General features: G+C 44.7%; 2 protein-coding genes across 2 annotated transcripts; both read left to right on the top strand.

Annotated features, from left to right (window-relative positions):
* The first annotated feature begins 21,070 nt into the window (after positions 1 to 21,070).
* LOC141464945 (homeobox protein HMX1) lies at positions 21,071 to 23,833 on the top strand. The gene is made up of 2 exons (XM_074148109.1): positions 21,071 to 21,396; positions 23,259 to 23,833. The coding sequence occupies exons 1-2, from the start codon at positions 21,138 to 21,140 to the stop codon at positions 23,831 to 23,833; spliced, it is 834 nt and encodes a 277-aa protein (XP_074004210.1). The 5' UTR covers positions 21,071 to 21,137.
* An 8,377-nt stretch (positions 23,834 to 32,210) lies between these two features.
* On the top strand, positions 32,211 to 33,597 carry LOC141465043 (homeobox protein Nkx-2.6-like). The gene is made up of 2 exons (XM_074148224.1): positions 32,211 to 32,412; positions 33,002 to 33,597. The coding sequence occupies exons 1-2, from the start codon at positions 32,211 to 32,213 to the stop codon at positions 33,595 to 33,597; spliced, it is 798 nt and encodes a 265-aa protein (XP_074004325.1).
* Positions 33,598 to 71,910: the final 38,313 nt, after the last annotated feature.

Consider the following 71,910-nt stretch of genomic DNA (forward strand, 5'->3'; position numbering starts at 1 on the left):
ATTTTCATCCAGATGAGTGATACAAATGTTTTTGCATTAAGCTTAATTTTCTCTTCCTCATCAAAAAGATGCAGATACCGCAAACATGCAATTCTACTAGTGGGGCATGGAATTGGTCCTATATGTTACCCATAATTACATATAGGATCAGATCTGAATTAACTCAGCTTGATGTTCAAACTCAGACCCTGAAAACATGTGGTTTGTGTTTTGCAGTACCGAAGTCTGAGCAATGAGTTCAGTCTTCTCTAATTTTTTCATGTGTTCTTAACACTAATTGCTTGTAGGTCTGATTTTCCAAAAACACGATCATAAAGAGCAAATTTGCAAAGTTAATTCCAGCATTTCCTCACTCTGATGAACTTTGTAGGTGAGATTTCATGCTGATATTAATGAGTTCCCAAGCAACCAAAATTGATTTCAGAATGTAATAAAATTTGGGCTTAAATATCTTGCAGAACTGGAAAAGCTCCAAAACAAAAAGCCTCAGAGATGTTCAGAGTATGAACAGATTTGCATCTTCCCAATGCCAAAGTCCATTAACAACATATCACGTTGCCAGGAGACAGCCAGAGGTTCCAGCCTACCCGAAAAGTGACCTTGGGTCTGTATCTCACAAAGTTGTGCAAGCACAGGCAATGTTACTCTTTGGCAATAGTGATGTTCTGGATTTGGTACAGAAGCATCAGGTTAGCATCTCTGTTGCTGCAAAAGCTATTGTTAGGAGCTTGTTTTCTGTGGGGTAGGAATTTCTGCCCACAACATACTGATACGACTTCTGAGACCCCTGGCAACTTAAATGCCAACTCAGAATAATACCTTACAGACTCTAGAAAGGTCTCCAAGAAGGGTAAAAGACAGAGCTCAACTTCAAGAATGGAAGGATCTGGTATATGTTGTATATGTTGATATGTTGTTATACAACATATACATATATGTTGATATACAACAAAATATGTTGTATTTTGGTTAGCATTTACACACTTTATTTAAATCTACCTTTTTAAAAATATTGCCGATGTGACAATATTATGGGACAGAAAAGAGTTCAGAAACAGCTGTCAGCACTTTCTGAGTAAAAAAGAAACAAAAACGTGGAGGAATGATGTGAAGGGCAGCAAGAGCTGGGTAAATCAGAGTAAAACAAAACATGGGGTAGTAACAAACAGGTTTGGCTGTAGAAGGGCTCTGCAGAGCCCCAGTTGTGAGGAAAAGAGGATGAAAGTGCAGGTGCAGAAGCGAGACAAGAAAATCTGCTGCAAACTGTGTGTGCAAAAAGCCAGCTGCCATTGATGTTTCACAGGGAGTTCTGTGTCCATGCTCAGATGCTGTTTTCACGGCTCACAGGGAGCGGGGTATACCTCTGTGGATTGTTCCCAGAGAAAAATACTTGTTCTGCTATTAGTTTTCACCAAAAAAAAAAAAAAAAAAAAAAAAAAGGTAGAAATTTCCTATATGATGGGTCTGAGCAAGGCTCCAGAGCAAGGAAAGGACTGAGGATACACACACTAGAGAAGCACTGAAACTCAAACACTTATTTCAAAAGACCTTTGCTTCTGGAAAACACTGGGGAATGCCAGGACTCAGGGGCTTCCTACATGACACCTGTGAAGCTGGGAATACATCTTTCATCTTGGATAGTCACCTATTTTTTTGTGTATTTTTAAGACCAGACCCTGCTAGACAAAAAAAAGTAGTAGAAGACCTTTATTTGAACGAAACCAAATACTCTGAAAGTGTTCTTTTTTTTTTCTTTGTTCCATTTTCCAAACAGCCAATAAAGACAGCAACACCTCTAAAAATAAATTTAAAAAAAAAATATATCCACCAACACACACACACACACAAAAAACCAACACAAAAAACAACAAACCTAAAACCGCGAATAAAAAGAGCAAAAAATAAAGTCAAAGGAGGGAAGAGATAGATTCCTAAAGTAAAATTATTGGGAAGATCCTCCTTCGGGAGGTCTCTGTGGGGATCCTCTCGCCCTGCATCGTGCTCTGCTCTGCGTTCGCCTTCGCGAAAATTTTCGCGAAATTTTCGGGTTTATTATAATTTTTTTCGGGGCGAGGGGAAGCGATCAAATAAACAACCCCCGGGTGGCCGGGACTCGGTTACTCTTCACCCAGAAGCCGCGGATCGGGTACCGCACCCCGGCTGGAACGCGGGGCTCCGCCGGGAAGGGTGTCCCTGGGGCGGGAGTGCCGCGGATGGGCACCTCCCAGCTGGGCAGAGAAGCTGCTTTTGAGGGGCAGGAATTTATTTCCCTGCCTCCCAGCCTCCCCTACTTCTCCGCTGAAGATCCTGGGTGCGCCCCACTGCGCTGGTCCCGCTTTGCCAACGGGACTGCCCGGGTGCTGCTTGTCCCGGTTCCGCGCTGGGAGAGTGGCGGGGACACCAAAGGCGTCGGGAGGGGTACAGTCGCCTCATTACTTCTTCCTAAGGGAGGTCGTGAAATCCAGGGCTTCAGGGCCGACAGGGTTGTAAAATGGGTTTTCCTCAAAAAATAAAATAAAATAAAATAAAATAAAATAAAATAAAATAAAATAAAATAAAATAAAATAAAATAATCATAGAACGGTTTAGGTTAGAAGGGACTTTAAAGATCATCTAGTTCCAAGGTCCCTGTCATGATCAGGGACACCTCCCACTAGATCAGGTTGCTAAAATAAAATAAAATAATAAATTCCTTTCCTCTTCCCCTGATTATTCTCAGGAGGGGAAATGGGCGCCAGGCGCAGCATCCCGGGTAGCCGGTGCCGTTGGAGGGGCGAGGGGGAGCTGCAGGCGATTCGCGGCCGGTTATGGGTCCGGACTGTCGGGGGCGGCTTCGGGACCGCTCCTACGCTTCCACTCCGACGGCAGCTCCGCTCGGGGTGGGAAAGGACGTGACACCTGGAGACACAATCGTGGCGACCCCCTGCTCTGACCCCGAGAACGGCCGGGGGCTGGCCCCGGGCCTGGAGACGATTTTGCAGGAGCTGTGGGACCTGCGCCTCCCGTGCAAGTCGGGCCTGATGGACGGGGCCGACACAGACACGGGTGGCATTCCCCTTCCCCAGAAGCGGCCGGGGCGGGTTTGGGGCTGGGCTGAGCATCAGCCTCCAGTCGTGGGGTCGTGGGGGGACTCTGCGCTGCCCTTCTCCCCCCGGCCGGCCCCTCCTGCGTGCCTCGGTGGTTTCCCACCCTTCCCCTCCCGTCCCGGCCGGTACCGCAGCCTTTTCCGTCTCCTTAAATTAACCCACAAAGGCGATCTCTGGCCCAGAAGTAGGGCACAGGAAAGTTTGGGGCGGGGGAGCCGGAAGATTTTTGTCTTTGACTGCAAGACATCAAAAAGCCCCTTCATTATGAACAGCCCAGTTCCTATCCGGGTCGGGGGACCGTCTTGCTGTCCCGCTTTGTCGCCGGGATTCATCCCTACGCGCACCCCTTTCCGCCCAGCCTGGCACCCAGGGGCCAAGGGGGAGAAACGCGGCGGTACCCCCCGCCCTCGGCCCTCCCCGCGCCCCGGGGCTCTCCGCCGCAGAGATGCTTCTCCGTCTCATCCCCTGCCCCCCGCACTCCCCACCGGGGAAAAGCAGCACCCCTCGCCCGGGCTCCCTCCGCCCCGTCCCGGCTCGGGTCCCAGCGGCTCTGCAGGCAGGAGGAGGTAAAGCAGGGGTGAGGAATAACCCCTTTTCCTCGAGAGAAATGCGATATCTGAAGAGCTACACGTCTGGATTTTTTTTTTCCCCTCAGCTAACACGATACGGGGTGGGGGCCACCCAGGACATCCTGTCCCCCTGGGACGCCGGGACCCCAGGACAGGCCTGTCCCTGTAGCATTTGCTCTCTCTTTCCTTTGGTGAACGCTGAAGGCTAATCATAATTTTGATGAAAACTCTTCGATGAAATGATCTTCTTGCCGTAAAATTGTATGCACTGAAAATTGGCAAATCCGGCAGTTTTAGTACTGAAGAATTTTTCTTTCTGAAATAAAGACTAACGAAAAGCTCAAGCGTCACCACGTTGTTGGTCTATCTAATGATGCAAAGGCAGGAGAACGTGTGCTTTCCCATCAGTGCTGCAAGATACAGTCCCCACAGTCGAAAGAATTCCCTGGATTCGGGGGAAACTTGGTGGAGGAGGCAACGCTGGATGGGGAGACCCTCCCTAAGGTTAAGCATCACCCTTCTCTTTGCAACGGGAGGGCGGGAAAGAAGAACCACATCTTTTCCCCATTTAATACCTGGCAAACAAAGGGTAGAAAGAGTGATTGTGTTTCTCAGAGGTTAAACGTCCCCATAAAGATCTTAAAGTCGCTTTACAACCCGCACAGGGACCATGGGTGGGCAATATAGGGGACGGGGCTCTGCCTGTCTACACTTCGCCTCCCAATACTCCAGAAAACTGCATAGTAACTGAACGTGGATCTGCTGTGCGTGCGGGTCTTGATTTGCCTATCGTCTATATATATAAAAAAATATTTTGGGAATAAACAAGCAATCCAAATGACATTTCGTTTGAGGAAATAACAGTGGGTGGTTAGGATGACATTATAAAGTGTGATGAGTATTTCTCATTGCATTTTCTTGTGACTTTAATGCTCACCAAGCCCAGATTTATATCTGGTTTACATATGAAACAAAGACAATTGCTAGAGCTTCCTAATTCCTTTATTCCTTTTGACTTCGCTAGATTTTGCTTATGTTAAAAACTTATATTCAAGCCAAGTAGAACATGAAATATAAGTGATCTAGAAATCTCTTTGTCTCTCTCAAGGTTAAAAAATAGAGACTTGAAATACGCTGGTTGAACCTTGTAATGAAAGTAAACTAGGTTTTTCTGTTCAAACACAATAAATACTTGAAACAAACAGTATGAACCAGGTGTAATGAACCAGGTATAATGGTGAAACAGTTTAAGGAAAAAAATAAGAGCTCATTTGAGGAAAGATTTGATCATACACAGACGCAGAGGGTGCGACTGGAGGAGGTTGGTTGTCTGTCGCATTTTAAGTTAATAGCCTAGTTTTGACAAGTGTCAAGACTTAAAGAGAGTGCCCAAGGGAATAACGGGAGGAGAACTGCAATTTCAGCACGAGAAAAAGAGCATTCCCAGTGTGAGGAACAGCTAGGTAATGGATAGGTTTTAAAATGTGCCTGAAGATGGTGCTGTTTAGATGGCAGTAGTGAGGTCTCGGACAGCTGCAGTAAAATGCTGTATTATGAAAAAGAATTTGCTCACCCAAATCTGTGTAACAGCAGATTGCTCCAGCTCCAATTCCAAAATCTACACAGAGGAGATGCATTGAGAAAAAGCTTAACAAGCAACTTAATTTTGGAATAATTTCACTGTGATGAAACGATTTCTGGTAAGGTGAATTTTCGCTCCCCGACGCCTACGAGCAGATCTCACTCCCCCACTTCAGCCTGGCTGCAGTCCTTCTGCTCACCCTCCTGACGCCCCACCCTGAGTACAGCCTTCATAAACTTGCATCTGTGCACCGAGCGCCCCAAGGAAAAGAGAAGTCGAAGAGAAATACTCACGGCTGATTTTTTTATTCAACAGATGGTGAAGGAATTTAAAGTGGAATTTCCCACTACATACAAGCTTTAATGTTATTAAGCTTGATTTTAATGTGAATGCAAAATGATCTGCTATAGTTTATGACAGTCAATTCTACTCTCTTGGCCAGGCTGGGAACCAGATTTTCTTCTGATGGTTTTAATAAGGTAATTTTTTAAAGGGCACCAGGAACTGGACTAGTAGATTCAAAAAGAAATGCACTGGCATATGTAAGACACTTCACTGCAATTAGCAGTAAATAATCTGAGGGGAAAGCTAGCTTTTTGGCAAAATACGGTTCTTGCAGAATTTATGTTTTCCCCTAAATTGCACAACGCTTTTTAACACCATATGCCAATCTGGGAATCTCAAGCATAGTAATTAGCTTTGAGTTTTTGGAACACTTCATGAGGCCTGGATTAATCCCAACTGTATTATCTGGTGTCAGTTACTGTAAGTTGGAGACGCAGCACACCGAGTTACCAGCCAGTGAATTGTGCAATAATGACCATATGCCGTATGCTATTTTGTGTCTTTCCTGTATATATATTCTACCTATAACTTGTGCTAGATCCAATTAAGGGGAAAGCTGTGTTTGCTCCTGATACAAAGCAAAGCACGCTGCATTTTGCATAAAGCGGATGTCTCCCAAATGGCAGGCTTTAAGTCAACCCCCTGCTGAGGCATTGTACTGAAATACATGTTGCTTCTTAGAACTTTAAAATTTACTTCCTCCCGAGAAAAATGTTACCCCAGCACTATCTAATGACCAGCCCTAAGACCTTAACAGCTTGTAGGGTCACAATCTTGAATGGTAGCGCAACCTTGGCACAGATTAAAGCATAGGAAGCCCTTCCCACAGTCTGTTGCCATCTTCTGTGCTCCCTCCCTATAACAGCTTTGGCTTTGCCTCTCCCATCAATGCAACTGAAGTCCTTGGTCTGTGCTGCCCTGTGTGAAGAAGACCTCAGAGTTGGGTCAGCAGTCTTGTAGTGAAATCTGCACTTCAGAGGAGTCAAGAACACCTGAGAGGCTTGCATAGGAGCCTGCTTGTGCAGCTCATTGTCTTCTGATAATTTCAGAATCTTTCTTACTTTTGCCTCAGAACTAGATTCAAGGTGGCCTTCTAAGTGTCACTAGAGGGACTGTAAATAGGCAGCTAATGCAACTGAATTGCTCTATGATGGTTGTTTGCTTTCTTGATCCATAGCAGGAGCATGAGTCCTCACCCCAGGGAGCTTCTGGCCACAGGGCTTTCATCCAGCAGGCAGAATGAAATCCAGAGTGAATAGTTGCCTACGACTTTGCTTTTTAGTGTGTCCTCTGAAAAAAATACAGACACCCATGATCACATTTGTGTCATTGTCTTTGCACATGGGAGTCAGTTGCCAAAGCAATGTGTCTACTGTCGTTTGAGCCATATAGCATTAAAAGGTCCTACTCTGGCACCATGTGAGTCTCCCAGAGATCCCGTGTCAGACTTAAAGTCCTATGCAAATATTTTTGATGTCTTTGGGACTATAAAAGGGTATTAGTAGCCACATTTAAGCAGCCTAACTATGTTCTGGATGTGTACCTCAGCCAGTCACCACGGGCTCTCCTCACAGTCAGTGGAAGGTATTGGGCACTTTTAGGGCACAGTGTGTTTGATAAATGTGTCCTGTGGATGAAACAGACTGTGTGCTAGGTTCATACACTTCTGTGCAGTTTAGGGTGTCTAGGCTAGCTGCAAATGGCTAAATTATAGAAGATTTCCACTCCAAATAACCAAGGTTTTGTTTTTCTGCTTTATGTAGCAATGAAAATGGAAGTGATGCTGGCGGACCCAGAACATCTGTGTTTCTCATTCTCCAAAGGCCTCAGAGATTCTGGTTGGGAAGGAGAAAATAGCTTTTCCAAATAAGTAATGAGAATGCTTCCCAAGAATGTGATGATGTTTCCAAGGCATTAAAATGGGAAAAAAGAAAAACCTAAGGAGGAACACAAACTCACTCTTTCAAAAGAAGAACCTCACCAGGGTTGTCCATATACAGCAGCTTGTTCTGTGTTGTGGTAGGGTTTCTATTTTAGTCCCAAGACTGAGCACCCAGTAAGACCAAGTTCCATATCAGAAAGATGGTGACCTAAATTATGCAGCAGTGAAAGAAGGCAATATACTAGGCTCAGTTTTCAAGCAGTAGCAGAAAAAGGCATGCTAAATATTTATTAGTCCAAGGTCAGAGGATGTCTCAAGTAGGATCAGAAGTTGAACACAGGATTCCTCTGTGCTGGGCTGATTTTCCTAGCCAAATTGCTTGTCTTCATCTTGTAGGCACAGATGGTTTTGACAATGTACCATGTAGGATTTTTTTCAGCTAGATGTGAAATTTGAGGGAGGTTTTATAGAAAATTCTATTGCATTGTTGGGGGTATTTTACTTTTTGTCTTTTTTCTTTTTTTTTTCTTTTTCTTTTTCTTTTTTCTTTTTTAATAGACAGAAAGACTGTGTGGCTCATGAAAAAATCAACACTTGGAAACACTGTTCTTTGAGTTCAGTTATTAACTGCTAAATCATTTTTAAACCAGGTCTGCTTCCTATTTTTTCCATTTCCAAGTATAAAATATGTCACTGTTTTGTCTTGTGTGTTAAGATGTTAGATCAATATCCGAATAATTAAATGCAGCAGGACAATGAGCAGTTTAATTAGCCTTGAGGTTTTCAGAGTATTAGCTATTAAAACTAAATAGGAAAATTGGCTTGCTCTGAACCCTTTTATTTATAAATTGCAGCTTGGCAAAAGTACACATCTAAGTTTATTATGCACTTGGATTGTGCAATACAGAACTGCTAGGAAAAATCTTAGTCCATCTAGACCACAGCAATCATTTTTATTTGAGATCAGTTACATGCACTACACTCTCGCAACACCTGCGAACATCCCAATGGGTTCTGAAGTACCGGGACATTTTTGGAGCCATTTAACACCACGGACCTCACCCGTGTTTCACTTTGACTAAACCTTTAGTAAGGGAAATTGGGAAAACCGTCGGTTTCAACCCTGGGTCCGGGTAGAAGGCACTTTGCAGGGGTCTGTGCTGGATCCGGGGAGGGGTTTGGCCTCGAGGTGGCACTGTGATAAGGCCCTTTTGGTCTGTGGTTACACTGACTCGGCGAGGTGGCTTCCTGCCCTGGGATTCGAGTAACTAATCTGCATCGACATATCTACGGGCAAAGGTTAATAAAGATGTTCTTCTATGTCATCTTTCTTTCACTTATGTTTCGCTTACATTAATGTTTGCATTTTCTTCCGTGCAAGCGAATACAGGCACACATTTTGAAAGCAGAATACAACACCCTGATAGAGCAATCCAGTACAAGCAGAGGAAACTAAAGAGGGGGGGGGGAAAGAAAGAGAAAGATTTTAATCTATTTCAAATATTTTGCAGTCATCAGACACTTTTTTGTTTACTTTATTTACACAAGAAAAAGATGCTAAATGCTGATTCCCGCTAGCAAAAAATATTTCCCCATGTTTTGCTTCACAGGTGTATTGTTTCATACCAAGGAAGCCTGGCTAAATGTGTGCCTGGGAGAAACAGCAGATAAATCTGCAGAATAGAAGTTAGTCAAGTCCAGAACAAAGACCATGTAGCCTATGGTCAAAGATCCCTGTCCTGAAATAGGTTGTATCCAGACACTCACTTAGAAAATTCCCAACTCAGGGAAAGACACAGATTTGGATTACTTTCCTCAGATCTCATCCAGATCCAAGCTACTCTTGACAAATGAAAGCCATATAAACCCACATACCAGCTAATAATTTCCCCAGATTCAGACTCTGTGAAAGACAACTTTAGGATTTTTATACTTCTTTTCTTAAACATGTCGATTATGGTAGAATTTTAAACAGTATGTGTCTACATATCCTGCTTAATTTCTGATTATGTACAGATAATACCTTTAGGATTTATTAGTGTTTGCAAAATTGGTAGTAGTAACTTAATCTAGCATATTACTCTGAATTTAAATTGAATCTAAAGAATCTATAGGTCTTTATTAGGTGTCAACAAGGCTTGCAAAGCTCTCCAAATAACACTGAGGGTTACTTAGGATCAGAGAGATCTAAGTACTACTTAAATCCTGATTAATTCTTCCCATGCCTCATGCAAACCATAGATTTGGTCCTTATGGAAAGAAGAAGTTCAGATTTCCCAGACTCAGGTTTCTCAAGAATAACCCACACATAAATTTCTACCTTCTAAGGCTAAGGAAGCTTTTTTTGAGCCAAATATCAGTGGATTTCAGATTATTTTTTTTTTAAACTGGCCCCAGTAGATATATCAAAAGGGCAAACCTGTTTGTGGGAACACTTGGAATATCAGCACACAACAGAAAACAACAGCCCAATATCAAACTTGCTGTTTCTTGCTGTTTCTGACTCAGAATCAAAGTCTCTTCTTAATCCATTGTTGATCCCAGAGGTGCCTACAAGACTACACTGGCCATTACAAAGTCCAAGGAAACATTTTATTGTTTACTTTTTTTTTTTTCTGTATTGAACACGAGGTTAAATACACATAACCAAAGATAGTTAATTCAGAATAATATAATTGTGGTGCTTAATAAAACAATTAAAATTGTGCTGGAAATGAAGATTTCCAGATGAATCAATTGTTTTTTATCCCTGCAGACTAAAATAACAACAAATCTAAGCAAACACTGTGGGTTTTATCCTCAGCTGAACTTGACTTTGATTTCACTGTTCCATATAATAACTTGGTCATGATCACACAAAACTTGCCATTTTATGTAAGGAAATGGCTGCCATTCATCTTCGTATGGCATAGTTTTGAGGTTATATGCATACAATTTTTAAAAATAAACAAAAGATGGAGTGATGAGTCAGGTCCTCAGTCAGCTTCTGCTGTTCTTCCCACTAAAAGGCACAAATGGAGGAAAGAGAAAGGATTATTCCAGCTAGGCAAGCTAGAAGCAGCCTCAAAAAAAGAAATAAAGGTAGGCTTCATTTCAATCGGCTAGCAGTTAGGTGTTTGGTTTGATGTCGTTGTCCCCTTCGGCGACCTTTGACAGTACTTGTGGTAGCGTTTATCGCTGCCAAGTAGGGGTGCATGGAGAGGGGAGATGGGTCACCCTCTGCAGGTGCCCCTCTTGCCCCTCCACACAGAAACAGCCAAGTCTATCGGACTAGACATCTGACTCCTGGCCCTAGTGGGGATCATGGTGCGCTGGAGACATGTGCCTGCTGCTGCGGACAGCCACTTTGTCAAATGCACGTGTCCCCCATCGTGGCTGAACCCTGCAGAGACCTGGCGGTGTTCGGGCCTTTGGTCTGACAACCAAAAAGTACCGATATGATCTCGCTCAGACCGAGTATCCCAATAGTCAAATGTTCAGAAGACACGTGAAAGCAAAGGCTACGCTCAGCGTCTTAGAGAGCAATTGCAAACAGATGCTGGGCATGTTTCTCTCTTGTTAAATGTAAGAGGACAGCTTCTTAGGCTTGACCAAACCTGGATGACCTGTTGGAGCTGCTGAGGGGATTGAAACCACCTCACCCTAAGCAAGGAGCAAGGCAGGGTCAGAAAAGCTCTGCAAAAGGTGGAGATAGAGCACATAACGTTTCAGCAGCTCTGAGATATACGACAGAGTGTGTTACCTGCTGACAACTCCAGAGCGGAGGGATGCAAAAAGACCCTGAGCTCCTGCTGCAGAGTGGAGCCAAAAGCCCAGAGTGCTGGTGTGGTTCCAGCTACTTCCCCTCTGTTTTTTCCCTTCCTGACCTGGGCAGACAGTGAGATAGTAGATGCGAATGAGGGAAAGCCTTCTCAGCTCATCTGGTTTACTTCTTTGACAAGATAGACGTATTCCCTTCATTTTCTTCATGGGGACCATCAGCTCTGTGAGGAAGCACCATTTCAGATCACCAGGAATAAGGTTCTTTAATGTCCTTCTCGTGCACCTCAACAGCACAGTTGGTGTGAAGAAGATTTGCAAAAAAGTGGCTCTGGGATGCAAAGGACGTGTCAACACCCCGATCCCAACTCGTCAAATGTTCTCCTTTACTGCACAGCAGCCTCGTTCAAGTACAAGCCTTGTTTGCTTATTTATTAAGTACATATGTTTTATGGAGTCTATGATCTGCAGAAAACATTCCAGCTTTTGGACCCAAGGGCAAAATCCTTCTTTCCAATCTGCACAGCTGATCTTTATGCTGATATTTTACTCTTCCTAAGGGATTTCCGTGTGGTGAGGGAAAGAGAAATATCAGAGCTCAAATCCACCAGGTGTATCTGAAAGGAAAAGCCTGCTTTGTTGTCATTCTCATTGCTTTTGTCAGGAAAAGGAGAAATGCAAGAAGTAAAATGCAATAGAAAAGGTGATAGCCAGTATTGCTAATATTTTAATAAACTCTTTTGAACTAAACCTCGGGGCTTTTTGCAATAAGATGTCAGTCCCCTCAGCATTAGTAGGACTTCAACAAAGGAATGGAGATATTTGTCTCATACTCAACTTACGCATTTTCTGTGAGAAAAAGCAACATTTTGGAAAAGGCTTCCTTTCCAGTCTTTAGATGTGTGTGATCTTGGATCACCCCTCTAGTTTCTCTTCCTTTTTTTTTTTCACGAAGTGTAGTCATTTCCAATAAGGTTCATGAAGGATTTCTGCTTTTGAAGGTCCCAAATGGCTTAAATCACTCCTAGCACAAATGCACTCTCTATTGTGGAAACTGAAACCTGCCACACCATAAGGTGATCCGTATATTAGAACCAGATATCCCTTCACATCTGCATTTCCAAGCAGCAGTGTGGTATGTTTTGAGTTAGCCTACTTTTACAGGGTGGCTCATCAGATAGAGATATAGCTATAAATACTGCTAAAGGGCTGGTGTTTGCCAGGCTCTTGCAAGGATGCTGGCGAGAGATAGGAGGACATGTGGGCAAGAAGTACTCTCCTTTGCAAAACACACATCATCTATCCAAACTACCATTAACTGCACAGAATGATGACAATGACAGGGCACCTTTTCTTCCTACTTCTGGGAAAATCACTGTCACTTACCCAATGAATGACAGTATTTTGGATGCTTCAGGCTGGCCTGAAGCTGGCCCCAGCCTCTAGTCCTAAGAGCAAGTGGAATGACAAGGCTTGGGTACACAAACTGCATGTTCTCTCACTCCAAAACAAGGTGGTCTGATACCTACCAGGAGCTTTCATGAACTTTATTATGTCCTGACACAGTCTGGAAAAGGACTGATAAGCCAGAGTCTGCCAGGAAGTAAGATTACAGTGAAGACTATGGAAAGGCATTTGCCTAAGCCTGTGTCATGATGCTTTTTAGCTTGCCCATACACACTCAGCCAAGAAGGCCAAGTCACATGAAGTGTTTGAGCGTGGACAAGGGAAGACCAAGTCATCTGTGACTCGGACAGGAGAAAGAGCCGTCCCATCTCCCACTGAGCGCTTTCCCCTTATAAAATGCAGATAACCACATCTTCTCTACAGGGCTGCCATTCACCCATCTGCACCATGGCATGTATTGCCATAAAATGGCAAGAAAGCCTCCTCGAGACCGAGCAGTTGGAAGGAGACACGGAAAACAATTATCTACTAAATCACTCCTAGCGCAAATGCACTCTCTACTGTGGAAACTGTGGAAATTTTTTTTTTTATATGACAGTTACCCTCTGAATGCATGGAAAGTATTGACTAGATCTGCTTTGTCTTTAAGAAGAGCATAGGATGAAAACATTAGATACAGATGTCCCCACTTGGCTTGATTAATCCCCCCTGAGTAGATGTGGGAAGAGAATTTTGCGTGAGAGGAGACAAAAAGGGCATGGGTACCTCTTCCTAAGTAGTTAGTAGGACGTACCCCTGTGACACACAGCGAAGGTGTACCTTCAGCTCTGCTTGCCCATCACTCTAGTACTCTCTCCATTGAGATCAAGATTTTAGCTTCCTCTGGGTAAAACACGGATTTACAAAGTATGATATGGAAATTTTCCTGCAGCAAGTCCGCTTATTGCTCCAATTTCAGATAACTACAGTATAGATTTTATTATTCATAGCCAGAGGCCTGTGTAAATTTCTGGGTTGACTTCTCATGTCCTCACAAGGGCAGAATGTGGGCTGCGGTGTTCAGGTTTCATGAGGAATTACTGTGGGAACTGGCTCGCACCATCTTAACACAACTCGGGGAGTTTGTTAAGTCGAAGGGGAATCTTATGAGAAGGAGCTGATATGGTTGGGTTTCCTGCTGAGCCCCACTGAGATCTTGGGGACGATAGCACATCTCAGTGCCGCTTGCTGAGAGAAAGCAAACAGAACTCTACCATGGAGTTCACTCAGTGTTTGACCCAGCCTTCCTACTGCTTCAGGGTTTTCTAGGACTAATCAGACTTGATAACAAAATAATTCAGAACAAGAAAGTGAATGCATTTGGGGTTTGCACGGATTTACATTAGGATGTGAGTTCATTACAATATTAATTCTGACTAGGTCCAGTCCTTTCTAAAGGCATTTCAACACTACTTGCATGCTATGTGAAAACGTAATTTTTGTATACGATAATAAACATATTCGTATGTATGTAACTGTATAGTTCTCCAGATATGTATCTCCACATATGCTGGAGCATTGCAAAACCATTTATAATACATTACAGAACCATTTGAAAATTACATTCATCCCCAGATTTTAATTACTCACATAAACTCTAACTACTCATTGATTTCTACAAAGATTATTTCTGAACTGACTCAAAAAATTATGGGTTACATTTGTATATATATATCATAGGTGATAGAGGTTTTTTTGGGGGAAATCTATGTGCCCCACTGAAATATAATCTGCAAAAGTGTAATTTTCACAGGAGAATGAAAAATACTTCCTTGGTCTAATGACAGTTTTAAAGCTTGATATGCTGTACCTGTTTATGATAAATTAATTACAAGTTGGTGGAAAGGAGATGCTTTCTGTTTTCTGACTATGCAGAGCTCACTTCTTATTAACATAGCTCAAAAATATGGGTGATTTTTTAATATAATAAAGCTCTGTGTAGTTTTCACAAGTTTATTTAAAGCTTTCCCTTAGAATACATACAGTTTGAATCATTTTACTATCAAAGTGCAAAGGCTAGTATAACTTTTACCCCAATGTTAATGTTATTTTGGGGCTAACTTTGATCCATGCATCAGTTTTCCTTTTACACAACTGTAAAAATACAAAGGATGTTTTGTACTGTAAGTTCTTAATACTTTCTTTGATTGAATTTGGCTCTGTCCTGGAATTAATCTAAAACTCCTGAGTCAATCAGATTTAAGAAGGTATGAGTTTTTACTAAATTCACTAAGCTCCAACTGTTTTTGAAGTTTGATCGAAGAATTCAACATATCAACACATGGGGGAAGTTCATTACAGACCCTGACATTGCTTTAATGCTCCACTAAAATCATTCAAGTTTGGAAGAGGGAAGGAGAACAGCATTTTAATGAAATTTAGCTTCAGAATCCTCAACTTCAAGTTCTGGCAGAAAATCTTCAGACTCAAACTGCAGGAAGATACAAACTAGAGACAAAGTTTACCTTGTTAATTAAAAAATAGTTTGATTTTCTTATCATGGATAACACAAAAATAGTATGTTAAATGTTATTTCAAAATTTAAAGTCATATTCTGTTGTGACAGTGCAAATTTTTTTTTCCCTAGACCTTTTGTTTGAGGCAAAATCAAGAGTTGTGTGCAGTGTTTCATGTCAGGGGACCTTCATTTTCTGAGGGAAAATAATTCTAAAAGTCTTATGGCTAATAGGTTAATGTTCAATAGCTCTGAAAAGTCACTTTATTTTTTCACTGTGTCTCTGTATTTTCCAACTTGATTGTTAACAGAACAAAATATCCATGGTTAGGTCTGGTAAGGATCTCTTTCCATAATGCTCTTTTGTCTGTATAACAATAATAAAAGCTTTATTGGCACCTATTTCACATGACCTCCATAATTCTCCTGTGGCTGACCCTAACCAGTACCAATAAAACCATGCATTCTCTCTCACTGTACATACAAAAAAAAAAAAAAAAAAAAAAGAAAGAAGAAAAAAAAAAGAAAAAGAAAAAAAGTCATGTTAAAATTTTAAATGTTAAAATTAATGTTTAAAATGTTAAAATTGTGTAAGGAAATCAATGCCAAAGACCTTTCTGGAAAAGTCACTTTAAAACAGGACAAACAGGACTGTAGGGTAAATATAGCTCATATATAGCTATATAATAGTTCATTTCAGCAGGGACTACCTTTTTTTAAAGACATCATATCACTTGCTTATGATTCATTTTCTCCCTCTCTCCTCATCTCCAGTCGGACAATGCATAAATATTTCTGAAAGGCCTCTGGAATTTTAACACATGGGAATAAATATTCCCCAAAGCCATTCTCGAAGTGTTTTCTTCGTTGATACATTCACGTACACAAGGATATTTCCCAGTTTGATAATTTATCATGGGTTAAAACACCCTTCACTTAGCAAGGAAACAGCACTTAAGCGATGCAATTCACGCTCCCATTTGTATGACATCTATAACGAGCAATAAATAGGCATCACGGACAGTCAGGACATGCTACGGGCTGGAAGTTTCCATCCAAAGCACTTAGCGATTATCTGTGAATAATGAATACATTCGTGGGAATCAGCATGGGTTGTGCAGCGTCCTTGAAAGGGGAAAAGTTCTCTGCCGGCATCACCGATGGTGAAGAATTCAGTAGGGTTGCGTTTATAGAGATAATTTACTGAAAAAAAAAACTTCCTCGTAATTTTAATTTTCTGTCTTTTCCCAACTTCGAGGACCCCGTAAAATTTACTGCAAATTCAGAAAGGAATTCCACAAAGTGTTGCTGCATTTAAGTGCTATTTAACCCACATTTGAAGGGTTTTAGGGTTTCCTACCTGCAGGGGAAAAAAAAAAAAAAAAAAAAAAGATTCCTACTGCCGTCTTGTCCTTGTCCTTTTCGAGTTCCCTGCCGGAAAGACCAGCCAAAATGGGGTATCCCCGTGAGATGCGCGCAGGACTCTCACCGAGGCCGGGGGAGGGAGGGAAAAGGAGAGCTGGCCGGGACACCCGTCTGAAACGACCCCTCCGTTTGTCCCGGCAAGGCCCAGCGGGACGTGACCCCCCCCTTCCCCGGGTCCTGCTCTGCATCCGCGACCCTTTGAGAGCGGCGGAGCCGGAGCAGAGATTTGGTGGACTCCATGCAGGGATGAGAGGTCCCCCGGCGGGAGCGATTTGGGCGGCTCCCCCGGGACTCCCTTCCCCCCAGCACTCACTGTGAGGAGGAGGAGGAAGAAGATATTACACAGAGCTTTAGAGGTGGTGCAATTATCTTCTGGCTGATCTTTTTTTTTTTTTTTTTTAATGGTTATTTAAAGTAGGTATCCAAACGTTCCCACCACCACCTCTGCCCTCTAACGGAGCGTTGGACCCGAAAAATGCTGCTTCCCAGTATTTTGGTGGCTTTCGTGTTTTGGAGGCTCTCGACAGTTTACTGAAGACGCGAACACAGTCTTTATTTGTTTTATTTTTTATAGCTACACAGAACCTTGCTGAAAAACTTTATTTTTTTTTAAATTTATAAGTATGTACATACATATATCAATATATCAGTGAGAGGCAGATGTTGACCAAGAATTTCCTTACCCGCAGCGCTGCCATCTGATTTGTTAGGAGGGTGACAGGAACTGAGAGATCTGCTCAGCGTGGAGAAGGGAGAGATGATTCCTCTCCCCAGAAAGCCATCTCTGCCCGCAGCGTTGGGGGGGCTGAACGCCTCCTGCAAAGATCCGAGCCCCAAAAGCACCGCGGGCCCTTAAAAGCAGAGAGGAGCAGAGGTTAGGTAGCGAGCGCTAAAGCCTGTCTTTCATTTCATTTCTATTTTACGACACATCGAGGCAGTGCCGGCGGGGGGAGAGCAAGGGGAGACATCAAACACCAGCGGGGTAATTGCATTCACATTGCAGGCAGGCCCGCTGCAATCCGTGCGGGAGGCGTCAGGGCAGCGACGGGAGCGCCCGGGCCGGCATCACTGTGGCCCACTGGAGGAACTTGTCACACTCACATTCGCGTTTTGGGCCCCCAAAGTAACCTTCCGTCCGCTGGTTCCCCCCGGAACACGGCCCCCCAAATCCCCACTCCTCCCTGTCCCCTCTGCGTGGCAGCCGGCCGTGCTTCACACCTACGCCCAGCAAACCCTGCCAAGGCTCAGGAGCCGTCGGAGATGTTGACAGGGGGCAAATCCCACGGGCATCTCACGCCAGGGACCGGCACGGACTGGGAGCCAGGACGGGACTGCTCAGCCGGAGACACCCCACCGGCCGCCGCGCCGGGGCCACAGGCTGCAGCCGTCCCGCACCTCCCGGAGCTGCCCCGGCTCTGGGGGTCTCCAAAGCCTTGCAGAAAAACTTGTACCTCGGAGAGAAACAGAGCCATAGATGGAAAAAATAAGGGGCCCGCCACCCAAAGTTTAAATCTGGTCTCAAAGCCACGTCTGCCGAAAACACGGGGAAATCCGTTCTGGCCCGGAGGCAGGCGGGAGCTTGTGCTGCCCAGGGCGGGAGCCGCGCCGGCACAGCCCCTGCCCCACGGAGGGGTTAGCCCGGGGTGACGGCAATGCCCTCGGTACAAGGAGACCCTTCCTACTCCGCCTTACCCCCGGGCAAGCGACACCGAATGGCAATACGGCCTGGCCCAGGATGTCTTTCTGACATTAAACTACGAAAATAAAATAACTTCACTGGCTGCTTTTTCAGCTCTCTACAGGGAGCCCTGCTGGGTGGCTGCAGGGGGACATCCAGTAAACACACGCCCTTTTTCTCCTCACCATCACAATAAGCACGAAGGGTATTACGCATAAAGTGTAAGTAGTCATGTCACTATATCAATGTGAAAGGTACGTAAACACACCTACAAACTTTGAAAATACCCCATACACACGGACTTGTATGTACAAGTGTTGTAATTGCAGGTATAGAATTGTGTTCATGCTTATTTTAAGTTTCAGGAGTATGCCTGAATACACATGACTTTTCAGAAACACAATCCAGCATTATTGCACACCAGACAGTTGTGTTAAATAAATATGGAGGGGAAAAAAAAAGAAAAAGAAAAAAAAAAAAGAAGCAAGCGCAAATTTACTCTCATTGATTTTATTATACTATTTCTAATCGGAAGACAATTAATATTACATAAGTTGCATGACCACACTGTAGGGACACTTTATAAAATATGGACAGGGGATACACGCATATCTTCTGCACATTGTTTATAAAATGTATAGAAGTAACCAGGTCAACCTTTTTCTCTTTATTCCGGAAAGCACATATACATTTTCTGAGTCTGCCAGTCAAACAGAGCTGACGGTTTATGGACGCTTCAGACTTATCAGTCAAACTCGTATTTCCTCTCCAGCATCAGGCACCAGGACGCGCAGAGCATAAAAGCAGTGGTCGTTAACATCATCACTCCTGTGCAATAAGTGACGAATGCCCTTTCTCACTGTTTACAATTCCCCAGACTGCTCTCGGTCTCTGCCCAGGTAAGACAGAAAGCCGAACGTGTCCCTGTATATTCCTGCTTTTCCAGAGTCCGTTTCGGAGCTCTGGCTGCTTGCATCTTTCTGGAGTCTTTGGAAGTGGCATTGTTCCTTTTTTTTCTTTCTTGTTTTTAATTTTTTTTTTTTTCTTTCCTGAAATAGGCCCTGACCTGAAAGGTCCCCACGGCCACCTCGTGAAAGGGAGCGGGACCTCTCGGTGTCGGGGAGGCCGGCTCCGCACCCGGCTGCGCCCCGGCCCCGCCGGACGCTCCCGCCGGGCAGCAACCGGTGCCCCCAGCTCAAAAGCAGGAGGGGGAGGCGGGGCTTGGGAATGGGATGCTTGTCCAGAAGTACCCTAAAGGGGGACAGACAAGTAGGGATATACCGGCAGAGGAGAGCAGGAGGAGAGAGCTGACCCGCAGGTGAACATCGCAAGGGCATCCATGTACTCACCCAAACTCCCGCGGGTCTCCGACGCCCACTCTGCATCGACTCGTCCCTCTCCGACCCTGGCCCGCCTGGTCCCAGGGAAGAAGGCGGAGGACAGATAACTCCCCTGCCCCGGCGCCCTGCAGCGAGGGGGAGTTTTGGGAGTGTTGCTGGGGAACCTTGTCCCCAGGCGGGCGGATCCAGAAGGCTCAGGAAAAAGGGGAAGGCGGAGGGTGGCTTTACAACTTTCCATGAAGTGGCTTTACAGCAGGAATAATAACAAAAAAAAAAAAAAAAAGCCGAGCTGCGGAGAGGCAACGCCAGGAGCCACGGGCTGGGTGCTGGAGCGGGCAGCGCATCGCCGCTGCCGCCCCGCCCGCGGCGGGGGGAGACGGGGCGCCCCGGACGGCTCCGGCTCCGGTGCGCGGGGACTGACCTTCTCTCTAAGCGAACTAGGTAGACGTAATAATGCATATGTAAATAAATATGCCTACATATGTATATGCATATATACATAGGAAAAGGTTAAATGTCACCACCTCGGCCTCGGGAGACCCTGTAGACAATGGTCCACCCTGTGCCGGACACCCTCCTCTCCACCGGCGGGACAGTCCGCGGCCGCGGACACTGACTGCTCGCGGGGGCATGTGTCCCTCCTCGCCCTCCCTATCCCCCGGTTCAAGTGCCCCAACCCGGGGGCTGCGGGCGGGGGCAGCCTCACCGCTCCGCCGGCGGCGGTGGCTGCCGGGCCCGCGGGACCGGAGCAGGCTCTCCGGGCGGCGGAGGGCGCATCTCCTCCGTCCATCGCCGCCGCCGCCGACATGAAAGCGCTCGATGGGGGGTGGGAGGGGGGTTGATTATTATTAATGATATTAATATCACTGCGATGTCCGCGGCGGGGATTGGCTGGCTGGGCTGCCCGCTGAGCCCGCTGCAGCCAATGGGAGGGCCGGGACGTGAGGCGGCCAAGCCCCCCCCCCGGCTGCGGCCCGTGTGGCGGGGCCGGCGCTGCCGCTCCCCCCGCGCCGGGATTTGCTCCCTAATTGACCTAAATAAGGAGCTCGTGAGTGGCAGCCCCGGGGCGGTGCACGCACACGCACATCCCGCACTGCACACACACACGCACACACACACACGCACACGCACGCCCAGTCCCCGGCAGCGCCCGGCCCCGCCGCGCTCCGCGCCCTGCGCTTCCCCTGCGGAAATCCCATTTGCCGCCGCGCTCCTCCAATCCCAGGATTCCCCCTCTCGTGTCCAGCGTTTAACTCGCATGACATTTTTATTTCGTTATTATCGTTTTCGCGCAGAATCTGGCGCCTCCGATGGGTTGTCGGCTTGCTTTTTTTTTTTTTCTTTCCTTCCCCGTTCCCTTCCCCTCCTCCCCCTCCCCCCTCCCCTCCTAGCTTGCAGGAAATGATGGCAAACCGCGATCTGAAATGATTACTCCGGAAAAAAACCCTTTTATACCAGGAGAGCATCCACAGGGCTAGGCAGAGGCAGGCGGCGGCCGCGGGGCAGCGGGGAGCCGAGGAGCCAGCCGCCGGCGGAGCCGGGACCCCCCTCCCGGCAGCTCTCTCCGAGGATGCCGGACGAAGCCACGGAAAACGCCGGCTCCACCTCCGCCCGCGTCTCGTCCTTCTTCATCGAGGACCTGCTGGGCACCGAGGGCACGGCGGGCGGCGGGGCGCGGCGGGCAGCGGGCGGCAGCGGCCGCGGGGCTCCGCGCTGCGGGCCGCGCTCCCCGCTGCGCCTCGGCGCCCCAGGCTGCCCTCTCCGCGACGCCGCTGTCGGCTGGTACCGCCGAGCCCACGCCGCTTTCCTGGGCTGCGCTAGCCCCGACAGTAAGTCGCCTTTCCCTATCCCTAATCGCCGGGCCCGGACGGGGGAGAGTCTCTGCTCCCGCTTCGGGGGGGAGGGGGGGTTCGGTCCCGCCGAGGCCCCAGGGGGCAGGCGCGGAGGGGGATGCGCGGAGTGCCCCCCGCAAGCCCTCGCCCTGCCTCCCCGTTTTCAGCCTCCCAGGGCAAATCTCCGGAAATGCTGGCGGTGTGTCAGGCACCTGGAGCCTCCGCCCCGCCGCCCAAAACGTAAACAGTTGGGGTTGTTGGCTCGCTCGGGGATTATTTTCTTTTTCTTTTTTTTTTTTTTTCTTTTTTTAATTTTCCCCATCCCTTTTTCTTTCTTCTCTTGTTTGAAGAGGCATGTCTGGGGTTTGATTGGTTTTTGTTGGTTTGGGGTTTTGTGGATTTTTGGGGGCTTTTTTTTTTGTTTGAGTTTTTGGTTTTTTTGCTTTTTGTTTTTTGGGTTTGGTTTTGTTGGGTTTTTTTTGACGCCCCAGCAAGCCGGGAAGCTGGGAGCACCGACCCTAGCAGCGTAGAGGATAGTTTGGCAAGCCAGGGTGCAGCGGGGGTCCGTCCCCTGCGCCCCGGCCGCCCCTTCCCGCAGAGCCGAGCCCGCTGCTCGCTTCCTTCTCCCGCAGCCCGGCGGGGGCAGGCAGCGGCCTGGCACGGCGGGAACCCCGCTGGAAAGGACGCTGGAGGAAAAGCCTGGGTTCAGGGGCAGAAATTAACATCTGAAAAAGTTTATGGGCTGTGATCAGTGGTTATTTTTATCCTGATAGAAAAAATATTGTCCCTCGGCGCATCTCTTTGATTCTATACTAGCCTGTAGAGTTCGCACGATTGCTCAGTAAGGAAAAGAGGCGTGATTTGTAATCCAAAGAGTTTTTCTTTACAGTGATGGGTTCATTGTTATTTTTAATTTCTTTCGAAAGTACGTCTAAACCCAGAAAAAGACTCACGAAAAAACTGTCTTGTTTTTCTCCCAATTTTGGGGGGCTTTTATTTTTTTTTCCTCTGGTCTATAAGGAGTAGGAAATATTTTTCCCCCTTTAAAACTGCAAATAGAAGGCACAATGTTGGAAACTTCACCGAGACACGCTGGGAGGCGATGTCCCGGTATTAGACTAGCTGACCCGGTCCATTTGGTTTATTAAGTTCAGGATAATGTGAAGAGAAAATTGTTCTTTCATACCTCCCTTTATATACACACACGCACTAGTATACTTACCCCCCTTACACGCACCGATATACTTACATATGTACTTTTAAGTATATATGTGTACATACGTGTGTAAATATTTTTGTGTATACATACGTGTGTAAATGTGTACGTGTGTGTATAAATTAGAGTACACGTGTATTCATATGTGTACATCCATATATGGAAAAGTATATACATTTCTATGTGTATATCCCTATGTATATACATATACATGGACATTGGTATGTGTACTAAACATATATCTAAAAGTATACGTATGTTTTATAAATATGTGTGTGTGTGCGTTCGGTTACGTGTATGTGCTTAGATGCGTGTACACACAGGCACATACATGAGTATATGTATATATGCATGAAGTATAATTCATGCACTGCTGTATAAATATGCGTGTGCGTATATACTCACAGACGTGTAGGAGTTTATCACAAGAGACAGAGCAGCCATAGGGCTCTTTGCCCGGGCTCCTCGCCCGTCGGGCCACCCGGCGCCCTGCCCGTGCAGCCACCCTCATTCCCCTCCCGGTGAGCGGGGCGAGGGGCAGGCGCTCCCTTCGGGTCCGCGGGCGGCTGGGCGATGACCCTCGGGTCCCCCCCGCTCCCCGGAGCGGCTGCCCCATCTCCCAGCCCTCTGCCTCTCTCCGCAGCCAGCGACCGGGACTCGCCCGAGCTGCCCGAGGAGCCGGCGGAGCGGGCGGGCGGCGGCGGGCGGGCGGCGACGCGGGGCCCGGCGGGCGGCCGGCCGGGGCCGGGCGGCCGGGAGGAGGAGGAGGAGCGCGGCGAGGAGCCGGGAGAGCCGGAGCAACGCGCCGCCGGCCGCAAGAAGAAGACGCGCACGGTGTTCAGCCGCAGCCAGGTCTTCCAGCTGGAGTCCACCTTCGACGTGAAGCGCTACCTGAGCAGCTCGGAGCGGGCCGGCCTGGCCGCCTCGCTGCACCTCACCGAGACCCAGGTGAAGATCTGGTTCCAGAACCGCCGCAACAAGTGGAAGCGGCAGCTGGCCGCCGACCTGGAGGCGGCCAACCTCTCCCACGCCGCCCAAAGGATAGTGCGGGTCCCCATTTTGTACCACGAGAACTCGCCGGCGAGCGCCTTGGGCTTCACCTTGCCCCACATGTCGCCCCCCTTGGTGGGCTTCTCCAGCGGCGTCAGCTACCCGTTGGGCACCTTCCCCGCCGCCTCCCTTCCCTTCCTCCGGTCGCAGATGACAGGACTCGTCTGAGCGCTCACCTGTGCCGGGATCGCGGCACCCTCGCCCCCCTCCCCCGGCTTCCAGCTCCACCCCCCTTCCTCCCCGGACTTTTTATTTCCAACTTACACGTTTCTCGATTTTCTGCTTTTTAAATTTTTTTTTTTATTTTTTTTTTTAAACGTGCAATAAACTTTCTTTTGGGGTTAACTCGGAGCGACGCTCAGCAGCCGGAGGGAACCGAAAGGACTACCAGGACTCCAGCCATGAGCCGGGAGCGGGTCGGCGGGGCTCCCCCCGCCGCGCATCCAAAGAAAATGCAGCCCTATGGCAGCGGCCAAGCCCCCCCACCGCCGCCTCGGCCCCGGGGTGACACAGACCGGCGTTTTCCGGGGGACAACAGCCCCCCAGACCCTTCCCCCTCCCTTCCCCCCGCAGAGCTGCCGAGAGTGAGACGAATGTACGGAGGGGCCGGAGCCGGGGGTGCTTTGCTTCCCGGCCCCGCTGCCCCCGCCCCACGGACGGCGAAGCCTCGGGGTCCCCGCCGCGGTGGAGGAACCTTCCCCGGGTCCTCCGCTGCCCCAGAGCTCCTGCCGGGGAAATCTTTCATTTTCCCCGCTGCTTTCCGTGCAGAGCGGGGGGCCCTGCGGATCCCCGCCTCCAGCAGCTTCTCCAGGGCTCTTTGTTTTAGCCACTTAATTCGTACAGATTCCCCCCCCCCTCCTCCCCCATTGTTACTCTCATTTTCATACGATCGATACCCAAGCATGTGCTGATGCCCCCTGGTCCTTCTCCATGCTGGCTTTTTGATTTGAAACAACTTGAAGGCAAATTGTTGGAATGAATTCGCCCCACTGAAGTCCGAGCTGAGAGGATTTGGTTTCTTTGTTTTCGTTTTATTTCCCTGACAAACTATCTGCTAAAATATACGGTTAGATTTTTTTTTTAATATATATATATATATAATTCAACATTCTGTGTTTTACCAGTGGGTTTGCCACTTATTTCTGTCTCCTGAGGAGGCTGAGGAAAACGCACCTCGGCTTATCCATCTCTTAGGGGATCGGTTTGTGTAATCGATTAATAGTTCGCACTGGCAATTAAAAAGGAAGAAAAGAAAAATAGTCAGATGGTGACAGACTGGGGAGTTGTATGGCTAGTTATGCAAGCCAACCTGCAATGTGGTACTATATGAAATATTATGCATGCCAAACTATTTTTCCTTTAATAACTAATTTGTTTCCTCCTCTCTACCCACTGCTAAAATGAATATCGGGTCCATCATTGTTTCAAAAGGTTTTAATTTCTTTTTCCGAATATTAAGGGGGGAAGGACCTTATAAAACTCACCCTTGATGGAAGGTCAAGCTTTAATCGTACGTTTTAGGGCTCAATCAGACGTAACTGAACCGACCAGCTCGGAGCACGCGGTGTCCCCGCAGGGAAAGCCAGGTCCTGGATCTGTTGGGGTACGTGCCTGCCGACCAGTTCCCAGAGAAGGAAGAGCGATCTAATTTTTACTATTTCCTACGCTTTGCATTATATTTGGAGCAATCACACGGTTTCTTGTTATGAAATCGATCGCCGCGATGCGGCGGAGCTTCAGCTTTGATATGAAACCTGAGAAGAAGGGTCAGGGGCGGATTATAACCTCTCCAACGCTTTTTTTTGTTTGCCTTTTTTTTTTTTTTTTTTTTTTTTCCTGCTTTGGCCTGAAGCATGGCTCTGGGCATCAGCCTGCACAGTTGAAATCAGGACGCAGAAAGCCTCAAAATCACTCGAGAATGAAATATATACATATATATATATTCCGGGTTCCTGAAAAAAGTGCTCACTTGCAGGGGTGCTCGGTTCGACTTGAACCCCTTTTCTGCAAGCTGGTTTTTTCGTGTTTTGGTTGGTTGTTTTTTTTTTCCAAACTACTCTGAAATCCCTCGTCTCACTCGGAGAGATCTTCGCCAGCTGTTTTCTTTGCATATCCGTCAAACACCCCAATTTGGGGCGAAAACTCTAAAGCCTGGTCCCTGAGCAGTGTAAGAAGGACTGGGAAGCGTCGGGGTTGGGGTGCCGGTGCCCGGACGGGACCCGCCGGCCGCGGGGGGAGCGGCTGGGGTGGATTTCAGCCTTTTCACGCGCAAAGGAGGTGACTTGGGGCAATGTTTCTTCCTCGGGGAGCAAACACTTGATTTGATACCGTTCAGAGCCTGGCTATCCCTGGAAGAAAGCGGCCAGACCGTTTCCCCAGCCATATCCAGCTCCCCAGATCTCCCAGTGTTACTTACTGGAATAAAATCCTGACTCACTACAGTCATATCAGAGTAGATTGTAATCCAACGCGAAACTTAACACGCCTGCCACTCTCCACATGCCTTTTCTTTGGAGTAACATATGAGATTATTATACTTCTGATTCTACTAAATATTCTTTTCTTGAAGTTAAGGAACTGGCAGGGTTAAATGATCAATCGGATTTTTAAAACGTGTTTTGACATTAGTTTGTTTGTTTTTTAAAGACGTGCTGATTATATCAATAAACAGATTTTTTTTTCATACACTGTATTTGTAACTTATGATCATAGTAAAATATTAAAAGGTGCAAGACGTGAATTAATCTAAGAAAAAGTGCTTACTTATGCCTTATTCTGTAGATGCAGGAACTGCTTTATAGTGGCTTATTAAAAGTATGTGCTGAAAGTAGGAACACATACACCTCAGGTTTCTTTACCTCGTAGCTTTTTTAATGCCGCTTTTCATTGTAACTGATGGCAAGAAATTTCTGCAGGATGCAGAGAAACAGCTCGCAGAAGACGTAGGCGCTGATGAATGCGCATTGACGATTTCAAGGCAGGCAAAAAAACCCCACCCAAACCCAAGCCCACCCCCCGAATCAAGACAGCATATTCCTCGCAGTTTTCTTCCCTGTGTATATTTTTATTAAACAAATCAAAGAGGTAAGAGTCACGCTTTGTGCTTCTTCTGCAAACAGAACGCTATAAGAAAAATGTTGGCAGACTGTAAAGCTCGAAGTAGTTTCGCAAAGGCTGTTTGCGACATATAGAGACATACGTTGCTGCTTTATAGATCAAAGCAACCTCAGAATAGCTTTAAAATAAATCCAGTTATACTACAGCTGTAATATTATTATGCAGCATAAATCCTTGTCTGTTGACATTTATTTAATGAATGTTGCTACAACAGCTTAGCTAGATGGCACTCCAGAGGCGAGGCAAAGGGAAAAACTTGCCAGACTACTCACAAAGATAACTTGTGTTTATTAGATCTTAATAAAAAAAAATAGCGAAAAGATTTTTATTTTTTTAAGCAAATCAAAGGAAAATCAAAATACTGTCTGAACTGACCTTCTGAAGTAAATTCCTGATGTAGCTGCCGTAAGATGTTATTATTAATTACACTTTAAATGAAAATGATCGATATGCTGAAAAGCACCTTGTTAAATGGCTACTTTGCAAATGGTACATTGCTCGCCATGGCCTATAACTTTTCTTGTAGGCATGGGTCTAAAATATTCATGCAAATCAATACTTGATAAATCTCATAGGTGCGCGCTGGCTCCACTGTTGAACAATATATTTGGATCGATCGATTTTTATTTTTTTTTTCTTTTATATTGCATTATGTTGGAATAGTCTGTCTCTGCCCCTTGTGAACATCTCAGCCGGGCGGGGTGCGCGCCCCTCTCTCACCATCGATCGGAGGGAGACTCGCTCCAGACTTCAGCGGACACGCAGTATTTAGTGCTCTCAGCTTCAAATTAGATCCAGCCAATTTTCTTACATTTCCCGTCCCATTCCCGATGAATGTAGCTTCATGGCGGATTTCTTAATGCTTCATTTCACCATCCTGAGTTTCTCAACTCTTCTTACAGATTCTACGTTTTAATTTCTATGTAGTAAGGTACATGAATGTCCCTTTTCTTTTTCTTTTTCTTTTCTTTTCTTTTCTTTTCTTTTCTTTTCTTTTCTTTTCTTTTCTTTTCTTTTCTTTTCTTTTCTTTTCTTTTCTTTTCTTTTCTTTTCTTTTCTTTTCTTTTCTTTTCTTTTCTTTTCTTTTCTTTTCTTTTTCTTTTCTTTTCTTTCTCTCTTCTTCTCTTCTCTTCTCTTCTCTTCTCTTCTCTTCTCTTCTCTTCTCTTCTCTTCTCTTCTCTTCTCTTCTCTTCTCTTCTCTTCTCTTCTCTTCTCTTCTCTTCTCTTCTCTTCTCTTCTCTTCTCTTCTCTTCTCTTCTCTTCTCTTCTCTTCTCTTCTCTCTCTCCTCTCCTCTCCTCTCCTCTCCTCTCCTCTCCTCTCCTCTCCTCTCCTCTCCTCTCCTCTCCTCTCCTCTCCTCTCCTCTCCTCTCTTAGCAATACTAGTCTACTGAACAGCCGAGAATTATTCGCTTTAATTCAGAAATCCCTTCTAGGATTTTCCCGCACGCCTCTCGTATCAAGTGCAGGGGTTGCAGGAAGGCGATTTAGCTGAGGACTTTGAACTGACCTCAGAGGGAAACAAAAGGTTTCGGAAAAGGGATGTTCTCGGGGTCACAGCGCAGCCAGATCCGCCTGTGCCCCGCACCTCTGGGATCAAGGAGTGGGTTTAGCGCGCCCAACTCCCCCCCCAAACCTGTTTACAGGTTTTTACCTGTGTGACGCTTGTAGCTGCCTTCCTGTGGGACTCCGGGGAAAGCCGCTTTCCAGCTAGTGAAAACAGTTTTCTCTCCCCTCCCTCCCTGCCGGAGATGCCCGGCGCAGGCGAGGGATGTCCCCGCTGCCCGAACCGCTGCCTGCGGCCGGGGGGGCGGCGGGACGGGGGCGCCAGGGAAGGACCACAACGATCACCGGCAATTTACACCCAGCTACTGCTGAACCGCAAAATCGAGTTTATTTTAGGGACCTGCAGCGCTAAGATAGCCAAAGCCGCCTGGTTGTTTTGATGAACATTTCAGGCAGCTCTTGGAGCCGCTGTCCCGGGCTGAGTCCCAGGGGAGCAGCGGGACGGCTCGAAAACCGCTGCAAGGTACCGGTGTGACCGCAGTTACCAGGGTCGTATTTGCAAGGGAACGTGAAATCCAGAAAGGGCCTATTTACCCTCGAGAACATCGGGGGATAAAACAAGTCCGATTCCGTAAGCCAGGCAAAACCGGACTCCCTGGCGTTTCTCTACAATCTAATCAGATTTAATTTCCATCATATTTGGATTTCAAGTAGGAGACTTTTTGTGCTCTGAGCTTAGAGGGAAATAATGATATATGTGCCGGGTGATTTCTGGTAAAAAGCTTTCCCAGGTAAAACGTTTCCATTCAGCATAATGTTAGCTTTTAATACAGGAATATATTATTCAAAGGAAAAGGTTCTCTCCCTCTGCGCTGCGCGGTACCGGCCTCCGTGTCACGACACGTCCCAGACGACAAGATTCCTCCCAGATAAAATACAAATGAAGCGCGGGATTGAGAAGTACCGGTGTCGGAAAATCTCTACCTATTGTAAGGAAAATTGTTGCTTTTAAACGGAGGGATTAGGCACCTTGTCCGACAGCCTTTCGGAGTCTGGGGAGCGAATCGCGATGGTGCGGAGCAGTGCTGCGGGGGACGGGCCGCGCTGGACCCCCACTTCGGTAGCGAGACCCCCTGTCGCTGGCTCAGGACCGGGCAGCTGATCCCGGGAGAAAGCGAAGACTCCGGTCAAAGCCGCCCCCTCCCCGCGGCCGCTCTCAGCCCAGCCGCTGCCCGGGGCTGCGCTCCCCACGCCCCGGGAACCACTCACTCGGAAAAGCCTCTGACTTCTGGCAAGATCTCTCGCCCCGAAGCCCCGTCGGACACCGCTCTTCCCGCCTCCCACCCCCAGCAGCTTGGGGCCAAATGCAGGCCGGCCGGGGCTCGGAGGGATTCGATAGGGTCCCGGAGCCGCTCCAGGGGGGCTCCGCCGCCCTCCCCCGCGGCAGCCCCGTTGCAGAGCCCTCCCTCCGGGGAGGGGGTGCACTTTGCAGGTGGTTTTGCGGGATACGTCTCTACCTGTTGGCATCCGGAGCCAAGTCTTTACTCTCCCCACCTGAAGATAAGGAGGACCCTAGCAGAGGGCATGAGGAGCTCGGTACGCATCTGGCTTGTAGGATTCGCTGCACGGGGGGCCCCGGAGGCCCCCCATCCTCTTGTTGCCAGTGAATTGATTGCGACCTGCCCCAGCGGCTGGGGAGATCTGGCACTGTAGCGTGCTCCCTCACTGCACAGAGTTTGTCAGGGGAAAAAAATCGGTTTTGTAAAGCGGCCAAATGGGGCTGGGAAAGGAGGACAGACATTTCCCGGGTGGGAGTTGCCGGGCCGGGTCTCCCAAGGCTGGGCTTGGACTGCTCGGGGGGTGGAAGGGGCCGCGGTGAATAAAAATAGGATGTGTCTCCTTCTTCAGTTTCCTTCTTATTTTCTGCCTTCTTCAAGTTTTCCTTTTTCTTCTAAGAAAATGTCTTTTAGGAAAACACACAGGGTCAATGCATTTGCTTTTTAAGATGGATATTTGCAGGGACTAAAAGGGGTATGGTTTGCAGCAAGAACAGATGTGAGCACCTGGGACGTGCCTCACTCACAGAAGGGAGGCCGGGACAGGAGCGCAGGGGAAAAGACAGACTTGACCTCGTATCAAAGTCCCCGTGCTCCAAGTTTTACCAGCTCACACGGAATTTCTTAATTTATCTTTTCAGCTGCTTCTTCTCAATTTATACCACTATTCCCTGTCCCTTCCCTCGGCCTTTCTCCCTCTCTCTTTTAAAGGGACATTTCGCTCCACCAGAACCACTAGTTTGTACAGGAGATTTCAAGACAAATGCAACAAGTTTAGGCATCTGGCCAATAATCGTGTTGACGGAAGACGGATATATATTTTTTTTTTTTCGCCTAGCGGAAAATGCACAGCTCTCCAGTAGACGGCTGCGTTAAAATCTGAGTGCATTTATAAAGGGAAACAAATTTTCATGAAAAAGAGCTGAAACTCGCTCTCTCAAGTACCAGTACGTTAAAATTAATGCAATCCAAAGCCTTAAGATGCCCTGATTTTAGCTCACGGAATCTCTGGCATCACGATATTTAAGAGCCTGTCAGCGCTTCTATTGTCAACTCTTTTTTCAAGGGCTTCTCGCGTGCCCTGAGCAGTTTTCGTGGTAGAAACCTCGACATTCGGATTAAAAGGCCTCTTAAAAGCCGGTTGGGACTATTTCCCAGGCTTTACACAGAGGCGCAGGGAAGGAAAGAGTTCCCGGCGACCCACACCTGCTGGCGACTCTAACGTAGTTGGACGCCCTGCCTTGAGTAACACGAACTGTTTTTAAAACGTTGCAGTGCTGGTAGGTGGTGGGGATCAGAAGTTCTCCAGATAATACAGAAACACACCGATCCTTCCCCAAGTCCCATAACATCTCCCACAGCACAGCCGAGGGCTTCTCCATCCTCCAAAAGGCACACCTTGGATATACTCACACACACGCTCACACCGGCCAGCACTTTCTCACCATTCCCGCACCAAGTGCAGGATCTCTTACAACTTTTAGCTCTTGAAAACCACAGAAGAACTTTGCAGAACCGCGGAAGAAGAGCGGGGCGGATTTTGGGGTGGCCTGACACCACGGGTCTCCTTGGGAGGAAAGAGGCTCCCTTTCTCCCCAGGGGAACTCTGCATACTCGGCCTGAGGGTTTGGAGGTGGAAGGACTACAGAGAAGGGACTCATGAATTACTCTTCCCCAGGGCCCCCCTCCCCTCACAACGGCATGGATAATCTGCAGCAAATGGCCTCAGCAGACTGTCTGGGGTCGTGCCAGGTGCTGTACATACACACGGAGGGGTTTTGCCGGCTCCCAGCTTCCCCTTTCCCTCCTGCCCTCTCCCACTGCCATCACCGCCTTTCTTTGTCGCACTCCGCCCCATTCCCGTGCTCTCATTTCCAATCCTCTCCTTCCATCCTTCTCCTTCATTCCAGAGATCTCCCTCCTGCCATCCCATCTCCTCTTTGCCTTTCCTGTGGGCTTTTTTCGGCCTGGCTCTGACTCTCCCCCTAGCAGTAAAGGGCCTGGGCAGGAGGGCAGCCTGCCCTGCCCCGGCTGCCCAGGACACCTCACCGGCTGCGAGGAAAGGGGCACCTCGGCGTGCGCCCCCATCCCTTCCTCCCCGCTTCCCTAAGGCTCCTGCTCCTTTTCCTCCTTCTCTCCCTCTCTTCCCCGCCGCCTCGCCTCCCTCTCTGCCTCCGCTGCACCGCTCCCCCCGTCCTCAGTCCTTTGGCTCCCTCTAGCTCCATCCCCTCCCTCCGCCGCCCCGACCCCTCCTCCCTCCCCCGCGACCCATCCTTCCCTCCGCCCCGGCTGCCGCTGCCGCCCTCCCGCCGCAGCCAGTCCTGCGGCACGGAGGAGCACGCCTGGGCTCGGCTCGGCTCGGGGGGCCATGGTGCAGGTCGGGGGCGGCCGCCGAACCCCACCGCCGGCCCCGGCCGCGCCGCCGGCCTTCAGCATCGACAGCATCCTGCAGCCGGGCCCCCGCCGCCCCGCCCGGGAGCAGGGCAGAGCCCGCTGCGCGCTGCCGGAGGAGGAGGAGGAGGAAGAGGGGCCTGCGGAGCAAGACCCCAGTAAAGGCTCCATCAACTCGGGTACGGAGCCGGCAGCCCGCCTCAGGCTGTCTCGCACGTCGGGTCGCAGCCCGGCCCCCACCCAGGCGGCGGCCCCGGCCCGGCCCGCAGCCCAGCCCACGGCGGGGGTCTGCCCCGGGCCTTCCCAGCCGCCGCCGGGCCGGCACCGCGCACACGCAGGCACACACTCACGCAGATATACACGCTTACACACACGCAACCGGAGGAGGAACCGAGGCTCCGCGGACGCGCGGGAGGAGATGCCGCCGGCACACGCACACGCACCAACCTGCTTCCAGGGGCTTTTTTCAGGGTGTTTTACTCCCCCCCCTCCCGGCCTCCTTGGCTGCTTGTCCCGTGTCCAGGATCCCCTGCCTACTCTGCCATACGCTGGCAGAGATTGCCTGAGGTCCTTACTAGAAGCTCCTCACCCTTCTTCTCTCCTCTGGAGAGTGTGGGGGGACCGTGGCCAGCTCTCGGCACCCCCTCCCCATCCTATCCCACCCCCCGGCCTCTGCCCCTCTCCCCAGCGCTCAGCCGGGCCGTGCGTGCATGCGGGGCGGGGGCGCGGGCGGCGGCGGGGGGCTGATGCTGTGCTTTGCCGTTGCAGGCAGCGAGCCCCGCAGGCTCCGGGAGGAGGGGGCGAGCCGCGGTCTCCGCCCGGAGGCCGAGGACGGCGGCGGCGATGCGGGCTCCCCGCTGTCCGCGGATGGGCTGCGCGGCCCCCGGCAGCCGCTGCCTCGGGAGGCCGGGGGCAGCGGCGGGGAGAGCAGCAGGTCGCCGGCGGCGGGCGGCAGGAAGAAGACGCGGACCATTTTCTCCAAGAGCCAGGTCTTCCAGCTGGAGTCCACCTTCGACGTGAAACGCTACCTGAGCAGCGCCGAGAGGGCCGGGCTGGCCGCCGCGCTGCACCTCACCGAGACGCAGGTGAAGATCTGGTTCCAGAACCGCCGCAACAAGCTCAAGAGACAGATGTCGGCCGAACCCGAGGGCCCGGGGCCGGGGCCGGCGGAGCCCCCCGGGGAGCCGCCGCCCCCCGCCACCGCCGCGGCTCTCTCCTTCCCGGCCCTTTACAAGGACAGCACCCTGCTCGGCCGCTGCTTGCTGCCGCTGCCCTTCCCCCTGCTCTACCCGGGCAGCGCCATCCCCTACCTCTGCCTTCCCGGGCCGGGCAAACGCTTCAGCCTGGTGGATGGGGACGTATAGCCTCTCCCCCCGGCCCCCGACCTCCCTCTTGCCGGGGGCCGCCCTGACGTTATTTATGCCCCCGCCGTGTCGGTGGGGTGTCCGCCTTCGCCACAGACGGCGGCAGCCGCCCCCTGGCCCACGGAGGGGCCGCCCGGGCTCCCCCCCACGCGTGTCCGCCGACATGTTGTTAAAGCTTCAAAGGGCGCTGCCAGCCTGCCCTCGCTCTTGCAGCGCTTTTTCTCTGGTCAGGACGGAGGGGGTAACACGGAGCCACCAAAGAAACCGGGATGTGTTCTGCCTCCCTCCTTCCCAAATTATCCCGTGCCTGTATTCCAGGGGAGCCGATGCTCTGCCTCAGCCCGCGGGGACTGTGTCCCCGCGTCTGCCCAGCGCCGTCACCATCGTTGTACCGTGAACCGAGTCACTTTTAATACAGTTTGTTTAAAACGAAGGCCGAGATGTGCTCTCAGTCTTCACCTCTAATATCCTTCAGATTAACTTCTCCCCATCTTTGACATTATCAAAATGTAGACACCTTTCCTCAGATCTGGTTTTTAAACTGTGGCTTCTCTGAATTCTTTCCTCCCCCTCGCCCCCCCCCCCCCCCGCCCCTAAAAATATCGAAGCTCTCTCACACTTTTTGTGCTAACTGGTTCTCAAACTGTGGCTCGTCTGATGTTTTTTTTGCAGAACAAGACAAGCTGTCTCGCATACTTCTTGTGCTAACCCCGCCCCCAGAAACCTTGTGGGACGATTTTATCTGCTATCCTAAAGAAGTGGGGTAGGGTTTTTTTCTGTTTGTTTGTTTCATAGATTTCCAAACGCTTTTATCGTCCTTTGGTTTCCAAGTTCACACGCTTTCTATTCAAAGGTTGGAAATAAACCTTTTCCGAAAGCTGAAATGCATGCCTTTTCAATACAGTTACTACTAGGCAGAATCAAAAGAAAGATGTTTCCTAGAGTGCATCGATGGCTTTTATTTTAAAAATAAAGGTTAAAAACACAATCGTGGCATTACGAAATTCGCCCGTTCGTGCTAAAACGGGCAACTTTTCGAGTTTCCCAGTGGGAAAAAGAAGCGATTGGTGTTTCGATTCGATAAACACGGGTTTTGTTTCCCTTCCCCACTCTTGTCCCGTTTGTCTTTCCGTGGGCAATTAATACAGATGTGCAACGAACTTCCGTGCAGATGCGTGGGCCAGTCCGGGGAGGAGGTGCTCAAAAGCTCAAAGCCGCTGTTGTGATTTACTTCTCAGCCGGGAAAGTGCTGCTGCAGGGACTGTCGGCGGGTGTAACCCAGCCGGGGAGCCGGTGCCAAGGCGGTCCCTGCGCCAGCCGAGCTCTGGAAAGCGGCTTCAGCGGCTGTGTGAAGTTTTCTCACAGTGGCCATCATCTGGGAGCGTTGTTTGACCTCTCCTCTCTCTTTGTAATCGCTCTCGAATTAGCCTCAAGTAGCAAGAGGAGTCTCACAGGATGCCCTTGCTCTGGAGGGAAAAAAAAAACCCCAACAAAAACCAAAAAACCCACGCTTTTGAGGCTAGTATAATGAAGCGGACACGCTGAAGGGGACCTGCCGGGTGCACTTCACAGGCCAGGTTTCCCCAAACTGCGGCTCCCGGGAAGGTGCGGGCGACGAATTAACCGTTTGGGTCACACGACCGACCCCTCTTTTCTGATCTGACTTTATAATGATAGTTAAAGAAACTAAGCTCTTCTGAGTCCGCGAGTTACTCCGTGGAAAAAACATTTGGAGACACATATAAGCGATGACGTCTTTATGTAGGAAGACGATGTGATACGGTTCGCGTGTGCCAACTTTTTCTATATTGGAACCTCCCTTTGGTTGTTACCTCTAATATTTCCGATGTCGATAGACCCTTACGTGATTACTTCCAGGAGATCAATCAATACCGACAGAGGCAAACCCGACTTTTTCCAAATCCCTAGCAATGGAAGTTTGATCAGATACAGCAGCTATACACTGAGGTCCCTTTCTTTAGTTCTTTAACATGGAACTAAAATTAATTTAAAGAAAGTGCCCTTCCACATAACTGCAGCCCCAGATGTCTCCGTGAAGAAAGATAATTATATAAAGGGTCGTTATTCGGCAATTAATCTATTTCACACAGCGTTTATCAAACCATATTCAAAACATATCTAACCATTATTCTTCTCTCTGTTTTATCAATTTGCCGTCCGAATTGTTTCTGGAATTACGGAGACAATTGAAGGAAATTACGGACCTGCAACCCGGAGCGAGTTATTTTACAATAAAAGCAGCAGAAAGAGATCTTCTGCATGCCGTAGTTCCAGTGCATAGTCCGATTTTACAACTTGCTGCCGACCAACTCCAAAGCTACTATCGTTGGGAGTCAATGTTGCCATCGGTGAATGCCTGAAACACCCGGGTAGCGGGAGAAAGTAAATAACCACCCCGAAATACGCATCCTCCATAAAAATATAACTGCTGGTATTGAGATCATTGCCCCAAAACATTAACCAAACTGTTACTACTCAGTGCAGCACGGCCAGTGGCAAGGTGGCTTTCTCTGAACAAAACCAAGTTCACGATCTGTCAGGATTCCCAGCTGAGCAGTCAACGCTCATCACACTGAATATTACTGACATTTCTTTTAGAGCTCAAAACTATTGTATTTACAGTTGTAAATCGTTCTTTCCTGCTTCAAGAGATTTCTACTAGCTACTGTAGAGCAGATTAGTACTGTCTAACCTACTGGAATACTTTTAAAACGAAATAAACTGCAACAAAACTAAACAAAAAAAACCAACCCTGTAAGAGCTTGCAAACGGTTTGAGAAGAAAAAAAAACAACACTGAAATCCAAACACTGCTAGAATTTATTAGTTGCTGGAACTGAGATGTGAAAACGTGCTGTTAAGGTTTGACACGATAAAAAGATAGTACAGTTGGGTGAGAAGCGAATGAAAGACAGGATGTGTTTCTGTATTGAAGGGATTCTCTATTAAAAACTCATATATAGTGCTGCGATTTTATTTATTTATTTATTTATTGTTTCATTAGACTAGCTGGAGGCCCTACATGTGCTGAGAGATCCATTGTGTCATACTTAAGGACAGCCTGCCCCAGAATACTCTGTAAATCGAGTGAAAAATAAAGATATGGCTAAGACCTGGCCACTGAACCTTCCAAAAGAGGGATTGTAGTCAAACCCAACCTTTCTCAACAGGTCAATATATTTGAAAAGTGGTTGGATACATACATAGATGCATTGCTCGTGAAACAGTGCAATACAAGGACTTCAAAAAGTGACTCATCTCTCCCTTCTCAATCTCTTCGTAAAAGCCCCCCATAGCTGATTCTAAATGCAGCAGCTCCAGGAAACTTTCATCTCACCTGTGATTTTGTAAAATTCCCTGGGATTAGGATAATCAATCACACTGCTGCATGTGGCAGCTGTTCTTCTTCAAGAGCATGCTGAGAATTAGAAGATCCAATTATTTGTGTTGAAGGGTAAGTCTTCTCACTTTTCCCCTCTGTAGGAAGGTTTTGCAAAACTCTCCTAGGACTGGTTTCCCCCTGGAGTCTCCTGATCAGGAGGCTGAACCAGGAACTTGCTACTGGTTTGTTTTGTTTTACTGTTCTCTAATCACTGTGTACATCGACATCATTATGGACCAGCACAAGGATGTTGTGCCAGTCCTTCTTGTCAACTCCCCTGCTATTTGGACTTCTGCTCCTAATCAGGCTGGTGCTCACCTCTGCAAGGTGAGGGAAGGTACCGTACAGCCTATAGAGAGAAAAGTTATTCAGCATAGCCCTTTGGCCTTGCCAGGGGTTGATGTAGTGTACAGAAAACTCTCCTGCTTCTTGTCCGCCACTCCTGGATTTGTTTGTTTGTTTGTTTGTTTTTTTCCCCTGTGGTTAACCTGCAATTGTAGCTCATCTTTCATTTTTTTGGAAAGGATTGAACTGATTGTGTCTTTTGTATGTTCATAAGCAGAAGTAGGGCTTCATCTTCCCAAAGAAAGGCTTGTAACTTTACCCCAAAATGTAGTTAATAATTTATAATCTGCAAGGAAGCCACCACAGATTTACATTACTGACAACAGGCAGAGAAAGAAGAGTCTCAGCCTCACCTCCTAGGGAAGATTCGTTTGAATCTAGGCAAGATTAATCAAATTTAAGGCAGAATTAATCACAGCATCACAGAAAAGGCACAACACTGATCCAAAACCATCCTGAACAAGAAAACATTAGTTTGGAGGAAGACACAGTAAAAATGCTTTTTGTGTATTTTCTGCACAGTGGAGGTCCAGCTGCACTTTTTTTCTTGAAAAGCCAGTAGTGCCTCTCCTCTGCCTCTTCATGTGAATGTGTGCAGTGGCATCATTTTGCAGGTTAAACTTGGGCTGGGCCTGATTCTGCTCTCCCTTGCAAAGGTATGATTAGAAGGCAAGGATGTGACCTCTAGAATATGTCTGACTTGGAGCTGAATTTTTCAGATTGAGTTCTTAAGATCTTTTCCTTTTTAATGTATATGAAGTAGTAATATCCTCATAATTATGATGCAAAATAGTAACCATATTGAAAAAATGAGGTAGGATTTACTAGAGAGGCTTGGAAAAGGGTGAAACTCATTGCTCCATGCATTTGCATTTCCCTTGACACTGATATTGAACACGCTCTTACATCGTGAGATGTGATTGCCGACCAGTTCATTTGTCACTTCAAAGAAAAGATCATAAATAAATTGCTTAAAATAAAGACATGGAAACTGTCTATGACTAAAAATAAAGGCGATGAAACAGTACAATATCAGGAATATTTATCTTGAGTCCTATTCTGTGTTGCAGTACCTGGAAAATGCTCTGCCCTTGAAAGCAGGAAGCCTTTTATTTCAGAGAAGAATTTAACTCTAGAGAAGACAGTGTGTTATGGCATGGGAAATAGTGATTGCAATATAATCGGTGCACAGAGGGGAGAATCGTATCTGCCTCTTCTCTGCTCTCAACAAATCAGTTACATTGGAACTGGTCCTGCAGAAAGCAGACAACATTACCAGACATTCTGAGAAAAATGAAACATAAAGGAATGTCCAATGTGAAACAGCACAACATTCCCAGCTGTACCATCAAAATCAAATTATTTTGCGCAAAAAGCAGTTGAGGATATATAAGTGGAGAGAGTCTGCAAGATCAGAAAATCTGCAGTAACCTAGAAGGTACAAAGCAGGACAGGAAGACGCAGACATACCTGAAGAGGGCTCTGAAGAGGGCTCTAAAGAGGGCTGAAGCATGGCAGCAGGTAACAGATTTTCAAGTAAAATTTTGTACCTAGCTGTGAGCCTTTTAGGACCTGGTCAACAATAGAGGCTGCGTTTACAAGCAGGTATGTGGGCAGAGGGTTGGGAGGCATATCTGGAGTTAGCAATCCAATATATCAGATACAAATCATGAATCTACCAGGACGATTGCATGTTGTGTCAGATCAGAATCGATGGGTGGATTTGAGGACAAAGGGAACGTCAGAGTTTTGAGTAAAGACCTCACTGTACAGACCCATGTCTGGATTTTGGCTCTCCACAGTCTACTTCGGTCATGTATATCCTTTGGGACAGAGACGTCTGAGTTGGTCTAGTTGGAGGAAAAGCCACCCTAGTTTGCTCAAGCCTTTTTCATCAGATGCTTGTGATCATTATACAGGAGGAAATGACACCTTATTAAACAACAGATACTTTCCCATAGTTTTGATTTTTTTCATTATTTTCATACTCGTATTTACAGAGTTCAGAAGTATGACCTTTATAAAGGATGCACCCATATGAGAGAAAAACTGGAAAAGTTCTTCTTCATGGTCTTCTTCTATCGTGGATTTAAATTACTGGATTATCACAGGTCTTCTCAAGTAGGGTTGGCATCCTAGCAATTGATGAAGACCAGCATTTGATTGAATCTAGATCAGCTTTCATCCTGGTTCTCCTCCCCAAATCTGCCAGGTCCAGCTCTCCAATTCTTTCAACAGCCAGCTATAAGGTAGCTATAAGATCCTCACTTCAGCCTGTACATTTTCCTCAGGAACACTTCAAAGTTTTATTTGTGACCACCAGTGAGAAAAGCAAAGCTACCCACACAGCCAACACAACTGGTTGTGGAACGACTGGAATGACTGGTGTGGACCCTAGTTCTTTCTAAGCATCATGAATGGAATATTTTACTGAAAAACAATCCCTATATGCAATTTTTATTGCAATTTTTAAAGTAACACATATTCAAATCAGAAAGGAGATTTGACTACCATGTAGCCAGTGTTCTTTGAGTTCCAGACCTCTAGGATATATATATCTCAATATACATATGTAAAGATTATACTCACTATGAAATACATACTTCCTTAAGTTGCTCCTGACAGCATAAGCATTCCCTATTTCTCTTTTTTGTAAGTAAGTGACAATTTTAGATCTGTTTTGCAATTAAGAGCCATGGACCAATGTCTTTTATTCTTTTCTTAGGGCTGCAATGTCGACTGCATCTTTTACTGTCTGTAACTGAAGTTGGAGTGAATCCTTTGTGAGAAAAGATAAAGATCTGAACATCCATGCATGTTCTTCCATGCAAACTGAGATTTATAATACCTGAACACTGATTCACAGTCTTTAGCTGAGTAAATAACTGTTACACGTGTATTTTCAGATACATTTGTATGTGTTTTAGCATATAATGGATGAAATGGATGAAAAATGCTAAATGGTTAAAAAAAATTATTTATAGCTGTCTCTAAGATTTTGTATGTTTAGGATTGTTTGAAAACTTCAATGCATACTCTCTATCCTTTTGTACAACACAAGTGAACCAATCTGGAGTTGTTATGGTATATTACTGTCAGGGTTTGCTTAGAGAGTCATTAATGTGAAATTATAGATGCAAAGAACTCTAATTACTCTGTAGGAAATGTTATGTGGTAGGATGTGCATGTGTTTTTAAAAGAGCCTGTAATTTGTGGATTTGTAACTAAATATCTGCATTCAATTTCCATTATTAGGTAATTACTTCACATATGTGTCTGTTTCCCCAGACTCCTAAACCTGACTTTTTAATGGATAAGAAGAACAGCACTCGTTTATATATCCTTGTGTCAACAAGCTTTTAATAACCATGTGGTAAAAGTTGTCGAATTTGAATCCAGGCAAAATAGAGGAAAATTTAGCCGCTGAATTAAAAAAGAAGTATACTTAACATGGTGAATTTACAGATTGCGTCATGAAACCTGTGAAATTGTACTTGGAAAATAAAATTATATCTTCATATTAAGGAGCTCACAGAACTAAAACACATCAAGCACTACCTGTTTCTTAATGTTTCCATGGATTAATGTTTCCAATAGGTTAATTTTATCCTAAAAGAATAATTTGAAAAGATTTCTGATTTAGAAATGCAGAATAGTTTGAAAATAACAACTCAGTTATTAAGACAAATCCCATCTATTATAACACCTCGCAATAACAGAAACTCGATCTCTCCATCGTTTCCATATACAACACTCTTCTGTCGCAAAAGCAGAGAATCTATAAGTGTCGCTATCAGAAATAACAGATGGCTGATCCAGTCAGGACATCAGTGCCCTTTGCCATGTCATTGGACTCTGATCTAAATCAATGGGGAAATGTCCCTAATATGTCTACTCGTCCCTTTATTGTATAATCTTTTGCCCCGGGTCAGATGCCAGGATCAATGTATTCTCATGGTTTCTGTTGAATTCACTGACTTCATATTTTGAAAGGGGCTACTTAGGACGGTGACAGTAATAGCAGGGGGCTGCACTTGATGAACTGAAAGCGCCTTCCACCATAAGTCTGGCCGAGGATTACTGTAAGCAAACACCAAGAAATATTGTAAGTGAAAGCAATTTGGGGAGAGGCTCTGGGAACTTTGGAAAGGCATGCATTTTTAAACATATGGCTTCTCAATCCGAAGCTATGCTTTGGTGAAGCACTCTTGTCAGACTTGATTAGACTACTCTAACCCTCACAGATCTGCTTGGAAGCTGAGGAGCACATCTAGCAAACCCATGGGGGCATGATACCAATAAGTCAAGTGACTTGGAAAGAGTCTCTTTGATCAGGTCTTTTCTGAGGGAGAATCTGGGTGCTCCTCTCAATAAAAATGGTAGGAAAACCATGGCTTAGTTTACTGGAGGCAAAACCTGAGATGTGTCATATATCAGGCTTTTAGAAACAGCTACAGAAAACGAGAAGCTCTTGCTTCTTGTGAAAGGCTGTGTGCACTCATTTTCTACTGTTCTTTTTGCTTTCTCCTACCAGCCCCAGAGGAATATACTGTTTATATTCTCAGATTGTTTTACATACTCAGATTATTCCAAGGCTTTTTTTTATGAACATGCAAAAAACTACAATGAAATGTCAGACTCACAAATCAAACATAACACTCTCCCAATATGAATGAAACAGACTTCAGCAGACTTTGTAAGTCAAGTTCTTTTGCAGTGTCAGACAGCATCAATTTTGCAAAAATTAAAATTAACAGAATAATATATAGGTCTGCAAAATGGGGTTGAGCCTCATTCCTAAGTAGAATATATATGGCTTTTGGCTATTTTTGAAAGTATGTACATTCCAGTTCAGTTTTTAATAAAATTAATACTTGCACGTGGCACCACTGTTTTCTAGTGGCGGTGGAACAGATCTATAATTGCAATTATTCTCCTCCTGGGTGATTTAGTTCAACTCCCTGCATCATGCAGGATATTTCCCTACATTGTTTCTACTACTTATCTAATCTATTATTGAATAGTTCTGGTGATGGTGCCTCAATTACCTCCATTACCTCTCTTCCAATGCTTAACTGCTCTGTCTGATACGATTCCCTCCCGCCCCACAATGAATGGCTTGGATTGTACAACATCTAGTTTTAGGCTATATTCCTTGGTTTGATCACTTACACATTGTTTAAAACTTCCACTTTGAAGAGGTTTACAGTGTCATCAGGACTTGTGTAATCTCTTCCATCCTCAGGCTTATGAACTGGGATCCCATCCAATCCTTCTACCATTGATGTGGCTTTCCCTTAGCCTTTTCTGAAGTATTTATTGTGTGTGTTCTGCTTTGTTTTCTTCCCAAATGCACAGACCAGAAATGCTTATAGTATAGTGAAGTAGTACCTAAACTGGTGGTGTACAATCAAACTTTAAAGAAGTTTACTATAACCCCTTTTCTTCATATTTCAGTGCCACAATACACTGTAATACAATGATGATTTTCTGTATTCTTTTTTTGTTCAGGGTCAGTGTTTTAATATGTTGTTTAATTTTGTCTTTAGAATGAATCCTTTTACCTACTCATCTATCCACCTATCTGTCTGTCAATAGATCTATCTCACTTCCGCTTCCACAATGCAATATAACCACAGTATATCGATAACACCACATATTTTGTTCACAGAGGCAGATCTATGGCTCCTACCCTTATTTTCAAGTAAGAAGCACCTCTCTCAAGGGCATTTGCCAGTGACCCCACTGCCCTAACTCTTATGTCCAAGGGAAAATGGTAAAGCAGAAATATAATTTATTATGTATTTAGCAAAGAAAAATGAGACTCATCTTAGCTGTTATCTTAAGGCTGACAAATACAAGTGCACCACACATCAGTGATGATGCTGATGGTGTGGTTAGAGACCCTCTGCTGAGTAAACATGAAGTAACTTAAAATCTCCTCCAGCTCTCTCACTGTGTGTGTGCTGGAGAACAGAGTCCAGCTAGGGAGAGCCTGGATGCCACCAAATACAGACAAGCAAAACAGAAACATCTCCTATCAGTGAAGATTTCTATGGTTACATATGTAGTCTCTATTACATATTCATGTAATACATGCATGAGCATTTTGCCTGTGCATCTTTGTTATATGTGAACAGATGGGAATGACTGGAAAAGCAACGTAATCCCTTAGGGCAGAAGGTGGAATATGGATGTGAAGGGAACATGTATACCATGAGGGCTGTCTAATCTCTAGGAAAGGTGCAGTGTGGACTCAGATTTGTGACAATTCCTTATATCACTGCTTGAGGAGAAATGGGTTATCAAATGAGAAGCGTTTAATGTCCTCCCACCACTGTTGCTTCTGACCAGCAGATCTAATTGTCCCTGCCAGAACCTGAAGGCACTTTAGTGGCTCAATGGTCTAATTTGGCCCTAAATAATATATCTTGCCTTGCTATGCATTTGATAGGTAACATTGACCCAGGGATGAAAAAATTGAAAAGGGGACAATTAAAGGAGAGGGAGAACTAGTCAAGCTGTTCGGGGTTGTGTGGGTAACCTGTGACAGGGTGAGGATGAGACCCCCAGGCCTACAGAAATTTAATATCCCCACAGGTGAAAGACAATCTCAATGGCTATCATAACTAGAATCTTAAAGTTCATGTTTTCATTTTATTATTTTCCCTCAGACAGGAATACTGGCTGTAGATCTGGTAAGAAATTTTTTGGCAAAATATTTCTTTAATTGTAAATGCTGATTCATCTGAAATTTATCATGGGAAAGGAGTATTTGACTGAAATACTCAACTCTCAGGTGTTCTGGAAACACTGCAAACTAATCGGAGTTTTTAGATGCAACATTTTCAAAATGTCAAGTGCTAACTTTGTCATTCGAAAGAATACTTTTTTTTTTCTTTTCCTAAAAGAGGAAAGAGATGTACAGATCAACTGAATAAATCTTCAAATATCTGAAGTGCAAATGAAATATTGACAAACTAGAGAAACTGATTTTCAAATATTTGATTTTTTTTCCATTTTTCACAGATTTATTTGGAGTAGGAATACTTTTAAAGGCAGAATATTTGTGGGGCTGTAAAATTAACAGATTAAAGAAATCAACAAGGATTGGAGAGGAACAAAATTCAGACCTTTTTCAGTACTTTTCAGTAATGTCACCACTCAAAGCTGTGTTCAGTTCTTGGATTTAAGGCTGACTTCTTGTCATGTTAGAGGCCAATCCAACCCAAAGTCATGCTTTGGGCTCTTAAGACACCTGGATATCCACAAAATCCAGACCTCCCAGCCCAATCCTATTGCACAAGTCAATCCATACAGACTGTTCAAGCAGTACTTTCAATGACAATATGGTGAAATCAATATTAGTTTTAATTATATTTTGGAAGTACTCCATGGATTAGTTCACAAGCAAAAAGTTGAGGAGGAGTGCAACATTACGTGTGCGAGTGTTACAAATGGAGTCTGACATGACCAGCAAGAATTAGCTCTGAATAGCCCAGCATTGTGCGTTTTGACAGACTTCCACGACTGCTCTCTGGAGCATGAAATAAAAGTCTGAAGTGTGACTGCAACTCTGCTAACAGTGTGTACGTTTCACTATACCTTCTTTATCATTCCCTGAAGAGTGAGAAATCATGTCCTTTCTCCATTACTTATGCAACCCCGTTGAAGAAGTAACACACACTCGTGTTTTTTATAAATAGTTGAGGTAACGCAAACTCCTGAGAACCTGGAATACAGGAACTGAACCGAACAGAAGTTGTCACACTCCTGGGAGGAGACTGAACGCAGTTTCAAAATGTTTTAAAATCTCTAAATATGAGTCAGTAACATCTAAGTTCAATTTCTAGATCCTGCAAAGACAACACATTGCTGTTGGAAACTAGATTCTTTTCATAATTAAGCACTTGGTTCTGCAAGCTCTCCAGATAGAAAAATCCTGTTGAAGTCATTCTGAGAAAAATCTTCCAGAATCAGGACCCCACTTCCCTATAAAGCAAAATAATATGTACTAATGATATGAAAAGTTGCTATCAAGAGTAAACTACTGATTACACCAGGAACCAAGGAAATAATTGAGCCCTGAAAAGAAGTCAGAAATTCACATTTTTGATTGGCCCTGTAAGAAAGGAAAGAGAATTCAAAGTAGGGGAAGGGAACAGTGTAGTTATAGCATTTGGAAAATAAGAACTCAGTGAATGTTATCTGTCTGCAAAATTATCAGTGACCTCTGTTTTTTGTTACATTAAAACATCTTTAATTTACATTATAATCAATGTATTGGATATTACCAATGGTGAGATTCTGGTTTTAAATGAATGCGATCAAAATGGAACCTTGTACAGAAAGTGTGGAGCAGGTCAAGCTGCCTGAAAATGCATGAAAATGATACCTTTTCAGTGTAGTGGATGACCACTTATGATCAGGTGCAAGGATATAAAGCTGTGATAGCTTTAGTTAAGACAACGTGTCTGTTCCTGAGTTATGGATTCACAGTAGACCCCAGAGTTGCAGAGGACCCAAACTTCATTTCTTAAGGCTTCATGAGCAGACAACAGAGTTATGAACTGGATCCTCTGTAAATGATTAAGCTTTACTGACAGCTTAGAAAATTTGTGAAAATACTCATAATTTGTTGTCTATAATCCAATCTGATTTACTGATGAACTCTTGATTTAATGTCTCATGATGTGATACGTCTGTGTATTTTTAATATTTCTGCTGAAGGAAAGATCAATACAAAAAATCAGACAGGTGTTCATACTTATTTGCTTGTTTTACAGGCAAACGATATAATCAGCTAAATTTTGCAGTAGAAAAGAGACCTTAAAGGTAATTTAATTGTCTGGGGACTTTCTGGTGAAAGAAGAAGATATGGTCTGACTTTGTCTTTCAACATGCTCCACCTCTTTGAAGTCTGAACTCCATAGAAAAAAGGTTGGTCTTGAGGCTTCTTTAAGTAACGCTGCAGGAGAACCGGTCCTTGGTCACTTCTTGACTTATGTCAGTAAGGGCGTAAGATTGAATAACACAGGTCCTGTTCTGCACAGGGCTTGTCCATGTCCAAAAATCTAGTTCTGTGAAAATATGTCTGATAAGATTCCTAGCTGAACCTTGCATTTGCCCAATTTATTCATAAATCAACCAAGGAATACATATATGCATTTTCTACAATTTATCCTTATAAAAGTATTCAGTAAGTACTTACAGGAAAGAAAACCCTGCTGAGCCAGTTAATCGTTACTTTGAGAGCAAAGAAAAAAGAGAGCTGAACTATAATTATAACCTTGGTGATAATGTATGTAGGAATCTTTCTTAATCCAGGCTAATCTTGTTCCATGTTCTTACCTACTATAAAAATCTGAACGATTTTTGACAAGATCCAAAGTTTTGTCAGTTGTTAAGAATTAATTGAAAAAATTACTAGAGCACAGCAGCCATTTCAAAGGGACTGACCCAGAACCAATTAGAATTTTGTAACAATTGACCATTCACCACAAAACAGTTATCATGAGCTTTGGCCTCTGAAGTGTGGTGTTGGGGGTGGGGGAGAATCAGATTAAAGAAACTTTAATTTTTTCCCCCTTTAACTAAAATATCGTTAGTAGCAGCTTTCTCAACACAACTATCAATCAACTTATCTAGGTTTTAAAGGCTATGCTCAGCTTGCAGGAACAGCAGTACAGAGTATAATGGATGATTATCCCCTGGCTTTAGATGATACACAATATAGGTTACTATCTTGAAAAAACAGGTCAGACATAGGAACATTCTTTATCAAATTGCTGTTGACAGCCCAAACAAGAGATTGAAGAATACTACAAAAAGGTTCTTTCATCTAAAGACAACAGAGTTTATAATTGGTCATTCTTTCCTCCTTCATCCTCTCCTTCTCAGCAGAAAAAAGAATTCCTAGTGCAGTTTCTTGAACATGGTCAGCATGAGGGTAGGCTGGTGTACACTGAGAAAGAGATTCAGTGTTCAGCCTTCTCTCTTAATGTTCAAACTACTGAGTGGGGAGGAAATGCCAATAGCGGTCTTAAATGTTAAAAAGGAACAAGAGCAAGGTAGAACTTTGTGCTGGATTATCAATATTTCGGGACAGCAAATATGTAATTACTTTGAAAGAGGAAAGAAAAATCACTCATAAATATTTATCAGCTTATTCTATAATATGTGGAATATTCTCTCTTACGTTCAGTCCAAAGCAAATATACATGGTGGGTACATAACTACATAGAAACATTTGTGTTATCACATCATATATTTCACTCTATACTGCATATATGTGCACATATAGGTATAAAAACATAAAAATATTAGATAGATTGAAAAGGGTGCTAGAGAGAGATATTTAGTGATGAGGACTTTTTCCAGAGGATCACTATGTTTATAATGAAGAGAGTACTCTGTTAGTCCAACTTTCTGCCTGTTTCAGGCTGTTATATTTCACCCAGTTACCTTTCAGTTAAGTTGTCTTGGGCTGGTTAAAACATATTTCCAGAAGACACTTGCAAACTTAATTTGAAAATACCAGAGCTGGAAAATTTACTTTCTCCTTTGGTGAAGACTCCTTTGACTCTAGTAGTCAATCCTTCATGAAGAATAGCTAAAAAAAAATTGAGATCAGAGCAATTAAATCACTGTCCCACAAACACTTATGCTTTTGCTTACCCTGACACATGTGAGTAGCTCCACTGAACTCAATATAAAGACAAATCAATAGAACTGCTCATGTGTATCAAGTTAAATATATGAATAAGTGTTTTTAGATTTGCAGCCTGAAATTGGCTTAGAAAAAGCTACAATAAGATTTTTACAGATTTTATAAATGAACTTCATCCTGAAGAAAAAGATTCCTCCAGGAGATTCATAGCATACATGAGCTGACTCGACCATTACCCTACAAATATACTCAGCTCTGTTCATATTTCTTTAGCTCTGGCTCAGTGTTCCATCTGGCAATAGCAGAAAAAACAGCACACGATAAAGATTCATATGGATCCTCTATGCATGCTTCCTGAAAGCAGCAGCAAGTATAATTGCTAAGTGTCTGCAAGAAAGGCAAAGGCTCTAAAAAGTCATTATACATCTAAATAATCTTAATCTGTCTCTCCAGGAACTGAGTAGCATTTGTCGTAGCCATCTAATAAAAACACTTGTGCCAAGATTTAGAGACAGGAAAAGGCTGTTATGTGCTTTTTAGTGAAGTATAAAGGCCTTTTCTGACAGGGTCCTCTGTAGGGAAGCTTCCTAGGTAGGCAGCATAGGACTGTACAGCCTTGATATTTTTGAGAGGTGAGCAAAGCCAGGTCCTGGATGATGGGAAGTTTGCTGATGTAGAGCCTTGTTGAGGTGTGAGGCCTTTCCATCTCGTGGCTGGAGGGTCCTTCATGCACACACAATGTTGGTAGTTGCTACTTTGAAATAGTTAAAGGGAGAAAGTTTGTGACAAAGCAAAGACCCTAAAGGTGCTTTACTTCTTTAGGTTTCTTGTATAAAAGTTGGAAAGTTTGTAGGCTGTGTTCTATTTTGTTTTACTGTACACGGCTTTGAGTAAAAACCATACTAAAAGAATAATGAATCCTGTCATCTCCTTTCTATGAAATCCAGGGTTTTCAAAGGCAAGGGAGCAGATGAAGTCCCTTTTGAAGAATACACTTTGGCCACGCTTAGAATGGCATAGCACTACCCAAAACCCCCTAATGGGGCAGTGAAAAAGGAGACCTGCAGAACAAGGACCTCTTACCTTCCCTACTGGTTTGTGAATCTCACTCGAGCTTGGTTTCTAGATGAGTGCAATTCCAGTCACTTCAGTGGGTTTATTTCCAATTCATTTAATGTCATTGTGAAAAGAAACAGACACGAAGTTTGCTTTGGCGCTGCAGATCATGTTGCGTCACTGTCTAGCAAGCTTCCCATTGCACATTTTTTCAAATGGATGCATCTGCCAGCCCAATACAAACAAAAATAACTTGCATGTGTCTTAGGTTAAAGCTGAATGAGAAATGTGATGCTACACCAGTGTTGCCCATTCACCACTGAAAGCCCTGATGCCTCATTAAAGACATCAGAGTAAGTGTATGCGTGTTTTTTTCTTTCCCTCTTAACACATAAAGGATGGGATCAAGTCCTAAACAGCTTCCATTCAGATAACTTTTAGAGGTCCCTTTATTTTTGTATGGCATCAAGATCCTTTTGTGTGATTTTGTCATATTCCTCTGCATAAAGTGATCAGTATTGGAACATTTCTGGCCTTGTTTTCACACAACTCTGGTAGCTAACGAGACAAATAATGAAAGTCTCAGTTCACATGTGATCTGCAATATCCGCGATGTTCCAGAGGCTGCACAGACTATCTAGAAGTCTTGCTATGACTTAGACGCTCGTTCCCCCTTCTCTTCTTTTCTGTCTAAACTTGTCCATGCATTTATCCACCGATTAAATGATCTTTTTTGTGTTGCTCAGCTCTTCCTGTGTCTTAAAGCCATTAGATGCTCTCCGCGCTGACTCCCAGTCAAGCTTCCTAGAAAAAGTTTATTTGTGCCCCGATGCTGAAAGCAGAGTGCAGTTTACAGGATTCCCTGGCTTTGCTCTCTTTGCCTATTCAGTGCAGCCCTGATAGTCCTGCCTTGAGCTCACCCTCCCTCCGCGTGCACTGGACTGTGCCCTCCGAGGCAGGCCAGTAGTTGCTTCCATACAAGTGTTTCAACTGGAAAATTGACTCAAAACTCAACCTACCACAATAAAGTGTGTTTTGTTTGGTTAATTTGTCTTCTGTGGTGATGTCAATGAAGTGATAGCTTGGTGGCAGGCACCACTTCTATCTATCTTTCTCTTAATATTTTGTTCTTTGTACACTGAAAATAACACAAGTAACTAAAAAAATAACAACAAAATAGTTACAGGCCTAATATTGCTCCTGGAAGATGCTTCAGACAATACCCACTGTTGCTGAGTTTTGTGATTTTTTTTCCACAGTTGAATATGGGAGATTATCTTTTTTTTTTTTTTAAGCACAGCAATATATTTGTATTATAGCATATATAAAGGCACTAGCCAGCCCAAGGGATCCATTGTGTGGCTTTGTGCTCACAGTATAAAACAGATTTTATTGCTCATCACTGTCAATCTAAATAAATGAGACAGTGTGTTTTCCTTAATCAGTAGAGGGATGAGGAAATCAAGCAAATTTCTACCAAAACTAAGATTTTAAACAAGCCCAGTGAATATCGAGCTGTGCATTAATTCCTAGGTGACCCTCATCCTTATGTTTATCATTTATAGGTGGCTTTTTGCTTTTCATGAATGCAGGACAATACTCTTCATTTGGTTTCCCCATCCTTTCTCATCTACCTTTTGATGTGATTTATTATTTGCCAGAAAGCTGAGAGGCTCTGACGGCCTGCGTAATGCATGTTTCAGCTGATGTTGTTCTGGTCTGTCACTAGTCACACTTCGAGTCAAGGAGAAAATTAAAGCATGAAGGAGCACGAGATAGTTTATTCATAACAGAAAAATTATAGTCTGTCTCATATTATTGTGTTCTTATTCACCTAGAAGCTTTTGCCACTGCTAGTTTTTTACTGGCAATAGACAAGTCAAGCTATTAGCAGAGCTGTTCAATAACAGATCAGTTTTTCTCATGTTTGCCACTGCCACCGTCTTCATCAACCTCTCTCAATGACAGACCTCCTATATGTAATGCTGACCATAATAGCAACAGCGGCAGTGAATGAAATATATATTTCTTACTGTGCTATGCTAAGGAAGTAATAAAATAGACAAGGCTTGTGGGTTGATGCAACTTGTAGCTGCCATTACTGCTTTCCCTTTTATAGTGTTGTCTTTTATTGTGATTAATACTGAGTTTATACAATTTAGCAGTGCATGATAGAAATTTTTTTCCCATCTGGCTCTGCTTCTGCAGGTTTGAATTATGGAATGAAGATGTAATGTACTTCTACCACAATGTCCTCTTGATGTACTTCCAATTTTAACAGGGAAAAACTCACAAATAACTCAAGACAGTTTACTGCTTTTTTCCTTTAAGAGGAATGTCTAGAAAGGGACCATGATTTCCTCAATATTCATTGTAAAAAACCTTCTATTCCCATATAAATAAAGAGCATTTGGAGGTTTTTGGTTCATGTACTGTGTTCAGTCCACATGCACACTATAATTCTCCATGGGAGCTGTGCTGATCATGGGTAATTGCTCAGGTGAGTAATGTAATACTGAGCCCATGGTTGTGTACTCCAGTGAAGATTTATGAATACAAATAGAAAACTTGGCTCCCACAAGCACTCATGGTGAGTCTCAGCATTCGTTTCCCCAGAGTGTCTCTGCTCATGAAATCTGAAGGTATAGATCGATTCTGAAATAGCTGGACGTAAGCGTATATGAATTCACTACAGTGTAAGTGAAATCAGTGCAGTGACCGGAGTACCATAGGAGAACAATGAAGATCCAGCTTAGGTGGTCAGCTGCAGAGGAAACAATCCTGCTGGAGAGACGGTAGCTAGACCCAAATCTTTTGATCATACTGATAACCCAGTAAACTTCAAACCCATTCAGAACCAAAGGAAATGATGGGGGAAAAATTATGAAATACCACCACCAAGAAAAGGAACTATAAAACCAAGCAGAAAGGGAGCTGACAGATCAGCACACAGATACCCAGAATATGAAACATTCTGAGGCTGCAGAATAACAGTAAAACTGTGGTGTGAAGCATGGGTGCTGTTAAGAATAGTTTGAAATAGCTGAAGGTGGAAATTAAAAACGAGAAAGCTAAGTTTGGCAGCATGCTGAGACCCCTGCAAAGCTGCTGAGCACCTTTAGCTCTTGACCTGCCTTACTCAAACTGCCCCAGGGGCATTTATGGTCTCACTGCCCCAGGTTCCCATAAAGCAAGGAAAACCCCTCAGATTTGTTTCTTTCATCCAAACTTGCTCTAGTGGAGGTATAGACAGAGAAGGAAAGAGCAAGTTTGGATGAAAGGAACAAATTTGAGGGGTTTTCCTCCCAATCGTTTTTCTTTACCCACGGTGAATATAAACACTGAATACTTTGGAGACTTTCTGTGTCTCCAGTAAGAAAGGTACAACTTTGGCAGGTGGCAGAGGTGTGAGAGGCTGGAGGCAACTTCTGGGTTCACTGCTGACTCACTGCTCACTGTTGGGAAAGAGGAAAAATTACTCAGCTCCTCTCCTGCCTGTCTGTGGGTGAATATGCACCCCATGGCAGTCCTCTGAAGTGCACCTTAGTCACTGTGTACAAGCTTTCTAAATAGCATGGACCTCTGCACATCCTACCTTCCCAACTTCAGTCTGAGTATCTGTTGGGAAGTATTCCTTATACGCATTATGGCTGGACTATAATTGCACAAATGTACCACAAAGTGACTTTGTTTGCTTCAAATTGCCTTTGATGTAACTTAAGTTGAAGGCTATGATGACAACAAGGTCAGAGAGAGGAACCAAAAAGGCAAGTTTGAGCAGTTAGAATAGAGCGCATGTTGCAGATTTTAGTTGCCTTCAGCAACTGCAGATTATTTGTCCCTGAATGTAATGACATCAGCTGTCTGACATGCCCCTTGGTTTCTTAATCATCATTTTAATAGCTTTCATTCTTGGATTGGGTTAATATTGGTCAAGAAGTAAGTGTTTGCCTTGGCTAAGATACTGAGTGTAGGACTCAGCATTTTGGGTTAAAGGCAATTTCCAGTTGACAATTACATGAGGATCAATTTTCTCTCTGAAATACATTGATATTGACAGGCTTATTAAAAGGGAATTGGTAAAAAAGAAATGGAGAAGAACAGTCATGCTACCTTTACCTTCACGGTTTTGTTTAGATTTGACCTGATTGTTGAAACCTGAGGTGTGACATTTTGCATGAAAAACACACAAAACATTGTTTTGAGTATTTGGAAGGAATTACCACTCTTGCATGTGTGAGATTCAGCAACAGTTCACCCCAGTGCTTGGTGTCTCCATGGCCACCTGCATGAAAACAGTGATTCAGGATACGGCGTACAGTTACGGAACTGCATGGGAGAAAGAAAAGGCAGGAGCACACGTGGGCAACCTGGAAGTTAGAAAGCGAGGTTAAGATGTTAAAAGAGAAGACCAAAATAAATTCTATTCCCTGACACACTGATTTCTAGGTGAAAATGTTAAACAGTTTGAAACAGAATTATTATTCCTTGTATTATTCCTCCTCAAAAAAGTGAGTTTTCTGCACTATAAATAAGAGGAGAGGGATTTTGACAAAAGTAAAATGAGGAAGTTTGGGGTGAGTGACTTCAACAGAAGTATTTTTCCATTCAACCTGGATTTCTGCATAAAAAAGAAAAATATTTTAGGACTTTTTTTTCCCCCTGATAAACACTTGCTTCTCAATGAAGAAAACTGAGACTGAAAGTTTGGTATCATAGAATCATAGAATCATAGAATGGCTAGAGTTGGAAAGGACCTTAAAGATCATCTAGTTCCAACCCCCCTGCCATGGGCAGGGACACCTCTCACTAGAGCAGGTTGCTCAAAGCCACATCCAGCCTGGCCTTGAACACTTCCAGGGATGGGGCATCCACAACTTCCCTGGGCAACCTGTTCCAGTGCCTCACCACCCTCACTGTAAAGAATTTCTTCCTTATATCTAATCTAAATCTCTTCTCTTCCAATTTAAAACCATTGCCCCTTGTCCTGTCACCACTCTTCCTGACAAAGAGTCCCTCTTCAGCTCTTCTGTAGGCTCCCTTCAGGTATTGATAGGCTGTTATAAGGTCTCCCCGGAGCCTTCTCTTCTCCAGGCTGAACAACCCCAGCTCTCTCAGTCTGTCTTCATAGGAGAGGTGCTCCATCCCTCTGATCATCCTCGTGGCCCTCCGCTGGACCCGTTCCAACAGGTCCATGTCCTTTCTATGTTGAGGACTCCAAAGCTGGACACAGTACTCCAGGTGGGGTCTCACGAGCGCAGAGTAGAGGGGCAGAATCACCTCGCGAGACCTGCTGGCCACACTTCTCCTGATGCAGCCCAGGACACGGTTGGCTCTCTGGGCTGCCAGTGCACACTGCCTGCTCATGTTGAGCTTCTCATCCATAAGCACTCCCAAGTCCTTCTCCTCGGGGCTGCTCTCCAGCCATTCTCCACCCAACTTGTATTTGTGCCTGGGGTTGCCACGTCCCAGGTGCAGGACCCTGCACTTGGATTGGTTGAACTTCATGCAATTTGCACGAGCCCACCTCTCCAGCCTGTCTAGGTCCCTCTGGATGGCATCCCTTCCCTCCAGCGTGTCAACTGCGCCACTGAGCTTGGTGTCATCAGCAAACTTGCTGAGGGTGCACTCTATCCCACTGTCCATGTCACCGACAAAGATGTTAAATAGTACTGGTCCCAGTACCGACCCCTGCGGAACACCACTCGTTACTGGCCGCCACCTGGACATTGAGCCATTGATTGTAACCCTTTGGATGCGGCCAGCCAGCCAGTTCCTTATCCACCGAGTGGTCCATCCATCGAATCCATGAGTTTCCAATTTTGAGACCAGGATGTCGTGCGGGACAGTGTCAAATGCTTTGCATAAGTCCAGGTAAATGACGTCAGTCGCTCTGCCCTTGTCTACCAAGTATGTGGCAGTATTGTAAAAGGCCACCAAATTTGTCAGGCACGATTTGCCCTTGGTGAAGCCATGTTGGCTGTTTCCAATCACTTCTTTATTCTCCATGTGCCTTAGCAAGGATTTCAGGAGGATCTGCTCCATGATCTTGCCAGGCACAGAGGTGAGACTGACCGGCCTGTAGTTTCCCGGGTCTTCTTTGTTTCCTTTTTTGAATATTGGAGTTATGTTCCCTTTTTTCCAGTCAGTGGGAACTTCACCAGACTGCCACGATTTCTCAAATATGATGGAGAGGGGCTTAGCAACTTCATCCGCCAGTTCTCTCAGGACCCGTGGATGGATTTCATCAGGTCCCATGGACTTATGCACCTTCAGGTTCTTTAAGAGGTCTCGAACCTTGTCTTCTTGTACTGTGGGTGGTTCTTCATTCCCAGAGCCCCTGTTCTTGCCCTCCGTGACTTGGGCAGTGTGGTTAGGGCCCTTGCCAGTGAAGACTGAGGCAAAGAAGTCATTCAGTAGCTCAGCCTTATCCATATCCTGGGTGACCAGGTCTCCCGTTTCCTTCAGGAGGGGACCCACAGCTTCCCTCGTCTTATTTTTATCCCTGATATATCTATAGAAGTTCTTCTTGTTATTTTTCACATCCCTGGCTAGATTTAGTTCTGCCTGGGCTTTCGCTTGCCTGATCAGGTTTCTGGTGACTCGGACAGCTTCTCTGTATTCTTCCCAGTCTACCTTTCCCTGCTTCCACCCTCTATAGGCCTCCTTTTTGGTCCTGAGTTTGTCCAGCAGTTCCTTGTTCATCCACGCCGGCCTACTGGCTATTTTGCCTGATTTCTTCTTTTTTGGGATGCACCTCTCCTGAGCTTGGAGGAGGCAATCCTTAAATAACACCCAGCTTTTTTGGGCCCCTCTCCCTTCCAGTTCTTTTTCCCACGCTACCTTACCAATCAGATCTCTCAGGAGATCAAAGTCTGCTCTTTTGAAGTCCAGGGTAGCCAGCTTGCTGCGCACCCTCCTTGCTGCCTTATGAATCTTGAATTCTATCATCTCATGGTCACTGCAGCCGAGGCTACCCTTGAATTCGACATTCCCGACCAGCCCCTCCTTGTTGGTGAGGACAAGGTCCAGCACTGCTCCTTTCCTCGTTGGTTCCTCTATTATTTGCAGAAGAAAGTTGTCGTGGACACATTCCAAGAACTTCCTGGATTTCCTGTGCTCTGCTGTGTTGTCCTTCCAACAGATGTCGGGGTGGTTGAAGTCCCCCATGAGGACCAGAGCGTGTGAGCGCGATGCTGCCCCTATCTGTTTGTAGAGGGCCACATCCTCGCTGTCACTTTGATCTGGTGGCCTGTAGCAGACTCCTACTGTAACATCACCTGCTCCCGTGCTCCCTTTAATCCTGACCCATAAGCTCTCTGTCTTGTCTTCATCCATCCCCAGGTGAAGCTCCATGCATTCCAGCTGGTCCTTGACATAGAGGTTTATGTCTCTGACATAAACCAAGAAATTGTTATCTTAGAAACTCAGTTTCAAAAGGTGACTCAGCTGATTTTCCACATCCAAATCAACATCTTCTGTGGTACCTTTATTTCTTTCTTTGCTTGACACAAAGGGCATGACCGTAACCTCTATGACAATATAAATAAAACAAGTTACAGATTTGTCATATTATAGCTAGGGAATCTGCTTATAGATATACTCAGGCCATTTGGCGTCGTCTAGACCGAAGGGTTTGCTGAGAATCAGGAGACTTTTGAAAAGGCTAAGTTGCTTTGGGTAACGGAGCAATTTAAGAAAGTAAACCATTTTATTAATGTCATAAGAAATAAAAATGCAACCCAGGATTTTATTTATGTAAAAGAAAACTTGGCTTTGCAAGAAGAAGTTGATCAATTATTTTTTGTGTAAAGGAGGACAGAGTCCAGGGGCTTGTGTAACCACAGTTTTGGCTGTCCTCGGGCAGCTCTCCAGCCTGAGGTGGCAGCAAGAGCATCTCTCACACCCCTCGCTCCCCGGAGAGCAGCTGAAACAAATGTGCTGCATCTCCAATTTGCAGTTAAATGTTGAACAGTTATAAATAGCTTTGACGTGCTTCTCTGAGTCTTTTGGAGCTTGTGGCTTTCTGGATGCTCAGATGACCCTGTCCCTGGAGCCTGGACTGGCTCTGAAGGAGTCAGGGGTCTCCGCTCCAGAGGAGTGTCCATTGCTGTGCTGCTCCTTTCAACAGTCCTATAAACTTATCCTTTGGGATGCTTTGGGTGTTAAAGAAATCTTTCACACTCTATTGCAGCTACTTTCTTGTTGCTCTTTCATCAGGAGTATGTTGAAAGGCACATACGTGGATAGCAAGTTTGAAAAAAGACCCCGAACCAAATACAAATGCTTGTTAGGAACATTTTTACAGACCACGAACTTGCACATTTGTATGCTGTCTGGGCAGCACATGGATGGCAAAAAATGCAGACTTGGTCCCACATTTTCTCATTGTGTCTTAACCAAGCAACATAACTTACTGGAGTGAGTTTTATTGTCACTTCCCCGGCTTTGTGTTATCTGCTATTTTCTCCTTTTACATGTTTTTTTCTGTTTAGCTGGTATATGGTCAGGTAGGATGAGTTCAAGCACAGGCAAAGGCAATGCATAAAACCTGATTATATGGTTACATGATATTACTAGTTTCCAGTTTTCTTGAATGTGTCAGAGCTATGAAGGGTTTGAACTCTCCAACTAATGTGCCAAAGGATACCAGCGAAGAGGGCTTCATGATGCAGAGGCTCCCTTCAATACTGCAGTTTGAACTAATATTGTTATATTCTGGATTTATCTTCCTTTTCTAAATGAACTAGTTTAATCCCAATAAACTTTAATGTAAATTGTTTAATTATTTTTTTATTTTTTAAATTCAGCTTAATTATTAATGTGGATTAAATGTTGGGGTTCTTCATGCTAGGAAAATAGCTGATTAAGGTAATCTACTTCCCCTTTTACCTTAATTAGCTCAATGTGCATAAAAAGTCATCTGATACTTGAATCTACCAACTTTGGCTATTGTTTGCTTTTCTGGTGGAATTAGTGGGTACCTCAGAGATCTGAGAAAGGGTTCAGTAAATTCAGCAGAATTAAATATCCTCTGGTATTTTAATCTAGCCATGGTGACCACTTTGTGATTTCAAGCTCCAAATTCTGCTTCTTGGGGGCAACTGAGTTAAGTACTTGTATGAACAAGGAGGAAGAATGTGCTCCCAGTGCACTCTCTTCTTTTGAAAGGGAAGAGTTCCAACCCCTTTCATTCCTGCTGGAAGCTTACAAAGCAGGTAAGTAGTCTGCCATGACCTATTTCTTATCTTTCTGCTGTGCCGAAAGGAAAGAGGAAAAGAGCTCTGGCTGCTACCTTGCTTTCTTCCCTTCTCCCTTTCCAAAGCTTGGAATCAGCAGGCTTCCTGGCCATTTTTAAGGAAAACACTTTCCTTTATGGCCGTACAGCCTGCAATGCCAGCTGTGAGCCCACAGCAACATTCGGAGGTGCAGGGAGAAAAAGACGGTGCCTTGCCTAATGAGCTTCCATTAATGGATAATTTATAGTGCAGATAATGAAAGTATTGATTTGGGCTCTTTAACTTTGAAATATTACATTTAGCTTGAGGCCATAAAAATTGTTTATCATAGCAGTGATAATGACACTCTATGGAAGCAGCAATGCTTGTTGACATCTATGGGCTTCCACAAAAAATAGGAAAAAAATATTTTCAAAGGTCATCAAGGTATGGAGGGCATACGGAGGGGATTTGTTTTCACAGGAGAGTAATAATAGCATTTCTACAGAATTCCCTTACTCGATTCCACTTAGGGACGGGAATAGTGTCTGACACACATGGCAGACCTGGGCACTGAGGCCGTAGATGATAATACAGATATTCCCTGGTGAAGGCTGGCCTCTCATTTGGAAGAATCGTTTCTATTTGTAGAATATTCTGATTTGGAAATGAATGTTAGGATCTGGGGAGTTTCCAGAGCCCCAGCCTTGTGCCTGCAAGCAGGCAGCTGGCTCTGCCAGGCACTTCACTGTTGGTACAAAATTTGGGGTGCCATAAGCTCGAATGAAGGCTGCTGTCTTTGGCAAAATCAATCCTTCTGCTTCTGTTTGCCAAAGAGCCATAAATATGTTTCTGATTTATCCTGAAAGGCTGCTAGGAAGGCGCACCCACTGATGTTTGTAAAATGATATGAAATTGAAGCAGCTGTGTTATTGCTATATTTTGCACTGAACGGAAGTGCTTCTATTAAACTTACTGATGTTTTCAGAAGATATATCTGAATTCCCAATATTTTCTCTACATAACATACAACTGACTGATCAGACTTTTTCTGCCATCTTCAAAGCATTCAACAGCCTGTCACGGCCTGTGTATGAAATGCTGCAGCATCTGACACACTACTACAGTCCCACACCAGTGGAGAATGCTGGAGCAGACTGTACACAGATAGAAACAGCGTTGGCGATTAAATGGGAATTGCTAGGTTTATTTCCATCATTCAGTCTCCTAAAGTTTTGACAGCTTGATCAAACTAATGAACACAAAAGTGACAGACATATTGGTTCACTAATATTAGGTTACCAATCTTTGCCTTAAACCCCCATTAACGCTTCTTTCTCTGCCTGCTAATGCTAGGATAACAGATAGCAGCCAGACTTTCTGGCTCTACCCATGTGCAAAACTTCCAAACATTGGGCCATTTTTGTCTCCCACTGCACTTTGCTATAAAACCACAAGGTTAACACGACCTTCTGGCCCATTCCATTTTGTGTGTTGTTTTGAGTCGAGCTTTGTTAGGGACAAAAATCTATGTTATATTCCATCTGATCAAAGTACTTCAGATGAAGACATGCCATCTGTATTCATTTAACGATATCTAAGACTACAGAGCATTACAGTGGTATTTCGTACATAGTATTGATTGCCTTCATTTGTAGCTATTATAGACATCGGACACTGTTCACTTTTAAACCTGAGCGTCAGATTTCCCATCTGCAATCTCCAGGCGCTCTCTTCCCACCCCCCTGCTTCCACAGTTGTTTTCAAAGGCTTCGTTTGAGCAGACTTGCTTTAAAATGATTGAAATAGTGTTGCATGTTATACATTGCAGTTTTCTTCTCACAATTTCATATATTATTATATTTGTTAAGTGTTCCAACCCCTCCAATGGAGGAACTGTGTTTACATCTATAATTTTATTCACACCTCCCAGATGAGTCGGTTTGCGCTTGGTTGCTGTCATTAGTGGTAGCTGTACATTCTGTATCACTGCAGAGTGTTATTATGGAGCAAATCTCTATTAGTTAAGCACTGTATTTTTGTTCTGCTCTTGTTCAGCTCCTGCTTCAGAATTGGAAGCATGGGCACAGACCTGTCTATTTGCATCTTGGTATGAGTAGGTGCTCAAAGCCAGCCTAACTGACAAGTATTTAGATGTGTTCTGGCCATGGAAATATATGTCAGAGGTAAAGGAAAAGATAATAACTCCACACTTTACAGATGAGCAGACCTAACACAAGGGTTTTTTTCAGCAGACATGTATTTTGCACTTGAGCATATCAGCTGAAAAGGTAAGCTGTTTTTCTGGCTAAGCCTAAGAAGATGAAACCGACGGGTTTTGGTAGAAATTGTTAAAAAAAAAAAAAAAGTGATAAAATTAATCAAAAGTTATTAATGGATTTTATTGTTGCTGCCTGTTACCTTTTAGCAGGGTTTTCTGCAAGGGTTAATCAGGACCTGTCCCAGGAAAGTATTTAAGCATGAACTCAGGTTTAGACTTGTTGATGGATTTATTTCTGTTCCAAAAAAGGCCATCACCTACACTAGGAGAAAACGGTTGTTAGGTCTATAAGGACCTATTTAAAGTTTCAAAATATCAAGATAAGAAATCTAGCATGAAGTCTGGGAGTGGCAGCATCCACAGACAGGATTTCTATCATTGACATTGAGAGTGAGACTACCTGAACCAGCAAAGACTTGGAAGTTGCCACTGCAAGTGCTGCTTTACAAAACCAGGGAAAACATAAACAATTCCCAATAGTAACAGGAACAAGTAGAGGTCTTCAGTGCACTTCAGAACATTAACAACCCTCCCCTTTTCCAACCAGTGAAAGGAATACAGCTTTCCACACCCCCCTCTCTAGCCTTAGTTTGGGGTAGCAGTTTTTTCATGCATCTTCCTCTTGTCAGGCTCCTGTATCTGCATGCACATCACAAGGTGCAGTGCCCTATACCTTGGGTGCAGAGGCAGAGAATAAAGCAGGGAAGAGAGAACAGTTCAGAAACCTCTTTGATAATGGTGAACTTACACACTGATACATGCAATAGGTTGGGTTTTTCTGAAACAGCTGGACTAAACAAAAACTTGGCCTGTGGTGACAGCAGAAGTGGAAGGTGTCTGTTCTCTTGCGGTCTTCGGCAGAATTGAGAGGACAACCAACCATGCCTGTAAATCTTCTACCTCTAATGTGACACTGGGCACTCACTTCTGGAATATCTGTAGAAGACCCTATCCAAAAATGAACAGTTGACATTGTGCAGAAAGTCTGCTTCTAGCACTGGCTCCTTGCTGCCATTCATGGCTGATTAGAAACCCACTGGAGTATGAAGTAGAAACGGCGAGTTGTACATTTTAATAGCTTGAATGAATTTCAAGCTTAAACAGCTTAATTTTCAGGGAAAGATGAAAAAATCAACTGAAAGATTTAGTGAAGATTTGATTTATTAATTATCAGGCACCTGGCCTGTAAAATGAAATTTAGTGCAGGCAGCAACCAGATGCTTCAGCTGGGTGAGTTGTTTGGGTAAAAGCCGTATCTGCATAACAGGGAGCAGATTTTGTTCTCACTGTTGCTCTATAAAGGGAGATGGATGGTAGGAGGGTGACTTTACAGCAATAAGTCATTGCTACCAGTATGCATTTTAATAACCTTTAACACAGTAATGACAAAAACAAGAAACAGATCTTCAAAGACCAAAGAAATGATCAGTTTTTCCCATAGGTGTGCTGCATCATTTTGTAAAGAACAAAAATGCATAGGAATAGTTTGCAAGAGATTATTCTCTGCAAAAAGATAAAATTTATCAAGGAATGCCCAATGACAATCAAGCATCTATTTTGATACAGTTGATTTAAATAAGGCTTAAGTCACTGCAGAAATGTGAAAGTCTTCCTGGACAGATGAGGTTCCATACTTGAGCTTCAACTAAAAATAGCACTCAACAAGTTGCCTAACACTGAAGAAATAAATCAGGCTACATATAATTTATTAGGGCTATTCAGTAGTGATATTTTGCAGGCAAATGTCTTTTGGATTCATACAAACCATAGACAGCTGTGAAACTAGCCTCTATTTCCATTTTCAGGCTTTTTTCCCCCTTTTTCCTGAAATAAGAAGTCTAAATTTCTATTAAGCGATGTTTTACACTGGAGTGGAATTTCTAGCAAAAAATCTAGAGGAGATGATAGTAAACACCAGGGAGAAAAAAATCTGTATACAAGGATGCCCTTGTAAATGGTAGTCCATGGTAGTAAATAAAGCATGGAGAGAAAAGAACTTGTCTGTAAGCGTAGGTACGCAAAGGCCCAGCACTCAGTTCAAAATGTGTCATGTCTAGCATATGGCTGCAAGAATTTTGTTTTCTGTCCATACAAAATCTGGCACAACCACAATTCCCACATGCAGGGGAGTACTGAAATAATGATATGATTGCACATTACTTGGATTTATACTTCCCCTCTGTTGACCATCAGGAAAAGACCACTTAAAAAAGCATTAAAAAGAAATGGCTGGTTCATTCAGCAAAACAGAGGTATTGAACGTTACGAAAGTTATCTTCCAAAAACAATAGACTCTAAGCCATTTCACAAACATCACTGCATTGCTGAACACAAGTCTTTGACTTATGGCAGTGGAATTACTCAGTTTTATCACAAGAAGGGTGGACTGGTTGGGTAATCTATTATGAACAAGATCTGGGTAGTGACATGGAGCAAGAGTAAGAACTGATACCTCAGTTCTGTGAGTGCTACAGGAAAACGAAGCATGCAAGCTCATCTGCCAACTTCCACAGTCTCAGTCTGTGTGTTAAAGGACTTCATGACTTCTGGCAGACATGAAAGATAACATTACCAAACCTTTTTTTTTTTTTTTTTTTTTTTTTTTTTTTTACCATGGAATCAAGAAGATCGGAAATAACTTGTGACCAACTTTAAAAAAGTATAGGGGGGGAATATATGTGGGGAAGTTACCTGTGGAATGAGTTGCGTGCACCACTGGGTGGTTAGGACTCAGTGATAGCACGGTCTGCGGTCGGGGTGATGCAATATTGCACCATGCCACTGAATTTTGGAGGATGAATGCATTTCTTGGTCTGTGGCTTTAAGCAGCAGATTTTCTCAGTACTTTTATATTCTCCAAACTTAATATCTGAAGAGATGATTGAGATTAAGAGTTTCTTATTAAGAAAGTTTCCAGAGGCCTTTTAAAATTATGTCATGGTCTCTATGCTTCCAGTGCAGTGTCAAACAGCTTAAATATCCAGAAGGGATGGTTGAAATATGGAGTAATGTTCAAGACATCTCCAAACATGGGATGGGCATTTGCAAGGCTTGACACACATGGAACTGGCCTTAGGAGTGTTTTCCACAGTATATACAAAGCAATTGATAAAATGTCAAATAAATCATGAATGAAGTAGATGTATACTATGTGATTGTAATAGGTGTGGTCCAAAAAAGCATCTGAGAGAATTAGGACTGGAGAAAAAAAAATGCTGGAAATTATGTAGTTCAATTAAAATCTGGACAGCTAATTAATATTCTATAATTTTGTTGATATCAGCTCAGGGTCTTGGCCTTGGAGTCCTACCCAAGTCTCCTAGTCCTCAGTGGTAAAACCTAAGGGCATTGTTTACAATGGATTTTACGTTGGTCTTAAGAGAGGTGGAATTGGGCCACCAGTGCTTCATTTATAGCGGTAGACACATTGTTGTGGTGAGATGCAACATTTCTATGTTTCTGTGGTGTGAGAAGAGTGTGAGTAGATACTAAAGTGCCAGATAAATAGCAAGTCTCTGTTTCCCATGGTTCCTGTATGTTTGTATAGAACATTCATGCACAACGTGAGGAAAAAATGCAGCGCAGCCCCTGAACCTTTAAGAGCTTATCACCTCTTGGAACAGCAAAACCAACTGGGGAGGGCAGTTTTTGGTTTGAGATACCATGATTCTGAATCTGATTCTCGTATTTGTCCAGTTCCCACAATGAATCTTCAGTGCCGTGATTATAATCACTCTACATTCACACTGATGTCAAATTAGGGAGGAATTCTTTGCAGTGTGCCCAGAACTGAACAGCATGATTGCATGCTTCATTATCCAGCCTACAAGAGAGAGTGGAACATATTTAAAAATATGAGCAGTTAAAATGTATGGAAATGATAATATGTAACTCTGGGAAGATAACAGGGGTGAAGACTAAAGCTATCCTCTGTGTTAAACAAATTGGTTCAATGTTGTTGACCTACCTGAAAGTATAATTGCACCCAGCAGTAGAAAAACAAAACAAAAAAACCCTGAAGAAAATAACATTCATCCTCCATCTAATACTGTTTAGATAATGGAAAGAGGTCATCTGCTTTCACTTCACTGTTACTTGTTTGTCATCATTGAGAGATCTTTAAGCATCCGGCTGAGAGCCAGTTTTCCAACAAAATGAGAAATGAGAACAATTAAAAAATGGAAGCAGATGATTGCCTATATGTTAGAAATCAAAAGGAAATTGAGAACCTCGTCTTTGAGTAATAACAAATACTTTGGCCAGGAGCATGGTATTTAACTTGGAGGAGACAGAAAGCCACTTCATCAATATTAGCTCAGCACAGCACTTTTGGCAGCACCCTAACAAGTTATCAGCTGTTATCCTCTGCGGAGCTAGGGGGAAGGAAAAATTCCTCTCAGGATACAAGTTCGTTTCTACATTGCCATAATACATGTCCTCTGTTTCTGATCTGTTTTCTGTCTTTTTGCCTATTGACTGGTTAGAAATTGAGATGTGTGTAATAGGGTGTAACACAGCATTGAACTTCAGGCCTTTTCACCAGTTGCTTCAACTATTTGCATTCTGAGCCTGGTTCTTAGAGGCACTTTTTTGTACTGACACATGTATATAAATGACCCTTAGCACTGGAGGGAAGGGGGTTACAAACAGCGCTTCATAAAAATCTGGCCACACACTCATTATATTCACTGTACTTGGCATCATGTCACTTGTGATCTAGTGGGCTCCATTCAACTTCCATCCTAAGGCCTCTGTGTAAAGAGTCACTGTGATTGTTTTTAATACTGTGGCAGGAACAGATGGCAAACATATTTTAAAGCGCTAAAAATATGGAGGGGCAGTAGAAATCTACATGGCAGACATCTATTAAGCTCCCACAGCTGTGACCAATTTTTTTTTTTTTAATAATAAATACATTATATGGAAGCCCAGTCCCTAGAATGAAAGTCTCCTTTGAAATCAGTTGGCGTTTTGAGTTTGCCTGGGCTACAGAAAAGGATAGAATAAACTTCCACTCCTAGTTTCCAGTTTGCCTCAGTCATACTCATGAAAAGAAACAAGTAAGTGTGGAGAGGGACAGTTGAATCCCAGCTCACCGTGGCAGAGCAGCATGTAGAGGGCAGCCCCTATAGATCACTGTCTCACGGACACTGTGTGTTTTGTCACTCTGAACGGGCTCCTAACATGGGATTTTTACAGCCTTCGCAGATGTTTCAAGTTTCTGTCCATCTATCATGCTCTGCAAGGATGATTTCTTTCAGAAGATGCCCTGTGGCTCAAGCAGCAATCTGTACGCGTAGCTGTCAGGCTGAAAAGGCTAACGCCCATCCGCTCTGTCACATGCTGTAATCTTACAAGTGCCAAGACAGGAACCTACAGAAAAAATACAGAATATTTCTTAATGATTTGCTTGTCACTGGCTAATGACAAAGCCCAAAGAGGAGCCTGAAGGCCAGGGTATATTTCTTAACTTTTTCGAAGGAGCTCCTTGCTAGAAGACTGATATATTCAGGAAGAGGAATGTCTGACCATCAGGAGAGGTTATTCTCGATGAAGAGGTGGCGTCGGGATGCTGCTCCTGTTTGCCACAGTGCAAGTGGTGGGTGGCTGGTGACTCATTTCTGAGCGGTGCCAGCACCCAGATGAGCCCGGCTGCTTTCCCTGTGCCTTTGGGCCTGGGGGATGATGGCTTTTCTGCCCCTGCCATGGCAGAGCTACCAGGGCAGCAGTGTTTGTGCAAAAGTGGAGCAGCTGGGGGCACGGGGCAGGTTGTTCTTCCTGCGGGAATGTGGGGTAGGCAGGGCGCTTCCCACGGGGGTTAGGGGACAGGCGATGTCTCATTAAGCATGTTAATCCTAATGATTAAAGCTGGGAGCTTGCAGCAGACAACACCGAGCGGAGCTCCTCTGGCCGTGGCTTCCTGCTGGCGGCTCTTGGCACTCAGGTTGTTTAAGCCCCTGAGGAACGGTCATACCCAAACCGTCTCCTCTCAAAGCAGGACGGAGGGGTAACTGTCCTGACCGGCAGTGCCGCCCCAGGATGATGCAGCCCATTGGGAAACCTCGGTGAAAAAGTTACACATCTACAAGCTTTCAGGGCCTAATGCTTGCATGTGGTGTTTGATGCAGCCTAGCCTGTGCTCTCAGAAAGGCCTCTGCTGGACACGGTTTTGCAAACCATCCCATGGAGGCCTTTGCTGTGATGTCTAGAGCTACCCAGCTCAGCCCGGTGCTTCCTGAGGGCAATGAGTTCCTCACAGCCAGGGATGCTGCTCTAAGCCCTGCTGTGTTGGAGGCACTGACTGGGGAAGGGGTGAAGGACATAGACCCCAGCTGTGCTCCCCTGGCCACACTCAGGACACCACCACAGGCTGCACCATACTGCCTACAGATGTACTTTGGGGAGCTGAGTATGGACTCCTCCAGTGCAGTCCCCCCTGTTTTTATGGAGCAAGATCAGAAGTGTCTGTGCCAGTACTCTTAAAAACTGGGGTATCAAAAAGCCTTTGAATTTCTGGCCTTTTTAGTCTTTAACATCACATTCAGAGTTTCCTTCGTGTTACACGTGCTCCAGGGGGAACTAACAGCCACTACTAATTAATTTCTCCTGTAGGAAATTGAGTCAGGAAGAGATTTTTTTCCGCGTGAGAAATAAAGAAGAGAGGATACAAAGAGGAGACAGACTTCAAGGGGAAAAAGATCTGAACAGGGTGTGCCAGATTGGGGCTTTAAACTGCTGCTGCTTGTTGCACACAGACACACACACACATGCACACGACGCAAGATTGATTTAGTTTGGCTCAGCCGGTGGATCCCAACATGTACTTGAGGAACCCTCCCCAAACAAAAACATGCTCTTATCAAAGGGGAAAGCAGAACGTCTAGCCCAGGAAAAACTTTACAGCTATTAACATGTTATTTATAAGCAGCCTGAGCTAACAGCTAACATGTGGCCGGCTTTGGCCCAAGGATGCTTGCTGGTCTGGGGGAAGGAATAGGATGAGCTAGACGTCACTGTTCTCCAATATCTGGAGGCAGGAGGCTCTCTACACCTGGTGACAGAGCGGGTGATGATGGGCAGGACAGGCAGATCACCAGCGTGCTCTGTGTCATGGTTGGAAGGTTGATGGTAGCTGGAGGGCTGTGACTTACAGCAGGGCAAACCTTGGCCATACTCAGAACCAGAGAGTAGTGTAATAACATAATTAATAGGTATGCTCCCCTAAGTCGTCAGTGGGATAGTTAAGATGAAAAAATAATGATAATAGACACATGCTGCTCTAGCTAAAGGCAAAATATAAACAATTTATGTCACACCTATTTCCAGTATAAGCTTTTCTTCTACCTTTAGGCTCTGTTCTGCAAACACTTGACATAAGTATTTAATTTTGCATAGACACATAGTTCCACTGAAACTGGGGAGGTTTTTAAAATGAGCATGTGAGTAAGATTTTGACTACACTATGAATGTTTTGCTGCACAGGAACACAAGATCACTGTGCTGGCAGAGCTCCTTTTCCACAGATGTAGCTCTAGTGGAGTACACAAGTTAGTATAGAAACACTGGCAGAGTAAAAACGCCCCTAAGAGCCAAACAAGCTCAATCACAAAGGCAATTTTTGCTGGCCCAAATTTGTCTAAGCTATGGGGAGAGACTTAAACAGATATTCTGGTCCTTGTTGCCTTCTAGTTGTCCCTTTTCACTTGCTGGCTCAAAGGCAGCAGAGCTGGGACACTTTTCGCTTCCTTTCTTGCCCCCTTGCTACAGCCCTGGCTGTGGTGTTTCAGGGACACAGCACTGCTCCTGCCAGCTCTGACCCATGGACCAGAATGACCCGAAGTCTGCAAAAGTCTTGATTACAGCTTTGAATACATACAGCATACCCCCTGCATCTCACTACACAAAGAAAAGAAGGTGTATGGGCATCATTAGCTATATTGTCTTTACTGAAATTTCAGAGAGGAGTTCTCTAGGTTTAGGGTATCTTTATCCCAGATTTTTAGGGTGGCAGTTTCTGGGTATGATTCTGATCTATACAATTCATAGAGTGAATTATTTTTATAGTGTTCTGCTGTGAAGACACGCTACTAACCCATGTGGCTCCTTACATTTAGGGTGTTATCAAACCCTCAGGTAGCATCTTAACACAAGCTGACAACAGTTTCAGGGCTGATGCGTGCCACTTATCGATTAATTTAACCTAATGAAATGGTTTCTACATCTTTGAAATTTCCTAACTGAAGTCAGACATATTCTTCAGATTGTGATATCGCCCTTTCTTCAGCTGCAATATTCAGCATTTGCGTAGTATCTTTTTTTTTCTGCCAGTGAACCCATTGGGAACAGCATGTGGGTAGCGTAGCCAAGACAGCGCTCAGAGACTTTAAACAGTATGGCTGAAGTCCAGACCCTGTTGAAGAAATGGCAGCACTCCCATCGACTTCAGCAGGATGAGGATTTCATGGCTGTTGTGTGAAAAACTTTTCCCAACATCCACTATCTGCAGATTTAATTTATGATACAGCTTGAAAACTGCATTAAAAATGCTGGGATCCTGTGACGCTTGGCTCAGATAAGGTGTTTAAAAATAGCTTTAAACTTAATTGAAGACAAGATGAATCTCCCTTGTCTCTTCATTCAGGGTCAAAAGGCATGAATTTCATTCACTAAATTATCAACACTTAAAACTTTTTCTGCATGATTAGACTATTACTAAGAGTCAGGACAGCGGAGATCCTCCCACTGCATTGACCTGTGAACTTTGTTAAATCTTTTGACAGGGGTCATTGTCTATAGCATGATAGTGAATGACTTTCCAAAATGGAGCCATTCTTTCAGTTGTAACATGAAGCTGGTGTTCTTTTCTAATGGGTTGAAAACGTTAATTTACACTGATGACATTTCTTGTCAATTTATGCGCCAGCTGAATTTGCTGATTAGTCACAAATGATGATGTGCTGCTTATGGACTGTTATTATTGTACTTTCACAAAAAACCTTTAGATATTTCAAATACTTTGAGAATTAGAAATAACTTTTTTTCTTTCATGTCTGTGAGACTTTAATGAGAAACTAATACTTAAGAGGATGTATTTACCAAATGAATTCTCTGGAGGAACGTTACCTAGGAAGAACCTGTTTATACCTTTCCTGAGAATAGGTATGCCATATTTCTAAATATTTTGTTATAGCTTAAATCTGTTGTATATTATTTTTTACAGGAACATAATTCTTTCAGGATTCCCACTGTTATGGTCTCCAAGCTCTGTAGTCTGAGCTGGCTATACATGTTCTTATTTCCAAACTATTTCCCCAGTCCCAGTTTCCTTCTGTGGCATATATTTCAAATTTTCTGAAAGTCTTTTGCAACTCTGATGGCAGAGGACATGATGGCAAACCCCAGTGAAATTGAATCTCTTTTGGATTCCACGGTCCTTCTGTAAAATATATGCCCAGCTGCTGTCCTCCATATGGACCTTCCTTAAAATACTTATTTTCAGTGATGCATAGAGGTGAAACACTCCCATTGATTAGGTGACGAAATGCTGGGACTGTTTCTTCCCATGATCTTCCATAACGGTCTCAGCAGTCCCTTTAGTCAGTTGTGTCTTAACTTGTACTCTAATGATATTTGTGTACTGCAGTCACAAATATAAAACCAGTATGATTTTATCTTGCAACTCAGCTCTCCAAGGACTTAAATGTGTCTGTTCTTACAGGCTGAGACTTGAAGGCAATCTTAATAAGCCAAATTCTGCTTTTATATTTATAGCCGAGAGTCTGAGAAACTTTATTGTCTTCCCAAGGTGTGAAGGCTGTTCTAGAGCACGAGCCACTCTGCTCCCCTCAAACAAAAGGAGGGGTTACAGCCAGCCATGCTTTTTGGATATGTTAGTGGATGTTCGTGCTTATTGCTTACCCAGGGACTCCTGGCAGATTTGTAATGAATTACTACGGTCTCTTCCTTTGTCAATTCAGCTCTATATGGGACTTAGCAGTATTATTTTGTAGATGGCCTCATTTAAATTATGGATGATTGCTATGTATTATTGAAGACTTGTCTGTCTTATGTTATTATTGCCGACACAAGTAATAACTGACAGTTTTGCTGATAAATGACATCACGGCAACCAGGTTGTGGCTTGAACTGCTCATGGTGTACAAACAGTTTGCAACAACTTCTGTGCCAGAGTATATAATGTGATCCAGACAAAATCAGTTTGGGAGGCCACTGGGTTTTCTTCTGCCCTCCAGGACTTCACATCTTTGTGAAAGCTTTTCTACATGAGGGCTGGGGAGGTAGAAACTTCTTCCCTGCTGGTGCATACACAGCCCCAGCATGACCAGTGGGTAGTGCTAGCACAGCTTGCTTGGATAACTGGTATCCCTGATGAGGTTGCCATGGGACACAGCAGTGCGTAAGTTCAGCTACATCCTGCAGTGGCAATGGATGTCTCCTTTTGGCTCTCTGAGCTACAGGGCATGTGGTTCATGGCCCTCAAACACGAACAATTTTGATGACTAGGTCAAGAAATTTGATTGTTTTTTTTTCCTACAGGGTTTAGAAACTGAGGAGTTAAAGTCTCTGTTATAATAAGCTAAATAAGGGGGAAACTTCCCTCAGATAACCTGCAACAGTAGATTATGCTTGTGAAAAATTCTGTAGATCTTAACATTAATAAATCTATGAATTAAAAGCTAGTGATCCTGTGCCTTTACTGTACCTAGTGAAAGCCAATAAACTTAAGCGTGTTCTGAGATGGGCATCTGGGCACCAGAATGCAAATTTAGGTCAGCAAGTTGTTAAAACGGCCCATTCCACTCCCTGGGCACATGCTTCCAGTGGCAGCATATTTGTACATAAATAAATATTATTTTTAATCAGGATGAGTTTATAATCTGATTACTGTGGCTTCCAGCTCTGACTACAGATAGACACCTAAGTGTAGGAGAGAGGCTCAAGTCTCTCGTCAGCATTTCCTATATCCATTTAGGACTGCTGGATCCCCCTGCAGATTGAGCTACAGGTGCTTCAGATGTGATTCAGAACAGTGGATAGGGTTTATTTTCTTGCTGCAAAGACCTGCGCTGATTAGCTCTGCGTAAATTGATATAGTGTTACAGTAAGTCATTGGTGATATCAGCAGTTAGCTTACGGCGTAGTATTAAGAATGGTACAAGAAACTGCAGCTGTACTGTTTGCAAAGTGAAGGGGGTGGTCAATTCACTGTCACCTGCAGAATCAACAGGACTGTGGCTTAGACATTTTGGTCCAAGACCAGAAGTGGTGACTGGGCAATCAATCACAGATGAAGAGGATCTTGGCTGAAGTTGATGGAAACT

The sequence above is a fragment of the Numenius arquata genome, chromosome 5 (assembly GCF_964106895.1).
Source record: "Numenius arquata chromosome 5, bNumArq3.hap1.1, whole genome shotgun sequence".
Classification (NCBI taxonomy): Eukaryota; Metazoa; Chordata; class Aves; order Charadriiformes; family Scolopacidae; genus Numenius; species Numenius arquata.

What these genes read in the sequence shown, in the direction of transcription:
- LOC141464945 (XM_074148109.1), top strand. Translation starts at nt 21,138, where the DNA reads ATGCCGGACGAAGCCACGGAAAACGCCGGCTCCACCTCCGCCCGCGTC. An exon ending in GGGCTGCGCTAGCCCCGACA is followed by an intron (nt 21,397 to 23,258) that starts GTAAGTCGCCTT and finishes CTCTCTCCGCAG; the next exon opens with CCAGCGACCGGGACTCGCCC.
- LOC141465043 (XM_074148224.1), top strand. Translation starts at nt 32,211, where the DNA reads ATGGTGCAGGTCGGGGGCGGCCGCCGAACCCCACCGCCGGCCCCGGCC. An exon ending in TAAAGGCTCCATCAACTCGG is followed by an intron (nt 32,413 to 33,001) that starts GTACGGAGCCGG and finishes TTGCCGTTGCAG; the next exon opens with GCAGCGAGCCCCGCAGGCTC.